General features: G+C 37.2%; 6 protein-coding genes across 8 annotated transcripts; 3 read left to right on the top strand and 3 right to left on the bottom strand.

The window, feature by feature from the left end:
- Nucleotides 1-2,987: 2,987 nt before the first annotated feature.
- On the top strand, nucleotides 2,988-3,668 carry LOC128856251 (uncharacterized). Its single transcript, XM_054091547.1, has 2 exons — nucleotides 2,988-3,296; nucleotides 3,357-3,668. The coding sequence occupies exons 1-2, from the start codon at nucleotides 3,178-3,180 to the stop codon at nucleotides 3,640-3,642; spliced, it is 405 nt and encodes a 134-aa protein (XP_053947522.1). The 5' UTR covers nucleotides 2,988-3,177; the 3' UTR covers nucleotides 3,643-3,668.
- Nucleotides 3,669-9,744: 6,076 nt separating this feature from the next.
- LOC128856958 (protein MAK16 homolog) lies at nucleotides 9,745-24,417 on the top strand. Of its 2 annotated transcripts, none has more exons than XM_054092434.1 (4): nucleotides 9,745-9,793; nucleotides 22,063-22,109; nucleotides 22,177-22,942; nucleotides 24,083-24,417. In XM_054092434.1, the coding sequence occupies exons 3-4, from the start codon at nucleotides 22,304-22,306 to the stop codon at nucleotides 24,260-24,262; spliced, it is 819 nt and encodes a 272-aa protein (XP_053948409.1). In that variant the 5' UTR covers nucleotides 9,745-9,793; nucleotides 22,063-22,109; nucleotides 22,177-22,303; the 3' UTR covers nucleotides 24,263-24,417. The 2 variants fall into 2 exon arrangements, with proteins under 2 accessions (XP_053948409.1, XP_053948408.1); XM_054092433.1 differs by lacking the exon at nucleotides 9,745-9,793 and adding an exon at nucleotides 21,855-21,993.
- LOC128856959 (uroporphyrinogen-III synthase) lies at nucleotides 9,859-11,414 on the bottom strand. Its single transcript, XM_054092435.1, has 2 exons — nucleotides 10,102-11,414; nucleotides 9,859-10,038 (listed from the first exon to the last, which is right to left on the bottom strand). Exon 1 carries the CDS (start codon nucleotides 11,067-11,069, stop codon nucleotides 10,263-10,265), a length of 807 nt encoding a protein of 268 aa, XP_053948410.1. The 5' UTR covers nucleotides 11,070-11,414; the 3' UTR covers nucleotides 9,859-10,038; nucleotides 10,102-10,262.
- Nucleotides 17,863-21,246, bottom strand: LOC128856957 (uncharacterized). Its single transcript, XM_054092432.1, has 4 exons — nucleotides 21,004-21,246; nucleotides 20,440-20,790; nucleotides 19,718-20,369; nucleotides 17,863-19,656 (listed from the first exon to the last, which is right to left on the bottom strand). Exons 1-4 carry the CDS (start codon nucleotides 21,105-21,107, stop codon nucleotides 18,361-18,363), a joined length of 2,403 nt encoding a protein of 800 aa, XP_053948407.1. The 5' UTR covers nucleotides 21,108-21,246; the 3' UTR covers nucleotides 17,863-18,360.
- Nucleotides 24,418-28,322: 3,905 nt separating the features above from the next.
- Nucleotides 28,323-29,698, bottom strand: LOC128856956 (enhancer of rudimentary homolog). The gene is made up of 2 exons (XM_054092431.1): nucleotides 29,546-29,698; nucleotides 28,323-29,481 (listed from the first exon to the last, which is right to left on the bottom strand). The coding sequence occupies exon 2, from the start codon at nucleotides 29,311-29,313 to the stop codon at nucleotides 29,002-29,004; it is 312 nt and encodes a 103-aa protein (XP_053948406.1). The 5' UTR covers nucleotides 29,314-29,481; nucleotides 29,546-29,698; the 3' UTR covers nucleotides 28,323-29,001.
- A 4,264-nt stretch (nucleotides 29,699-33,962) lies between these two features.
- LOC128856955 (uncharacterized) lies at nucleotides 33,963-35,718 on the top strand. Of its 2 annotated transcripts, none has more exons than XM_054092428.1 (3): nucleotides 33,963-34,998; nucleotides 35,123-35,364; nucleotides 35,433-35,718. In XM_054092428.1, exons 1-3 carry the CDS (start codon nucleotides 34,951-34,953, stop codon nucleotides 35,509-35,511), a joined length of 369 nt encoding a protein of 122 aa, XP_053948403.1. In that variant the 5' UTR covers nucleotides 33,963-34,950; the 3' UTR covers nucleotides 35,512-35,718. The 2 variants fall into 2 exon arrangements, with proteins under 2 accessions (XP_053948403.1, XP_053948404.1); XM_054092429.1 differs by having other exon boundaries at nucleotides 33,969-34,998; nucleotides 35,457-35,717.
- The last annotated feature ends 25,230 nt before the right edge of the window (nucleotides 35,719-60,948 follow it).

Here is a 60,948-nt window from a genome sequence, read left to right as displayed (position 1 = left end):
AAACCTGTAAACTATCATCCTTGATCACCAGCTATAAATCTAAATAAGAAGCATAAGCGAAAAGTATCTCCCAAAGAGCAGCAAAACCAAAAAAAGTTAACAAACACAAAATTTGACATCACTTGCAAACTCGGTAGGTGGGGAGATTTTACACGACTAATATGATATTTCCTGCCTTAGCTCCTTAGAACTTGAATCGATATTCTTCAAATCTGAAAAAGGCAAATAGTATATCGTCCCCTTAGTATAACAATAGCCTATGTGCTCATAGGCTATTATTTTTTTATTGAATTTTTGGATTCTCCATCGTCGATTTTACATGTGGTCAAAATTTTATCAAATTCTATTTCCACAAAGTGGGTCAAAACGTCAGTCAAAAAATAATAAATATTTACAGACATAACGAGATTTGAGTGAGAGCTACTTTTGACAAAAAGTTTGAAATTCATTTTCTCAAAACATCAAAAAATGTATAGGCTATTTTAATACTAAGGGGACGATATATTCTTGAATCATTTGAGCCTAAGACAATCTTAGCATTTGGAGCTTTAGATTTCTGCTCATTTTGTTGCCGAAGTGAGTAGAAATAATAATTCTTTAGAAATTCGCTTGTAATTAGAATAAGCCAAACAGTTTTCGTTCATAATTAAATCATTGTGTTATTTTTATTTTTGAATGGATGATCCTCTGCATAATAAAATTATTGGAAGTATAAGCATTTTCATATGTGTATGTGTGGATGGCCATATACATAAATGCAAGTGCATTAAGTGTACCGACACATATACGTACGAGTATGTGCGTACATATAGGGTGTTTTTTTGAGAGCTTGAGAACTTAAAATGATAATACAAAATAGAAATATTGTTGGAAAGGTTTTTTGAATGTTGAAGGTTTGAATGGAAGAGTAAAATTTCAAGGCCATGCAACGTTTTGGGCATTTTCGTTCCGCGAGAGAGAAAAAAGATGCAACGTAGAGGAAAAGGAGAGAGAGAGCTATACCTTATATATATCTTAGATACACTTTAGGCTATTTTTCCTAAGTTTTTCCTTGTGGTTGCTAATTTCTAGTTAGAAATAACACTGCCTACTCATTGGCGCTTGTTCGTTGGTGCAAACTTATAGGAAATATATTTTTGGTGCCTACTCTTTAGCCCTACCCTAAGGGTATGCCGGATATGTTTAAATAAAACAAAACTGTGTTAAATTTCAGGCAAATTTATTTTATCTCCTTTAAAATATGACTCGTCTGAAGCAACACACATGAGCCAACGTTTAACCCAGTCCTCCCATGCACCCCTGGTAGGCCGACGAGAATTGTTTGCCCACATTTTCGGGCGTTTGCGACGTACAGCATCTCTCAAACGCTTCAAAACGGATAAATACAGTAGGTTCTGTTTTTATGCGGTAGATACGTTCCGCAAGAAACAGCATAAAAAAAGCTACTAGTTCTATTGTAAAACTATAGATACGTTTCAAAAGTGCTAAAACCGCATAAATCTGAAATAATGTAATAAAATCGCATAAAAAAGGGCACTAGTCCCATATTATAACTATAGATACGTTCCATAGACCGCATGAATCTGAAATAATTAAATAAAATCGCATAAATAAAATATTGTATTTTTGAAAATTATGGCCCCTATTATGAGTTGCATTCGATCTTCGGTATTCGTTCGTTGGTTGTCGAAGATCGAAAATCGAATGTCAATTTGGTATTATGAGCGGTGCAACCCTGTTGAAATTTTCGTTGAATACCGAATTTAGAGTCGAATGCCATTTTGCTTTCGATTGTGGAGCGTACTGTGGGAAAACTTGTTAAAATGTAAGTTGTTTGCGATTATTTATTGTTTTATAGTAACCAAATAATAAATATATACTAATTTTGTTAATTTTATGCAGGTCGAAAGTCGTGAGTACCAAACAGCAATTAGAAAGGCTAGTTGCATTAATGGAAGAGAATCCACAATTTGCAAAAGGGATTTGCAGCACAAATGAATTAAAATGGCCCCTATTATGAGCAACATTCGATCTTCGACTGTAGTCGAAAGCATAGATGACTAGATGTGAAACTCTTTTTCTCGTGAGAGCGCTGAAAAATGTGCATTTTTTATAACATTTTCCAATATTGCCACACCGGTAGAAACATGAATTGGGTATTTTTGAACCAAAGGTCTGGAATTTTTAGTTTCCACACCATCATTGAGGTTAGTATTTAGTGTGCGGTTGCCCAATAACCTTATATCACTCGTAAACAGCTACATATACTAAAAATAAGCACAATCCGTATGAAATATGTACATAAATAAGCAAAAAATTTAAAAATTTATATGTAAATGAAATTATTTAAAACTGAAATACAAAAGTAATTTAATAATAATAAAGTAATGAACGCGAAAAATATAAGTTATACTTAAAAACATGACTTATTGCGATTTTTTAATATAACACAGAAATTGGGTAACAAAAAAAAAATTCTCAAACAACGAATAGAATAAGTTAAAGCAGATTACCTTTAATTTTTTGTAAAATATCTCAAACATAAATTCGGTTCCCTTACTTACGCTTTTCAACCATAGAATATTTACGTATATACAATACAAATTTACATAAACCAACACACAGTTTTCAATAAAATTACATTATGTACATAAGACTAATTAAAAGTAGAAGTCGAAAGGGATATAATGAGCTTTGGATTCTACAAACTCCCTTCAATTATTACATTTCAATTGAATTAATTTAAAGACAAATAATTATAAACATTTCAACGCGTCATTTCTCCACTATGAAAAAAGGAACTGTTTTCGTCAATTATTTTTGGCGCGTTTCTTCTGGTAGCCAGCCATTTCGCCTATCAGCTGTTCAAAATCCCATAATGTGTGAGTGCTACCAAGTTTTGAAACGTCCTCATGGGCGCGCTCTCTCTCAAAATGAATAAGTTTCACATCTAGTTATCTATGGTCGAAAGTACTGATCGAACGAATTTTCATTTGGTATTATGGTGCTCATTCGTTGAAGAATAGGACTATTGTGAATTTCGATCGCTCGACGCATTTACAATAGATAATTTTTTCTCAGCTGATACAGCAAATCAAAATAAAAGAAAAACCGATTGTGTTGAAATTCTTTGCTAACAACAATTTTAAAAGTTAAAAAAAGTATTTTTTTGTGAAAATGAGTACAACGGAGTTGTGGTTCGACGATTCATCGGACGATGAAAGATTAGTGGAACTAGCTAGAAGTAGAAAACAGTTGAGGGACGCATCCAAGCACCTAGAAATGGCTTCCACTGAGTAAATTTAGAATTTTCAAAATGTGTTGACGTACTTAATATTACAGAAATTTCCTTACAGATTTTTAAAGAACTTTAGATTATCTAAAGAGCCGTTTGTGAACCTACTGTCCAGTACAGAAAACCAGTTGCAGCAGTGCACCCGAGCCAAATTGATTCCAAATATTTTAAAGCTAGCCACAGTTCTGCGAGTTTGTGCTCAGGGATCGTACCAATTGAGTATTGGTAATGAAGGTATGCTAGGACTTGCTCAACCCAATGTGTACGATGACGCTGAAGATATTGAATTGGAGTCAAATAACGGAGAATTAGAAAACATAAGAAATGAAATTTTGAGAATATTATAGAAAAATCTAAAAAGTATTAAATAGAAACCTTTACACCACCACACTTTCTGTTTTATTTTTGTTATAAATTTTCTTTATTCAATTATTCGTTATTCGAAAAAAATATGAAAATGTATTTCTATAAACATCACAAAAAAAAAAACCATTATCAAGCTTAATCCATTTTGCTGCCCTTCTCACTGGTGGTCCCAAGCAATTCAGGTCCGTTGTAAATTCCTCCCATTTTTTTGCTCCTTGAAGTTTGGTGCAAATCCCTTTTGCGAATTGTGGATTCGCCTTTCTAAATGTTGTTTGGTACTCACGACTTTCGCCCTGCATAAAATTAACAAAATTAGTATATATTTATTATTTGGTTACTATAAAACCATAATTAATCGCAAACAACTTACACTTTAACAAGTTTTCCCACTATACGCTACACGATCGAAAGCAAAATTGCATTCGACTCTAAATTCGGTAAACAACGAAAATTTCGATAGGGTTGCACCGCTCATAATACCAAATTGACATTCGATTTTCGATCTTCGACAACCAGCGAATATCGAAGATCGAATACAACTCATAATAGGGGCCAATGTTTTTTATTAAAGAAATGAGATTGATTTTGAACTAAATAGCAAATTGAAATACGTAGAGGAACTGAAATACATATTTTTTTCGAATGACGAATAACTGAATAAAGAAAATTTATAACAAAAATAAAACAATAACTGTGGCGTAAAGGTTTCTATTTAATACTTTTTAGATTTTTTTAAATATTCTAAGAATTTCATTTCTTATGTTTACTGCTTCTCCGTTATTTATCTCCACTTCAATATCTTCAGCATCATCGTTGAGGGTCTCGTCGGATAACTCTTCATCCGGAAGTTGAACATTATAAAACAAGCAAATGTTGTGCAAAGCTGCACACACATTAATAATTTGTGTTGCTTTTTTTGGAGAATAGTGAAGAGCTCTTGCCTGCAACAAACATCTAAATCGATTTTTCAGGACTCCAATTGTTCTCTCAATTATACTTCTCGCTTTGGCATGTTGTTTGTTGTAGGTCCTTTGTGGAGACCCTTCCTCAGAGTTTCTGAACGGCGTCATTAAATAAGGTTTTAGAGCTTATCCAGCATCACCTGAGACAGACAAAAATTATTAAAAACGGAGTTTCAATTGGTGTTTATTACATACCGGGGAGCCAGGTATTGCGACGGCCATTGAGATGTTGCTCCTCTAAATGCAATTTCAATGGCGACATGTTGAAAGCCATGGAGTCATGAGTAGCTCCTAGATTTTTCGCATTTATATAGGTTATTTTCATTGTATGATCACAAACCTAAAATTTACATTATTCGCATTTAGAATTTATGACTCATATTTAAATATATACAAATGTCTACTTACAATCATAGCATTAATGCTATAGAATCCCTTCCTGTTGTAATACAAATGCTGAACTTCTTTCCTGGGAGCGACAATTTTAACATGCGTGCCATCAACACAGCCAATTATTCCTGGAATCCGGTATTTGCTATAAAAATGTGATTTTCTTTGTTGCAGATCAGCCTCTGTGCTACTAAATTTTACCCATCTTTGGCAAATTAATTTTCCAGGACATCTATTATTTCTGATAGCACAACAGACACAATGGGTTGAGCAAGTCCTATCATACCTTCGTTACCAATACTCAATTGGTACGATCCCTGAGCACAAAATCGCAGAACTGTGGCTAGCTTTAAAATATTAGGAATCGATTTGGCTCGGGTGCACTGCTGCAACTGGTTTTCTGTACTGGACAGTAGGTTCACAAACGGCTCTTTAGATAATCTTAAGTTCTTTAAAAATCTGTAAGGAAATTTCTGTAATATTAAGTACGTCAACACATTTTGAAAATACTAAACTTACTCAGTGGAAGCCATTTCAAGGGGGTTGGATGCGCCCCTCAGCTGTTTTCTACATCTAGCTAGTCCCACTAATCTTACTAAAATACTTTTTTTAACTTTTAAAATTATTGTTAGCAAAGAATTTCAACACAATCGGTTTTTCTTTTACTTTGATTTGCTGTATCAGCTGAGAAAAATTATCTATTGTAAATGCGTCGAGCGATCGAAATTCACAATAGTCCTATTCTTCAACGAATGAGCGCCATAATACCAAATGAAAATTCGTTCGATCAGTACTTTCGACTATAGTCGAAGATCGAATGTTGCTCATAATAAGGGCCTATATCTTTATTTAAGAAACGTCAGAATCGAAAAATAAATTTAAGTCAGAAATAGAATCAGACAATACCCACATGTTGCGCGTTCGTTTAGGATTTGGCGTAAAATCACTTTCGTCACTTGAGGAAATGTACACGTCTGATCTAGATAGTTATGCAGGCGGTTCCATACTTGTAGGGTTAGCATTTCTGATGTAATCTGTGATGAGTTTTTGCTTAGCTGGTTTAGAATCTTGTTTATATGTACAATTCCCGATAGGTCGACATGCATTTTGTAATTTAAAAAAAAAAACCGCACTATTTCAAAACCGCATAAAAACAGAACCTACTGTAATATTCTTTATTGAGGGTCTAGCCTACCAACATAAGAAACATATATGGATCGGTTCCCGCGTGCGCGGTTCGTTTAAATTAAACATTCCCGGTACTTTTTGATCATAGGTATGTCCACCGCGAGTAGAAGTTCATTCGATCAGCCCATTTTTTTACTACTTTTGCCAATAAATCTGGCCATATGGCAGCTTGAATATTGGCTTCCAATGCTTCAATTGTTGCTTGTTTGCCGCCATAAGTCAATGACTTAAAACAGCCGCATAAAAAGTAATCCAGAGGCGTTAAATCGCACGAACGAAGGGGCCAGTGAACAGAACTACTTCTGGAAAGAAAGTTGTCACATAATTGATTTTGCAATAAATCGATTTTTAAGCGCGCTGTAAGGCAAGTTACGCCGTCTTGTTGGAACCAAATATCGTTGATGTTTATCTGATTAATTTTTGGAAACAAAAATTCAGTCAGCATGGCTCTATAGCGCTCGCCAATCATCGTAACAGCAGCTCAATCTTCACTGCGAAAGAAATAAGGAACTATGAGTTCGCAGGGCTCTATGAGCTTCGCGTACAGATTTATTTTTTTAAGTAAATTTTTCATAATTTTTTGTAAGTATTGTTCTGGCGTTAAATGACTCATTATGACCTGCCAGAACTTAGGTAGGTAGTTGAAATGGTTGAAGGGCCAGTCTGTCACTCCTCAAGTAGCACTAAAGCGCCGTTTTGATACCATTATCAGACCTTACTGAACAGAAATGTCAACACAGTTGGCCATTCTCAGCCACGGAACCATAGTTATCGGTGTCCATAGTTCGCATGCAGCTAAGAAAACACCCGATACATATATGTATGAGCGGGGAAAGTACGCTGCTTAATTGCTTGTAAAATCAAGTGATTGCGAATTTTTTTTCAGAAATTAAATTGGGGATTTTCCATTTCTGCGCAGAACTGCACCGCCTACGTCCTTCTCACACAATCACCTGAAATATTAAATGCACTTGCCACATAAATATGTATGTATGTAAATACCCATTTTAACAAAAAATAAATCTTCAGTTTTGTTGCATTGAAATACTAAAATATTTGTTTTGGTATTTATTTTTCGTATTAATTTTGTTAGAGTAAACAGCGAAAACTCTAGACACAACGGAACTAAATAAAAATGGAGTGTGAACCCCCATTTATAAAAATCCAAATTGAATCACATTTATTGAGACACATTGATATGGGGGGTACTTTTTCGCTATCTATATGAAGAGGGTTTACTGGAGGTTCGTATTTTAGAGGTAATCACCAAAGTAAGTATTTAATAAATGTTTTTCTTTTATTTCAATAATATTTTTTTTTTAAATATATCTTTTTCTACTTAAGTGCAACTAATGCAGATCAACGGCGGCCGCCGTAGCCAAGTGGATTGGTGCATGACTACCATTCGGAATTCAGAAAGAACGTAGGATCGAATCTCGATGAAAAACCAAAATGAAGAAAAAACAAAAACAAAATTCTAATGGCAGTCGCCCCTCGGCAGACAAAGGCAAGCCTCCGAGTGTATTTCTGTCATGAAAAAACTCCTCATAAAAAATATCTGCCCTTCGGAGTCGGCTTGATACTGCATGCCCCTCCATTTGTGATGAAACAACATCAAGACGTAAGACAATTAGCAAATTTTACGAACAGCTGATTAAATTGTTGGCGGAAAAGTCAAAAAACTAAACATTTTTTTCAGTTGAGCTACCTCGTATTAGATTAAACAAAATTAAATCAAGTAAAATGCAAAATAACGAGCTTAGGCATCAGAAGATTTTATTTTTTCCACCATTTGATTTATTTATTGTATTTTATTTTATTTTTAATTTTATTTACATGATAATAAAACTATTAGTAAACTCAAGCAAACGCAGCGGCTGGCTGGTGATGTGTGTTGGATCAGATACGGTCCTTTACAAATGTGTAAACTTGTTTATGTTACCTTCAGTGGCATCTCTTAAAAATTTAAGATGCTCTCTGTTGCTGAAGTGGTGATGCCTTTGAGTCGCAAATTCTGGGCAGGATTCCAGTAGGTGATGCACACTGGCTATGGCTTGGCAGAGGGGGCAGGTGTTGGATATATTACCCTATAATAAGTGTGCACTATTTATTATGGTGCGCCCAATACGGAGCCGTGTGTATGGTGGTTGCCGATGATGCATAGGCAGGTTTTGCATGTTTGGGGTTAATGTTCGAATAAAATGGTGTTTATAATACGACCACTAGTAACTTTATTTGCCTCTGTTCTTGAATAAGCCGGTGTATGTCGCTGGTCGCTCGGTAGGATGACTTCGGATGTGATTGTTGGTGTAACGGAAATGTCCTTGGCAATTGTATCTGCCAGTGTGTTACCCTGGATGCCGGAGTGCCCAGGTATACACATGATTTTGATACTGCTCCGATGGAAAATGAGTATGTTTTTAATATAGTCGATGATTTTGCTAGACTTGTGGATTTGGATGGCTTGGAAACAGGGCAAACTGTCGGAGCAAATTATGTGTTTACCCTTGCTTTTTGCGCAGTATTGAACGGCTTGGCATATAGCTGTTGCTTCACCGGTGAAAATCCAGGAATCCTTTTGAATCGTCAGTAAAAACCAATTGCCAGCCGTTAAATTTATAGTATGCGATTGATTCGGCGAACTTGGGCCTGTGGACGGCGTTTGGAGTATTATCTTTCCGTTAAGAAGTCAGGTCATTGATAAAGCATTTTTTGCTAACCGCCCATGGGGGGTGTGTTATTTTGTTCCATTTCATTATCGCTGTCAGATGCAGAACATTGCATTAGCAATTGTATTGTTGTGGCAATCACAGCTTTCTTCATATTTCCTTGCTTCCTATTGCCAAATTAGTTATTAACCAAAAAGCATAAAAGACAAAAGATAACTTCAATGATTTCAATTTATATTCCGGAACTGCAGCAACGGTGACTGGAGGCTGAAGCCAGATGTACATACCTCTATATCCTTGGCCGATTCCTATTTAATATATGACTTCAAATAAACTTTGTAAATTTTATCTAAAATATACTTAGATTTTCCATTTTAATCACCATTTCATTTAAATTTAGAACTTTGACTCAATTCGCAAATTCCAATTATTCTTAATTTTTACTTTGCAAAGAGCTTTATTTTCACTTGCAAATTCTTACGAGTAAAAATTTACCCAGTAAAAACTTGCAACCTCCCCTCAAAATGAAATGTCGTTTTGCTCTCTCATTTTCCCCTACTTTGCACGTTTTTTTGGATACATGAACACCACAACTTGAAAATTTGTAACAAATTATTTGCTTCATGGACTGACCCACTATATCACTTGTGTTTCAAAAACTTTCTTACGCCTTATGACCAGACTCCCATAATTTAATACTCGTATTTAAGCGAATTACGAGTATGAAACCGCAATAAAATTGAATTTCATGTTGATAACCTCCTCCTTTTGGACTCTGCAATAAATTCAACATACATACATACATATGCACATACGTACGTGTATGTAACAGCACTTTTCTTTAAGTAGATTAACAAATATTTATAAATAGCAGCCATTCTAGTTGTGTGCTTTGTAAGAAATCTCTGTTTTGGAAGTGCTGAGTATGTAAATACATATGTATATAGTATTTATAAGAATTTGAAAATAAATAAATAAAAATGCGTCATTTGAACATAGTAATTAAAAATATAAAATTTTATTTGGTAACTTTCCCCTAAACTTACGAATGTATGACCAATACGAATATCATCGAAAGTGCAAGTTTCACTCAGTTGTCATATGTACATACATACATACTTACATGTTGCCACTGCAAGTACAAATGGGGATTTCAACATTCCCGTGACTGATAGTACAATGCAAAGTAATGATTCAAATGATTATTTAGAAATGAAAATAGTTCTCTTACATTTGCATTCACTTGGATGTACGTTAGAAGCCGCACATATCCGATCACGAACAGTTGAAATATTTGGTAAGGCCTCATTGCTTTGAAAATCGAATAAATAAATTTATAAAAAATCGAATTAGCTAACAGCCGGCCTCGATTAATCTCTTAAACCTTGTTTGCTACTCCTCCTGTTTTACTTCGCCAGTCGGCTTCGGTCTGCCTACACTGGGATTCAACAGTACTTTTATGAGATACTCCACTGATGGTCGCTCGGCCGTTTGAAAAACCGGCAGTCCGCGTTCCTCTATAGCTAAACGCGTACTCGGTCCTATGGCCACCAATTTCCAGTTGCCCATGTCCACGTTGTGCGCCTTACAATATTCGTGCACCCAATTAACACCCGACGGTGAGAAAAAAGCAAAGTATTCTATATTCGCCGCCTTCAACGCACTCTCCATGTTCTCCGCCAATGCTGGGTGGCAGACGGTTTCGTACACTTCACAAGCGTCCACTTGAAAGCCATTCTCCACCAACTTTGAGAGTAGTAAATCGGTGCGTAGATTGCCACAGGGCAGCAGCAGCGGCAGATCGCGCGAACCGTCGAATGTGTCCACTATGTAATCACCTAGATTCCGTGCATTACCGGTTTGCTTGCCGTGCGTGAACAGTTGTTGCAGTGACGATAAAGCCAAATTATGTGTGACCTCGCCAACTGCATAATTATGCAACAACTTCCAACCACTATGCAGTTCTGATAACTGCAATGCCTCGCAAACCGCTTCGACGCATCGCGGACTGGTGAAGATGATACCCGCGAAACGGTCTGGTGTTTGTAGTTTAGCTCGCAGCTGTTCCAAATTCTTGAAGCCGAAACTGAGTGTGGGCACGAATATTGGATTGAAGCCGTTGGAGTGCAATTCCTCCGCGTACCGGTCACTACTCTCCGATTCGGATTTGAAAATAATCACAGTGCGCCGCGCACTCATCTCGATTCAATGTCAATGAAACTTGACTGACTGAATGGTTCCTACGGTTGCGAGTGGCGATGTTGTATCAAACGTTTGCAATCAGCAGGTGGCTATATGAGCAAACGAATTAATTTCTCAGCGGGCTAATGGGCGGGGTATTGGATGTAATGTCGAATGAGTGGCTGCGGTGTTTTGATAAACTTATTAGCTAAATGAACAGGGTTGCAGTGAGTGGCAGAAAGTGATGAATATTTTCCAAATTATATTTTACTTATGAGAATATTTATTGTGTGGATTTTAAAAATATCTGACTAGAAAATTGTTTGTTATAGAGATATAACAGTAAAATGTTTCCTCGCGCCTATGGCGACGATTTCAATCTGTGTCTTAAATATGATAATTAAGGTCAGTTGTTCGGTGCTGTTTTAACTGTGGTGAATTAAAAAATAATAGAAGTTTTTCAGTTTTTTTCATGAACTGACAAAATACCAAATGTCATAATTCTAAATAGGATGCAAACCTCAAGAGGCATGTTAGCGGACATAAAAAGAAAAGCCAGTTATTTCGGGCATATTTCTTGAGGCAGCAAATACGATTACAATTGGTGATACAAGGAAGCATCGAAGGACGAAAAGTAATTGGTAGGAACAAAATGACCGCTAATTTGTTTAAAATTTGGCCGCCGTATCCGAATGAGTTGGTGTATGAAGTGGTGTCGGAAGTGCGTAGGTTCGAATCTCCGGTAGTGTCCGGTTTTGAAGGCATGAGGCACCAAAATGATAGAAAAAATGTTTTTCTAATAGCGGTCGCGGCTAGGATTCGCAATAATGTCCATTGGGCAATTTTTGGCAAACTATAATGTCTTTATTAGTGAAACTTGGTGCAGATGTTAGTGAGGTGTTAAGGAACACTCTTTATAACACCAAATCATTCGGGAAATTATAATTTCGTAATTATTTGCCTTCAAAATGCCCCCGGGAACTTCACTATAATTTGGCGCACATTACACTATATATTTTTTACACTTCACTAAATATACACTTACACGCGCGATTTTACTTATTTTTATCCTTATATTCGAATTATTTCATTAAAATTAAATGCAAATTCATTTGTCCATACAAACACTTAACAATTTTAAACGCGAATAAGAAGAAGATTGGAATGACAACAGTATTGTGTTGCCGGATGCCTGGAAATGAAAAGAAAAATATGAACAAAAATGAAGTATTTCAGTTTAGTGTTAATGATGGGGATGGGGGGTTGTTGTGCCTCCTGTAACACATTTTACATTCAATTATTTTAACACGGAAAGCAGTTATACGCAAAAATACTGTGGATTGCGTAGCCGGAGTTGGACTGATGAGGGTTATTTTTTTTAAAAAAAACGAGCATGCTGACCCGTTTGTAAAACTGATCGAAGCAATACAATACACTTATAAACCGGAATTTTTGGCTTTTAATTACAGGTATCCCTCGTATAACGCGATAGTTACGTTCCAGAAGAATTGCGCGTTATGTAATTCCGCGTTATCTAAAACATAGTTTTCATATAAATTTGGGGGTTATGTTCCAATAGGTTTTTTTTAAATAAAATACATACAAAATAACAGATGCACATATATTTGAACTCAATACTAAAGTTCAGACTTTCTTATACAATTAAAAACACAAAACAAAAAATTTAAAAACAAACTAAAACAAGTTAAAGGTTTATTAAAAACTTTATTGTTATTCTTCAAACTTCATATGGTAATTAATCTGTTTCACTGTCTTCAAAGATCTTTGCACGTGGGCGTTTTGGGGGAGCAATAGCTTCGTCAGAAGATATTTCTTCAACATAGTTTTCGCTATTGGATAAGAAACTAGTTGTGGGACCTTGTGGTTCTTCTACTGGTTTTATAATTGCAAAATCTGTTATCAGGTTTTGGTGGGTGGTTTTTTTAAGCTCCTTTTCAATTTCGTAATAAGGTGCTAGATTAATATCTATTCTATCTATTTATCTATTTTATAATTATGTATTTTCCCCTTCGCGTTATATTAATATATATAAGCCTAAATTTCGCGTTGTACTGAAACCTAATTTTTCCAAATCGCGTTATATCGAAACCGCGTTGTATAAGACCGCGTTATACAAGGGATACCTGTACTTTATTATTTTGTTGTGATACGCTTAATATCATTGCTTTCGCTAAATTACAGAACTTTAACATTAAATTACTTAAAAACTATAAGGCTCCGGAGGGTGCGGTTTTCAGTTTTAAGATGGGGATACACCCCCCACTCTCCCCTTTTAACCTTTTTTTTCAAAGCGATAGACATTATACTACATTTTTCCCGCGGTCGCCCCTCGGCAGGTAATGGCAAACCCCGAGTGTATTTCTGCCATGAAAAAGCTCCTCGTAAAAAATATCTGCCGTTCGAAGTCGGCGTAACACTGTAGGCCTTTTGTTTTATTTATTTTATTTTATTTATTATTAAAGTCAAAACATACAACCATAGGTTATTTTTACAATGATTGACCTTAAGAATAGTTTACATAAAAGGATTAACAGTAAAATTGAAATTAAAATTATAGGTAGTAGTAAAGAAGTATAAGTTGGAGAAAGTTTTAAAAGGAAAGTAAGGTAAAATAGTAGTAGTAGGAGTAGGGATTAATAGGAAGAGATTTAAAGTACATTCAGCAATTTTCGGCAAGATAGCGAAGCAATTTATTTTTGAAACACGAGCTTTCTTTTATACGTTTAATTTTGTAAGGTAAGGTATTCCAAAGACGGACAGAGACACAAAGTATTGACGTTCAGTCACCAAACAACTGTATTTCATCGGGACTAAGTTTAACGAACGGCAGGACTTTGAAGGCATAAGTCGATTTTTGAGGTATCTGGGTTTCTGAGTTTTTATGATCTAAGCATTTAAACCTAAGCAAGTCGTAAATATGGTCTGAAATATGGTCATAACGTTTTTTACAGTACACGTATCTTGCAATGTTGTTATACAAAACATTAAGCTTACTACGACACGCACTATCACAAGGAGTATATAACTCACAACCATACAGTAACGTTGGTAACAAATACGTTTTAGCTAGTAGCAGTCGAGTGTTTACTGGTGTAAAATATTGAGTTGTCCATAAATTTCGGAGCATACCATAAACTTTGCCTATGACAGTAAAGATGTGGTTGCTCCATGTCAAAGTTCTATTAAATGTAACCCCTAGATTTTTAACATTGTCCACATATTTAATCACAGCGCCATTTAGTTTGACTTGTGTATAGCCATCGAGCTTGATATATTTTTTGTAAATAACGATGCATTGGGACTTATCAGGATTAAGAATTAACCCATTTTAAGACGCCCACTTGCTTGTGAGGCTCAAGTCAGAATTCATTTTACTTATGCAAATATCAATACAGCTAATGGGACAACTAACATATAATTGAACGTCATCAGCGTATACAAGGACATCACTATATTTAATCACACCGAACAAATCGTTAATGTACAAGACAAATAAAAGAGGGCCAACGATAGAGCCCTCAAGGCTCTGGTTACAGGGAGAAAGTTTGACATGGTATTATCACTACATACGGCTTGTAATCGGTCACTAAGATACGTTTCTATAAGAGTCAAGGCCGACGTTGAAAAGCTAAATAAGTTTTTAAGCTTCAGAATTAAGAGTTTATGGTCTACGGAGTCAAATGCCTTTGAATGGTCAAGTAGAGTTAGAAAGGTCACATGCTTTTTGTCAATGTTGAGCCTTATGTCATCAGACACTTTTAGGAGTGCTGTGGTGCAGCTCCTACTACATCTAAACCCCGACTGCAATGTGTTCACCAAGGCGTTGCTATTCAGAAACGTGTTTATTTGGCGATGCATTTCTGAAACAACATAGAGACGCACGTCACAAATAGAAGGAGGAGCTCGGCCAAACATTTAAAAAAGGGTTTAAGCTCTAATTATGTATACGTTTATATATATAAGATCAAGGTTTGTAGCCGAAAATCTGTTATCTTGTTATCGCAAACATCCAGCATGGATATGCAGAGCAAGAATTTTTAAACTGAGTTTAATCCTATGAAACTGGAAAGTAGGCTTGAATTTGCGTCATCAATGCATCATGGCCTTCATTTAAAACGCCAAAATATAATTTAATAAAAAAATATTCCAATCCAATTTCAAGGGTACCTTATCAAAGTGGACAGTGTTTGTGAAAATAAAAGGTTTACACGAGTAAATCAGGCTTTGAGTTAAATAAAATAAAATTCAAATTTGACGGGCTTTAAATTAAATAAAAGAAATTCAAATTTGACGGACTTTGAGTTACATAAAATAAAATTCAAATTTAAGGGGGAAGTCTACTGTGAATTTTTCAAAAAATCGATTTTTTTTTATTAGCTTAAAAAATACTTTGAACCCTCTTAAATAAGGTACAATATGTGTTACAGCTGGCTAAATTTTTCTTCGTTGAAATTTCGACCTTTTCCCGAAGCGCTCCAAAGCTTTAAACGCTGAAAACTGAAACTTTAAACGCATTTTTCTCGAAACTAAGTTTTTGTATACGGTGTACACGATATCTCGAGTTCTGATAAATGAATCAGCTTAAAAATTTAATTATATATTCTCTGTAATAGTGTCTCTCGTCTGACATAGGATTTTTTTGATATCGTTATTTGTTAAATTGTTATAAACAATAGCAACATCAATTTTAGGCAAAAAAAAAGAAAAAAATTTCAAGAATTTTTTTTTCAACGCCAAAATTTTTTATCGACATAATCCTACGTCAGACGAGAGTCAATACTATGTATATGATAACAATATTTTGTTTTTTTGATTTAGATCACCGAAACGTAAGATTTCATGTACACCGTTTAGGCACCTAAGAAAAGCGGACCTGCGCTTGCAGAAGTGCCACAGCGGCCATTTTGAATATTTTGACTTAAAATTTTTTTTTCAAAAACTTAAATATATAATAAAGATAAGAGTTTAAATAGATTTTATGTACGAGCAATATTTTGTTAGAAATAAAATCCGGAAAATAAGCCTGTTTTTTCCCTTGTCACAGTAGACTTCCCCCTTAAGGAACTTTGAATTAAATCAAATAAAATTCAAATTTAATTCTAACATCATACTAAAATCTTGCAGTCACCTATCCTTCGAGAAGGAACTCTGGAACACCAACTCTACGACTGCCCTGCATTTAGCAAATCACAAATAAACTGCTTAGGTGCTACATTATTTTCAACATTAGATAATACGGCAGCCAAGTCAACCAAGTCTAACCTAACCTATCCTTCGAGAAAATCCGTACCTGGCTCTACAACCGTCTTCCGGTTTGTGTTGATACAGAGACCTAATCATCAACATTCTCTGTAGAAAGAGCAGACAAACCTTTTTGAACTTGATTCTTCCATTTCGCTCGAGGATTCCAATGCTTTCCTTGTTTATGCAAAGGTGCTGAGTTGAATAAACTTTTCACCGAGGCAGCATCGTTCAATGGAAATCGTCCATACATAGCATACGATATGAAAATGTCTACGTAATTGTTGTTGTGGCAGCATAAACATTCCCTATACATGAACGGGGAATGCTGCTGGAGTGACAGTCCTTGGCCGAATATATATTCGGGTCACTTCGGTAACGTAGAACCGACTGTCGTGGGAACAAAGTCAACGTAATCGGGGTTTCTTATGAGTGTTATCAAGATCGACGAGTAATTATATTTCCCCCCCATCACTTCCAAATAGCCCTTTGAAATGTGTTGGTTTTTTATGTTTTGCTGTCTTCTCAGCTTTAGACAATATCGTCCCCATAAACGCAAATTTTTCCTCTTTGCAATCCTTGTGGTGAGCCGTAGCCGAATGGCTTGGCGCGTGACTACCATTCGGAAGACGTAGGTTCGAATCTCCGTGCATGAATATAAAATAATATAAGTTGTATTATTGTTGTTGTTGTTATTGTAGCAGCATAAACATTCCCCATATAGATACGGGGAATGCTGCTGGAGTAACAGTCCTTGGCCGGATATAAATCCAGGTCATTCCGGGAACGAAAAACCGACTGTCGTGGGAACGAGTTCTAGTTTTTTTCTAATTCCGGTCGCCTCTCGGCAGGTAATGGCACACATCAAGTGTATTTCTGCCATGAAAAAGCTCTTCATAAAAACCATTTCCCCTTCGTAGCCGGATTAAAACTGTAGGGTTAGGTTAGGTTAGGTTGACCTGGCTGGCTGAAAGCCATCACATGGACCTATTGGTCCTTAGTGGTACCAGATGGAGCTTGACCCATACGTTTCCTTGTAGCCTGCGTCTTTCGCGAATCTAAGTAAGCTTTGAAGCTCTAACTCCGAGCGACATTCTAACCTCTCATATTGAAGAGCTCCTAAACAATTCATTCGGGTTCTAGTTAATGCAGTGCAAGAACATAGAAAGTGTTCAAGAGTTTCCCTCTCTTCTAGTTCATTACAAAATCTGCAGCTATTATTGTTTACAATTTCCATCTTGTATGCGTGTGCCGCTAACAAATTGTGGCCTGTCAGTATACCTACGATAGTTCTGATTTCCTTTCTAGACAGTGCTAGGACGAATCTGGCGCACTTGTCTGCATTCTGTGTACAGATGATTTTCGCGGTTTTACAAGTGGCTAGATTATTCCAACTCCTGTCTATCCGTGTTTGCATGTCCGCGGGGATGTCATTGTATAAAAAAAAACAGCACAAAAAAGATGAGCAGCTCCGCCAAACCTTTACCGGAGTGTAGGCGCCAATTATTTATTTATTTTTAATCCTTGTGGTAAATGAAAAACCTTCTCGTTTTTGGAAACCTAATGCAACATAGTAACGTCTTTATTTCTTTAAGACTTTTGTTAACGTGTCAAATTGTAGAAACAATTCTTTCAGGTCTTTACATGGCAGTGTTTAGTATGCAATTACAAATGGAACTTCAAAAATAAAGCAATAATCCAAAACCACTAATGTAACCATTAATGTTGTCAAAAAATTAATATCTCCGCCATAAGCAACATACGAATTAAGAACAAAAGTTCTTTTTTGAAATGTTGTCCATTGTTGGGTCTTATTTTGTAAAAACTCTTAAAAAAATATACCTACTGTTGTTAGTAAAAAAAAATGTTATATAATACAATAACAACTACAATTACCTTAACATATACAATAAATTAACCTTCTCAAATTGTGTCAGTGTAAACTCTTAGATATAAGTTCTACGAAACTAAGGATGATTTAATTACAATAAATTAATGTGACATGATAAAAAAATGATGTAGATGATTCATGTTGACTTTCCGATAGTTAAGCAATCACTTGGCTCTCCTTCCACTTTTTCAGCAAATCCCCGCGCTTATATTTGTAAGTGGGCAACGGCATCGGCAGCTCCTCATTTATTTTGCGCAAATTAAATATGTCACGGCCCTCAATACATTTTCTTTTAGCTGGAGCACCCCAGAACTCTGATGGTGCATGACTACCCATCGGTGAAGGCATTCCACAGTTCACTGTCAACGGCTTCCCGAGCTGCGGGTTAGATAACAGCGATGGGCGTGGCGAATAAGCCGCACGACTGCCAGTTTCGATGGGCTGAAAAGTGCGTGTGGCATCCAATGCCTTCGGCTGCTGCACCATATCATTGCTCTCGTTGGTGAATGAGTTCTCACGCGATATATTCAAACGGTCATTTTGTGATTCGAATCCCGACGATTGCGATGAAGCACGAGATATATTATCTCCAATAGAGGTCATCGTTTGACGTGGTTCGGGAAAATTTTTGTTAGATTGATTTGAAGAGCCCACATAAAGCCATGATGCGGCTGACGTGTTACTGGCAAGACATGTTGTGCTGAAACGGGATGGTGTGAGCAAATTTGTTGAGGTTGGACGTTGTGTCTGATATACCGCATTGCTGGATAGTGAAAATGGCGAACGTAATGCAGCTGTGTGCGCTGAAAAAGCGAGTTGATTCATCGAGCTACCAGGGCGATATTGAGCAAAAATATCGCTGCTTTGTTTTTGAAAGTGATGTGCGTTGGTCTCGCCACCAAAAGAGGCATTTAAAAATGGTGTATTTGCACCAGTGTTTCTAAAGTGATTGCCACTTGCACCAAACAGAGTTGAAAGCGGGCGTTGTTGTTCATGGTTGTTTATTTCCCAATTTGGGTAAAGAAACGGAGTGCGTGAAGTTAACGTGGCAGACGACACGGAAGTGTTAAAATCTCTCACGGATGAAGCAGCATATTGTGATTGAATTGAGCGAGGATTGGTTTGTGCGTCGAAGTAGCAAGATTTATAGCTAGAATTGGGTGAAAATTTTGAGCTTGACATATTGTGCAGCGAAAATGTTGACGAAGTGACTGGTGATTTATGCAGTCCTTTCTGTGGCGGCGATGGTTGTCCACGCAGCGAGGTAGAGCGAACCGTGCTGGCATCACTGCAATTAAACTGCTGACTCAACATACTAATTGTGTCGTCATCGCTTAAGTAGTCCTCAGAATAGATTTTATGAAAACTGCTGGCGCTAGTATCGTGCAGTTTGGGTGAGACATCTACATGATTTGTCGCGCAAAGCGCTAGGGTTACCGCTGATGCAAAGAGCTGTTGGAAACGTAGGAGCGTATCATACAGCATTAAAAATATTTGCATTCATATGACTTACCATTAAAACAGTGGGGGAGAAGTATAATTGTTCTTCTGTTAAACCGCCTGCAAATGCGCTCCATAAGACCAGCAAAAAGGTAAAACGCGTTAATTTAAACCCATCAATAATTTTATAGCCGAAAGACATGCCAAGTAGGGTAAACGGATAAGATAGCACATAAAGCGAAGCGAAGTTTATACGTGTGATTTGAGGCAATTTTAGTCCCAGTGAATACAGAAGCATCATGAAAATTGTATTCGCAAACAGTTTGCATTTTTCTACCAAAGGATGCGCGCCAATTGGCGATAGAAACGCGGCCAACACACGACAAAGCGCCAACACGTGTGATACGGCAAGAAACAGCTGCTCGCCAAGTCGATTGCCTAACACTGCGGTGAGGTGTTCACGGGTTAACGCCGGCAACATGTAGCACAAACACAACAAATTGACTATTGTGAGTAATGATATGTGCAGAGAAAGGCGGCGTTTCCAGTGTTGACGTTGAACATGGCGAACTTGGGAGAAATGTGGGTGTTTAAGCGTTTCAGCTCCTTTTATAATATAATCCAGGAATTTGGAACCCAGTACCATTTTCTTCTTTTCATGTAGCACTTTCCGCAAATGACGATCGCATGTCCTACACAAACGATATTGCTCTTCAATTTGGGCCCTGCAATTAATACCATATAGAAAGCCATTAAAGCGTAGAGTTAAGAGTTTGAAAGTGATACAAAACGTACTTGTAAACCTTGAGTTCTTCTTCGAAACGAGACTCATTCTTCGGTTCAAATTGGGCTAACTTTTCGACCTTTAGTCGTTGTGCTTCGTTGCAGTCATGACAGAAACCATTCTTAGATGCGTCCAGCGCCGATTCTGATGCATCATGCTCTGATGATTTATCCAGCCTTGCTACAGCAGGCAGTAAATTGCTGCAGTCCAGTTGTTGATATATTTCGCGGTTATAGTCCCCATCTTTGGTGAAGCCATTGTATTGCTCGCAATGTGGACACGTCCAACTGTTCGACTCCAAATAGGGCACGCGCGCATTTTGATTGCAAAACCAGCAATTTACAGTCGCATCGAAATTGGCACTAAAAATAGAATACAAAATAGCACGTTCATTTGAGTGACATACACTCAAGGATTGTTGGATTTTTAAGATTAATTAATATATTTTTCAGTTGAAATATTAAAATAAAACACACGACACAGATACTTGCAAATTTCAAACGCGAAAAATGCACTAAACCAGTTAGAAGAGGTTAGGTAGTCGGTATGCGGTCACCATATGAAAACGACTTTACCGAATTTTCACGTAGAGTTTATACAGCAGCAAAAGTCCAACAAATACGAATGCAAGTATTGGTACTTTGCTCACAGCCAGTGATATTAGCAATTGGTAATTCATTTTGCAAATTTATGAACTTTATTCAACATTCACTCAAATTATACACGACCTTTCAACAAAATGCGCCCAATAATTGCAGAACGCGTTCTACGGCCGTCTTGTAGTTTTTTTTATTTTTCCTACTTTTTATGATGAAAGGTGAATATCTGTAAAAGCGCCAACTTTCAATGACACTTCAGCAACTTGGCAGCACACTTCACTAGAGCTACCACTTCGAAATGCCCAAAACAAAAAAAAAAAAAATAATAAAAATTGAAACGGAAGGCCAAACATTTTTAATTCAATTTACAAAATATCTTGAGAGAAACGGCAATTCAAAAGTGCAGGAGGATTGAGAGAGAGGTTTCTATCTTCATTACTCTCAACATTTCGGAAATAATAATTGCGCTTATTTGCCTTTAAAATGCCTACTACAGCAACTACATACATTAATATTTGGCGTATTGTACAAAAAATAAATAAATGAATATTTCAGCCGAAAGCCTCCGATGCTAGCGCTGCACTACTTTCAGTTTATATAATAATTTTATTGTTATGTAAACCTTTATAAAATAAAAAATGAATATTTTCATTATTTTAAGCAAAGCCAGTCAGTATGAACTCTACCATTAACGTTCTCTGGCAAAGTTTTATCAAAACTAACGTTTTCTGGCAAAGTTTTACCAAAACCTGCAGTAATAAAACGACTGTGCATAATTTTAGAGTGGCACCGATTGAACTAAACAAACAGCTGTTGACAGCGTTTGACGTTTTTCATGTTTTCCTTGCTGTTTTGTGTGCGTTGCTGGCACGTGTTTTGTTCGTTGGTATTTACTGAATTCTGTGATTGCATTTCTTTTTAATATTTGTAATTAATAAATAAGTCAACAAAATGCAGCACGACGATGTAAGAAAAAATACTCACATTTTTAGATGGCCATGATTTGGAACTGACATTGTTTATTTATTTTTGTAGGTTGTGTGGAGTATTATAAACAAATCTTTTTGCTCGCATAAAGTCAAGTAAGATACATTTATATTTTATGAAGTGGTTTATTAACAACACTAACATTTTATCTCGTATCCATAGAACCGATACACGTACATTTTGCCGGCATGAATACAATTTAACCGGTCTCTGTACGCGTCGCACTTGTCCGCTAGCCAACTCACAATATGCCACAGTCCGCGAAGAAAAGGGCATCATTTATCTTTACATGAAGACTGCCGAAAGAGCACACATGCCAAACAAAATGTGGGAGCGTGTGAAACTGTCGCGAAACTTCGAAAAAGCCATCCAGCAGATTAACGAGAATTTAGTGTTTTGGCCTAAGTATATGATTACCAAAAATAAGCAACGTTTTTTGAAAATTACACAGTACCTCATACGTATGCGTAAACTTAAGCTGAGGCGACAGAAATTGATAGTGCCGCTTTCGCGAAAGATTGAAAGGCGGGAAACGCGTCGCGAGCAAAAGGCATTGATTGCTGCAAAAATTGACAATCACATCGAAAAAGAATTATTGGAACGACTTAAAAGTGGCACATACCAAGATATATATAATTTCCCACAGACAGCATTCAATAAGGCGTTGGAAGCGGAAGAGGTGGAAGATGAAGAGGAGAGTGAGGAAGAAGAAAAAGAACTTGAAAAGGAAATGGAAGTGGACGAAGAGGTGCGGCGTGAATTGCTTGATGAAGAATTTGTTGAAGCTGATTCAGATGAGGCGGACGAGGGTGAGGATGAGGATGAGGACGAGGACGATGTAGACAGTGATTCGGGAGAACGGCAAGAAATCGAAGTGGACAGTGATTTTGCTGCTTCCGATAGTGATGACGACGCCGACGATATTGAGGTGAGTAACATTTCTATATATTGTACTTTTTTTCAGAAAATAACACAAGCACAAGTTATGCGCTTAACAACTAATGCATGCGATTGTAAAAAAAAGACAACTGAGCGAATATTTAAATAGCAGTTAGCACCGCTAGTATTTGTAAAACTCTTAAGTTGCAGCTGAAACTGCAACTGATCACTTATTTGCGGTTTCATAAGAATAAATATCTAGCTTTCGACTATGCGGCTTACTATGCTATGTATGCATGTAATATACAATTTTTTTAGCGGTTGGATTTTTAATTGATGGCTTTTAAAAATATACTCTACGTACATACATACATACGTATGCGTATTGTAATGCCATTTTCTGCCATCGCTTTTAATCTGAAGTGGTTTTCCTGATCGAATGTGATATGCGATAATACATTCCGTAATTCGCGACCGGTGAATACGTTTGTCGTCGATACTCTTACACTTAACTCAAACAAACATTTCAGTGTGACAAGCGCTTCCATTCTGATTAGCTCGTGCCTAAAACGCGGCAAACGTGTGAGCACTTCGCTTAGTCGGTATTGTTGTAAATAAGAATAATTACGAACGTATCGCGTAAGTGCTTCAAGTATATCATTATCAGCATCATTTGAAAATTTGCGGCTTCTGCAGCAACATATTTGAGTTTACAGTGCAAAATTTCTAGAAAAGCAATGTGGCAATTTAGCTTGCAACTTTTGCCGCTATATAGTGCACATATGGATATCCGAAACACCAGGAGATAATGCAGTGATTTACTACTGATACCAATGGCATTGTGTGATCACTTATTAATTATAGCAAACTCGGGCAGTGCTTGCTTGCCGTCTATTAATTAAAGAGTTTTTATTTTTTGTGCACTTCCTGCCGAACAAAAAACTTTACTTACTTCATTTGCTTATGTATACATGCATGCGCATATATCTCCTTTGACGATCAAAGTTGAAAGTTCATTGTTATTAGCACTAAGCATTCAAGCGCGAAACCTTCGATATTTACCTGTAAATAATTAATTGTGTGCTATGCATACAGCTTAAGTTAATCGCAGTGCTTGTGTTACGCCTACCCGCACAATAAATACTTATTTATATTGTAAAACTAATTCACTTTTTCGCCTGCAACACAGGATACACCAGCGCCCGGTGCTTTCATACGCGCTCCAATTAAGTCAAGTAAAAAGACGCCTGCAGACGCGGCCGCCAGCAGCAGTAAAACAGCGAAACGTCGCACCAAGAAACCTAAAGTGGAGATCGAATATGAAATGGAAACTGAAACTGCTGCAGAGAGGCAAAGGCTACATAACTGAGGTACGACAGTGCGTTCGTACATCTGTTGTTCCAACTGACGGTGCCCCCCGCCCTTTTAAGTTTTTGCTGTGTATAGGAAGTTGTGGCATTAGAAAGATGCATAATTCAAATCGATTTGTGTATTCAATAAAAACGAATGCAATTAAAATACTAATTTTAATTGTTTGTATGTATTGATCTCGTATTTAGCAGCGCGTATTAGCAATCCGTGTTGCGCCAATAAAAAAAAAATCTTGGCCTGTGAGTTGGACCGGTCAAAAACCGGTTTTTATAGTAACTGCCATACTCGCTAAAATATAGGTATTTTTTTTTCATTATTTAGAATTGCATTCATTCTTGATCGCAACCGTATGACAGATCAGAAAATTTCAACACAACAAAAACATTAAAGATGTTAACCTCGACATTGCGATCTCACTCCATATTTAAGTGGTTTCGCATATTGTAATTACTTAAATATTGGTCAAAGTTGAACAGCATATGACGTAGGGCAATTAAATTGCTTAATTTAGTAAATACTAACATACGAAACGCACATACATAGGTGCACACACGTGTAAATGAAAACAGCAAAACGTTGTTTTATTGTTCTTCAGTTAAATGGCTGTATAAAAAAAAAAATGATGCATTGTGATAAAACACTTTTAAAATACGTAATATCGAGTTCTTTATGGCGAAATGGTAGAAAGTGAAACGAAAATTGAATTATTTAGTAAAAAAAAAAATTATAATTTTAAAAATACGAATGAATGAATGAAAGATTCTAGATGAAGAAAGATGAAATGCAAGATAAAGAACTCTTGCCAACTGAATGAATGTTTAGAAAAAACATTTTTTTTCTGTTTAACACATTTTATTCATTCATAAGTAACGGTAATTCTAGAATGATTGGGTCGATGCTAATATACATACAAATGTATGCCAGCTCACCTGTGCGGAATTCTGCATTCTAGTTGCGAGTCTTATTAAAAAATCAGGCTATCTAGTACGATTTGCCGTTGAGGTAAATCTTTGGATGGAAAAATGTGTCATTGAAAAACTTAGGTTAAAATGGTTGCTCAAGGAGTGGGCACACTTCGACGAAGAAATCGAATTTATCCTTGCAACACACTTGCACATGTTGCTAGAGTGCTGTAACGCCGGTAGCGTAGATCTGACTCTTAAGAAATGTATTCCTCTGGCCGAATGACCCGGATTTTTATGTGGGCTGCTACAGCTACTTCAGTAGCATCTATGTATGTACAGTAAAAGTTTTACTGTTATTGAAAAATTCGCTGCAACGAACAATGTTGGTAGAAAAAAACTTCATTTGTTGTTGTTGTAGCTCTAAGGATATTGACAATTTTTAGTCAGAGGGCGGAAAAAATTATGATTTTCAATAATTTTTTTTGGTAGTCTATTGCTTTATTTTATAAAAATAAAAACATAGCATTAATACATCATATTTCAACTTGACTTCAAGAAAATTAAAAAAAAAAAAAATTAATAATTGTAAAAGTTATCGCTGTTTGTGTGGAGCCCCTTTCTTCAAAAGTCCCTTACGGTAATCATCACAATTCCTTGAAGATTCACCTAAAATCAGTCGGACAAGAGAAGTTACTTTTATTAATAGATAATCTATCATAGTGCCTGATCGAAGCTTTTTTCAAAATTAACAATATGGTGGTCTCAGGAAATATTTTTTCAGATTTTCGAAAAAAACCCCGACAATTAACTGTTTAAAAAATTCGAAACTTTAAAAAAAAAAATTCTTCAATCAGGCACGAGGTTTTTCTGTTTTTTGAAAGCCGTATAAATTTTATTGAAGTCTACCAAGCGCTTTTTAAGTTACAGTGATCACTAGTTCAAAAAACATAGTTTTGAGAAAAACGCATTTAAAGTTTTGCTACTTAATCTCGAACGCTCCGGAACGCCCTCTATTAATTGTTGAAAAACTCGAAAAATATGTCTCGGATTCACTTCAAATTTTCACACAATATTTTTAAGATATTATACTTTAAGAAAATGCAAAAAAAGTGAAACTTTCAAGGCAGACAAAGAAATAGGGAGAGACCCGAGAGAGAATGAGAGAGAGAGAGAAAGAATATATATCTAAATAAATTCACAACATTTGCAGAGAATACAATTCAAAAAAATATACAAAAAACGGAGACCGGTCGACTGGTGTAGGTAAACGCTGGACGCAAACCGTGGCAACAACGCGCACTACTCCGAGCGTTTATTACCCGCACAAACGCAGCGATTCCAGAACCGCAGTAACGGCACAAATTACCGCAAGGCAATACCAATAAATCCGACGCCGGAATGGATAGCACTTTATAGTACGCACAAGCAGTAGCCAGGAAACAGAAATACGCGCCAAAAAGTAGACACAAAAAAAACACACCAAAAAAAGTGGGACCAAAAACGCCCCAAACAGTAGGCACCAAGGAAATATAATGCCAAAGAGTAGGCACCAAAAATATATTTCCTACAAGTTTGCACCAACAAACAAGCGCCAAAAAGTAGGCAGTGTTATTTCTCACTAGAAAATAGTAACCACAAGGGAAAATTCAGGAAAAATAACCTAAAGTGTGTCTAAGATATATATAAGGTATAGCTCTCTCTCTCTCCTTTTCCTCTACGTTATATCTTTTTTCTCTGTCACGGAACGAAAATGCGCAAAACGTTGCATGGCCTTGAAATTTTACTTTCTATATATTCTCTCTCGTCCATCGACGCCTAAGAAGTTTCACTTCAAAAATCCAATGTTTTGAAAATTCTGACTACCCCTAACTCCTAAAGAGTCTAAAGCACAATAAAATTATATTTTCAAGGAAACCAAACATTGCAGAGATCTAAAATTATCATGAAAATCCTCTCAAAAAATATCGATAGAATTTTAAAGACCGTCTGATGAACTTTAACAGGCGTACGGAGTGGGTGACACAACTGTAACTAGTCATTGTTCTGTCGTTCAGTCTTACCTTAACTCTTTTCCAGCTTCCCCTTCCCCCCTTGATTCTGCGATAATAGACAAATACGAGAATTCTACTTCAAGTGCGCCTTCTTATGCCAATGACAACCTAACCTGAGTTATTTGGTAGTCCAAAACTTATGCGTTTGTAATAAACTTCAAATATTTGTGAACAAAATTAGAAACAGCCACAGAAATAGACATTATTTATTGCAAATGCATATAACTCATCTTCCACACATACACACACACACACATGCATACATATTTAAGTGCATCTTTCCAAATAACTAAGTTTTTAGTTGCCGCTAATTAAACAAAGGCCAAGTTTTATGCCAAAGTTTCTTAAACAATTCATTAGCGATATGTAAATACGTTTTATAGTAGCTGATCGTAAATAGTATTTAATTACGGCTTATTATCAGACCTTCGTGTTTCAATGGAAACGTTGATGCGCTTGAGTGGACACCAAAGCTCGAAATATGTAATTTTCTAAACGGTCCACCACATTAGCATATAATATTATAAAATAATGGGATGTCTGCGCTTCGACCTAAATATATTTTTTGCCCTCTACTCAGCACAATAAGTACCTCATCCAGACTATGTTTCTTCAACATGCCTTGGATGCAACTTGCTTGGGCTGAGTGTAAGCCCCTTTCTTCTGGTCATATCAGGCCAAGACGTCTACTCCTTCTTGCTATGGCATCGCGTTAGGGAAAAGGTGTGTTCTTGCCTCTGGGAATCGGGCACAAAAACTACAGTAGTAAGTGCAGCCGAGCCTGTGCAGGTGGCTCCGTAATCTGTGAGAATGCCAGCGAGCATTGCCTGTTTGTTTGTAGGGTTGTAGTTTCCCTGGCGAGACAGCGTACGTCTCTTAGCTTAAGATATTCCAGCAAAAAACGGATTGGTTCCTTTTTGTAATAGGCCTGCAGCCACTTGTTTCCAAGTATCCCTGTGGGTCATAAAAGCCGGATACAAATGTGTAAATTCTATTTCTCTACGCACTCAAGGACTAGTGCGCCACTATATGAGTTTTATAAATATGCCTTTTTGGGTGTTTTTGTAACATTTTCCAAGATCTTTAGAACTCATCAACACCATTTAAATAAGAATTATCTTTATTTTTTGCTATCAATTATTCTTTAAAGTATACACATCCAATGGCTTCTGTTTACAAAGTATCTGAATAGTCGTCAGATTACCATATCTTTTTTTAGATTTTGCATTCAAACCTTCAAGAAATACTTATTACTATCTTAAGACTATAATTAATTAAGAAGTTAGTGCCCGAAGTTGGAGTTTCAAGATACATCAAAGTTCAGTACATTTTGTTTCAAAATCTGCTATACGATTGATTGGCTCCTTGCATTTTGCACTGCTGCATATTGTATAGTATTGTAAAAAAAATGATTATTTTTCATGAACAAATGATGATTACATAAATATTTATTTCAATGTTATAGCAAAAATACAAAATACTACTCTTGTCAAATATGTTCAGCATATGAAATTAAATTACTGGATATTCCTAAAATGTTTTTAAAGTAGCGATTTAGATTTAGATTTATATCAGTTGTTATTTTTGCGTAAAAATTCTGAATTAACTGCAATAGTAGATGCTTTGATAAGAGCTTACAGTAAATTAAATAAAAAATGATATTACATTTTACAATAATTTACAAATAATATGTAATAGCTTTTTATAGCAAACTGATTTTACGCATATTTGTTTTTCATTTATACGTCCGTTATCAGCTCTTTAGCGCTGCCTTTAACACATCAATTTGAGTTACCTGCTGCCTGTCTTAACAGCACATAAATTTTCTCCTTGATCCACTCCTTGTTATAGGGCGCATATGTATTTGTTGACTTTTGATAGACGAGGCAACTTATATCAGCCAATTGGTCCACAAAATCAAAGAGTTGACTAATGTCGTAAGTAATAGTAGGTGTGTTTGGATTGCGCCGCTTCAGGTGCTCTTCGTAGATTTTGCAAACACCTTCCATGCATTCGGTGACGCTCTCATAGTCGCTGTATGTGCGTGTCTCCGGACGAGAAGCTGGCTGCACTAGTAGAATTGTGTGAGACATGTTGACTTAGCGGCAGTGTGGTTTTAGTTAAGCAGGAAGAATAGTCTAGAAATGGCGCGGTTTTATCCAACTCTCCGTAGTAGCAAGTAAATACTTGACCGGCGCTCTGACCCTGGCACAATTGTTTTTGGTTGTTAATTAGTTGCAGTTAGCTAGCACGTTAAAGCACTGAAAATGCAAGCACATGGGTTATAATACCTTTAGTTGTAAACAGTGTAGAATTTGTACTCACGTCTTTTAGTATTTTGTCAAATAATTTTTTCCTGCCACTATTCGACTGTTTAATTATATTTGTAAGCTAGAGAATTATTTTTCTGATGCTGTCAAATTTAGTCGGCTTCCATGTGGATATCTTTGGCTTGTTCTCGCTTATGTGTGTGTTTACAAAAATACACGTTGTGTGCTAGTTGTTTCTTTCTGACCTATGCACTTGCTGCAGTGAACGTAAATTTCACAAATAACGTAAACTAATTTACGTTCTCTACGGGTAGTGAATATTAGAAAAGTATTCGGTTATGCTAACTTTTACCAATTAAAAAACTTATAATTTTACATAAAACAGCGAATGCCGAATTAATTACATTTTAATTGATAATATTTTTTTTTATTTTTTAATAATTTATTGCGTTACAGTTATGATATTTGAATTCTCTATAGAAGGAAGTATATATATATGGAAAACTAGCTTTAACCCGCGGCCCCGCTCGCGTAGGAGTAGTTTTGAGGGATTTAGGATATGTATATAAAAGAATTACAAACAATAATTTCATAGAAAATTGTTTTTTACTAATAACCATAATATTACAATACCCGGCATCCGTTGCTATGCCTCGTTGAATAAAATCAAAACAACCAATCAGAAAAATATTAAGCAAAATTATTATTATTAATTTTCTATCTCAAACCGTTTTTGAACTTTGCATTTGGGTCATAGTTGAACAGCTTATGTGGATTATGAGGTCTAGAGTGTGCTATAAATAGTGGGAAATAGGAAAAACTAAGATTTTTAAGATTAAATTTAATCAAATATTCGATTATTAGTGACGAATGAGAGGGGTGGCGCGGCCTGGGGGCTGTGGGAAGGGAGTTCCATCATTAAAACATGCCTATAACCTTTATTGGGTGAAAATATGAATGTATAAAAATATGTACGTCATTTGTGTGTGTTTGGATTGTCCTTCACCTTTATAGTATATATTTTAAAAATTGTCGAATATTACTAATAATAATGTCTAAAAAGGTCTAAGTTAATGGGAAGAAATGTTTCTCGGGACCTTAAGAAAGTCGTCTCTGAGTAACAAGAACGACCTGAATTTATGCCCAAACAACGTGGCCGCAGTAGGCAAATGTTAAAGATGGCCACATACAGTGCACAATTCCCAGCGATTTGTTGCAGATCGGAGAAAATCGATCGTGTATGGCGAAGTGCGGACACAAATCCCAAGTAATTGAAAATTTTCATTTACCTGGGACTTGTTGCTAGTTTGTGGCACAGTTTGTGGATTTCCCTATTTTTTTACTAACCGTCGTCGAGATATGTTAAGAGTAATCGGACAAATTACAAGTGTTAATATGAATAGTTTAGAAGAAATAAGAAAATTATTAATAAGAATATAGTGTTTCAAAAATGCGCCATCATTATGGCAAATAAAAAGGTAATTATTCAAAACACATTTTTTTTCGTTTTTTTCCTTAAGGCACATGTTAATAACTGCAAGAGCAATCGCGTCATCTGCTTTTTTATTTCGCATGCTAACAGTACGACGATCGCAACAAAATGATGGTTTATGGATTTGTGCACAGTGTGCTACGGACTAAGCACGAATTGCTTTGCTTGGAATTGCGCCCTGTTTATGGCAGACTTAAGGCCGACTATTATTTGGTTTGTAACGGGTTCGAAGCCCACTGTACAACATTTTCCTGGTAAAAACCAGAGGATTCAACTGGATACTGGATTCTCAATCAACACCGTTTTATCCATAAAGTAGTCTACAGGCGACGAACCTGCTCGCTCTTGTTTGCCACGGATGGTCGATATGGGAATTTGTGTTAAAAACGGATAGCAACAACGCGGATGATGCGATTGTAATATTTGTTATTTATGCCTGCCTAAAAAGAAAAAGGGAGAGAGAGCAAAAAAAAAAAAAAAAACATGAAATTGTTGGAGTCTAGAAATTAAAAAAAAAAAGAAATATCTCAAGTTGGTAACGCCTGCAATGGTTAAAAAATATACATTAATTCGAGACACCATTACGCCAAACGATAGATTATTCGCTACGTTAAGATTCTTTGGCTCAGGACAAAGCTATGAAGACTAGAAATTCTTGACTAATATTTCACCTCAGCCGCTCGGTTTAATAATAGAGAAAACCATGTTCAGCAACTATTTCCGCACTAAAGCCATTTAATCTTAACCCGCGCTCTGGTTTTTTCGTTTTTTTTTTATTTTTCATTTTTTATTTGCCATATGCTAGCTCGTTTTATGGGCACTCAATTAACTGCACTATTACTATTACTTTCTGACTCAAGGTCATGTTTTTCCGCCGATGAGCACACTCCAAGAATCAACACGAAATTAAGTAGTTGTTTTTGTTTTCAATGTAATGTTCGCGCACCACACCACGAGCGATGAAAGTGTGCGCGAGCCGCTCGCTGAAAATCAATTTGCCCACAGGCATTTGCCTACTTAATGCAGTGAAGGCAACTGCCCTGGGGCCTGGCACAACAAGAAAAAAAAAACATTTGAAAATATTCAATAGGGTGAATATTTAATTTGATGATTTGTATCCTCAATAGCAATATTATTGCTTTTTTATCAAATATCACACTTTAAATTACTATAGAAAATCATAAAAACATGATTAATCGTGTGCTATTTTCAGTGTCCTAATTTTATTGTGTGTTTTATATTAAAATAAAATAGCCATTGTGAAATTAATTTTAATTGACCCACATAGTCAAATCTGAGCCTTGGCATTTCCGATACAAAATATTACGACTTGGATGACACGCCAAGTTAATGGGTTGCGGAATATGTTTGTAGCGTTTTTACCGAATACTTATTTAAACAAAAAACAATAATTATATCAATAAGTTAATGATTTATATATTCGCCGTTGCTGTTTACAACTTACTTCCACCTCTCGACCGATTTGTGATGCTTTTGACATCGAAGCAAAGAAGAGCAGTTGTCAAAAATGTACAATTTTGCTTCCTGGGTATTCCATTTCTAAGCCTTAAAACTAGAAAAATGTAAATCACTCAAAAATACAATTAACACAGTTTTAAAGAGCAGAAAGACTTCTATCGAATGAATACTTACCCTATACCAAATATCAAACAAATCGTTGTAAAATAAAAGAAAATATAAAAACGCTATGAACTTATTCCCCAACCCAATAGTTCGAAATTTTTTCGCCGTTGTTGTTGAAGCAGCTCCGCTGGGGCGGTAACTCTTGGCTAAGAAAAATTCTTGTGATTCCGGTACGTGGTATCATGCCATTGACATGGATACGCAAGGTGCATTCCCAAAAATTGTATTTACATGACTCTTGATTATTTACTAATAATATGTAAATATATATTTACTATTACAATTTTTTTTATTTATTTAAATACTGTCTTACAAGACCCATTATAAAAATGTTCGTACATTTGGTATAATTTAATATATTTTTACCATTTTAATGTAAATAAACTGCAGATGGATAGTATTAAAATAAAAACCAAGAGATGTTCGAAATTATAAAAAACAGTAGAGAGCCTGTGCAATGTTAATAAGGAGTAGATAATTCAACTAGTGAGCTATGCACAAAAAAATGAAGTTCTAAGAGAAGCTTTGAAGGCAAGAAACCAAAATAAAGACGCTTCAAAAGGTGCATCCCCAATTATTGTTAAGCCAAAAAATAAACAAAAAATAAGAAATAAACAAACGGTTGTAAAGACTAGACTTGATCTTTACGAAACTACATATTAGTAGGAATTTTACAATGGTGGTACAGCTTACTTTTAAATTTTTGTAAGTTGTTGGAGCTACTTATATGTACCTGCTGGCAGTTCGTTGTAAATTTTTAAGCCTTTATAGTACAAATTTTGCTTAAGAATTTTGGTTAGGCAAAACGGAAGTTTAAAATTATCCCTAACTCTTAGTTTATGAGCGTGAGTGTCACTAGTATATCGCCAACACTCATTGCGTAAAAAAAGAAAAAAAAAAAAATGTGAATTTTTTATGAATTAATTAAAAAAAAAATCTTAAAAAAGCAATTATAAGTTTTCACATATTACCATGTTTTGTTTACAAAATCTATTTTCAAAGTTTCTGTGTCACTAAAAAATTTATAATTTATGATAGATTTGCAACCATCGCTTGTAGTGAAAGCTTTATAATTTGAAATTCTAATTATATTATTAAACTAATTATATTATATACTAATTGCATTTAAAATCAAAAAGTATTTAGAAACCTTAATATACGCGTATACGAGCGCGCATACAGATATATTTTATATTTGCGATTTTTTCACCACCTTTTGTAGCTGTTGAGTTATACATTTATCTCACTCACACACCAGAACTAAGTGGCATAAGATGTAATGATAAAGAAATCCACGATAAGTCCATTGGAAAGATCACTTCTCACATTTCGTTTTATTGAGGTGAATTATCATTGCTCAATTGCTAGCGCTCGTATGATAAAATCAGCTGATTTTTGTTTGTCAAACTTGTCCTCGCTTTATGTGTGTGTGCATGTGTTATGTGTGTGTAGTGGGGTATGAGAATCGCCAAAGCGACGTTTATTGCACTCTGTTGATGAGAAAACATATCAAGTAGTAAAAGCCGCGAATATTGTAAACTTCGTTTGTGTTTTACTTTTTCTTTATATTTTACAGTAATTGCTAACTCAGCGACATAGTTTCCTAGCAAATAAATGAAAACCAATTAATTATTAACCTTTTTCTTATTCGTGAAAATGTATTGCGAAACTGTGTAACATCATAAGCGCAGTTATTTGATCGGTTTATTCGACGCTAGCGGATTTTTGTTGCTTCAAGTGTGTGTTGTGTTTTGTGTTGCTCCCTCAAATTGGGAGAGCGTAATAATCCAATTGGAAAATGAATGAAAAGTTGTAATAAGCACTTCAATTTAATTCATTTGCAACAAATTAGAAAATTTATGATTAGGCGTGCGTATAGGCCCCCTGCATCAGCGACTGTGGATTCGAAAAGTACGCGTGTGCGAAAGTCGTGTGTGCGCTTGTGGGTGGTGCGGCATGACAAATCTATGAATGTCCATACATAAGAATATAGTTGTTGTATTAGCAGATAGCCGCTAATCGGCTAATCGGTGAAGGGCCGAAATATTTGTTTACATGCCTGCTGCCAGTTGAATACTAGCGGATATTGATAACGTGCAAACATATGATTTTGTGTTAGTGTATACCTAGGGTTCATTAATTTTTGTTTATATTTTGATGCCTTTGAGTCCTTGGCGGCGCGTGACATTGGCATCGCCCTTGTCCTATACGATTCTAATTTGATTAGTGCGATTCAATTTACCTCTGTTTTTATTCATATTTGGTTTTTGCAAACGCGATTTTCATTTACGCTATTATCAGTTTTGTTCGTTTGTTTTACTGCTATGAAATTTCACTACTCGATGTTTTCAACAACCAACACGAAAAATAAGGTAGCTACTTACTCGTACATACATACAAACATATTTATAGCCAAATGCCACAACTTCCTGAAAAAGCTTGAATTTAGAAAGTGTTTCCATTTTACTTAACAATCACTCTCTAACGTTCTTACAGTTACCCAGTGACTCAATTGCGCCCACATTGGGTTGCCTTTTAAATGGCCCTTTCCGTGATCTGCATTTTACCGGCACAGACCATCGAGTTACACCCCTACACGATATAGTCTTCCTCGATGAAGGCGACCCGGCAATAACGCCGCTGAATTACCGTCCGATAGCAACATCACCGACGGCAACATCGTCCGATGCAACAAATGGATTTAACGGAACCAACGGTTTGGATACCAGCAGTAATGGGTAAATATCAGATTGCATACTTCACTCATACATGCATACATACATATAATACATACACACATACATAGGTATATGTATTCCTTACCATTTAGCCATTGCATCAGAAATGGGCATTCAATTGGATTTTGGGCACAACGAAATTTTTAACTCGAGATAAGCGGTTTTGTTGAAAATCTACCGATATTTATGCAAATATTTTCACGCCTTCGGTGTCAAGAAGTCGTTTTGCAGCTTGAAAAGAAGTTATTAATTAGTACGAGTTTACGCACTGGATTTGTTTTTGATTGTTAGGGAATAATCGCCGTGCAGTCATTAGCAGCGTGTTGCTTGAAGTAGCAACAGTGCTATCGCCATAGAATATACAGTGAGCGTCAAAATAAAGTGTACAAAGCATTTTGTTATAATATGGATTTTATTTCAGTCTTTTGTAACAAAACAATATATTTTAATTTCATGTTTTTTAAATTAGTATTTGATTCTCTACTAATTACTAGAAAACAACAAAAAAATAAATTACAACAACAATCGTTTTAAAACAAAAACAAAATTTAGTGCATATTTTACGCATCAAAATAAAGTGTAAAGCGTACATCAGTAGCATTTTAGCGATTTTGTACCGTAAAAAATATATTTATATTTATTTTTTGGTTGTTTACTTCCTTTTTCGTTGCATTGAAACTTTTTTCATATTGTATTTTAATTGGTTGCGATCGGCAGAGTGAAAAGTTTTTGTCTACAGTAAATTAAACTCTATTATTAATTTTTTTCAATAATGGGTAAACAAACTTGGACTGATGTTAGAGAACTGGTACTAAAGCTTCGCAATGAAGGTAAAACCTTTCTTGAAATCGGCTCTATTGTCAACAGAAGCCCTAATACTGTGAAAAAAAACAATAGTTGGAAAAATACAAAAAGTTCGGGAAAGTAGAAAATCGCCCAGGTGCAGGCCGTCCAAAAGTTTTAAATGAGACTGAAGTAAGGTCTATAGTGCGTGATGCGAAGAAGAATCCCTTTAAAAGTGCGGCCAAAATATCACAAAAAGTTTCAACTGCATCAGGTACTAGCGTAAGTGCCGTGGTCGTCTCCCACGAAAAAAGCCGCTAATATCGACAGTCAAAAAAACGTCTTGATTATGCAAAAAAATACGAAAATTGGGATGTTTCTTTCTGGAATAATGTCCTGTTTAGCGATGAAAGTAAGTTCGAGGTATTTGGGCAGGGAAAACCGGTTAAAGTCTGGAAAACCAAAAATAGTGAGTATGCCGACCAAAATTTGATAACCACAGTTAAATACGGTGGGGGTTCGGTGATGGTGTGGGGATGTATGGCGGCAAGAGGAGTTGGCAATTTGGCTTTTATTAAAAATACCATGAACAAAACAGCTGCTCTGAATATTTTACAAAATAATTTGCTAACCAGTGTGCAGAATTTAGACTTGCAGGGATCTTGGATCTTTCAACAAGGTAATGATCCCAAGCACTCGGCAAAAATAGTAAAATAATGGCTGCTTTAGTGTACTCCTAAGACATTGGATCATCCTCCACCGTCACCGGACTTAAACCCTATTGAACATTTGTGGGAGCATTTAGACCGCCAAATCCGGAAAAGGACAATCACCAATATGGATATGCTGAAACTCGTTATAAAGGAAGAGTGGGATAAAAATTCATATGACGTGGCAAAAGAAAACTAGTTGAGTCGATGCCCCGAAGACTGTCTTCCACAGCAAAAGGAAAATCAACAAAATACTAAATCGATATCATTTTTATAAAATATATCTCTGTACACTTTATTTTGACGCGTAAAATATGCGCTCAATTTTGTTTTTGTTTTAAAACTTTTGTTGTAATTTATTTTTTGCTGTTTTCTAGTATTAAGTACAGAATCATATACTAATTTAAACAACATGAAATTAAAATATATTTTTTTGTTATAAAATACTGGAAAAAAATCCATATTATTACAAAATGCTTTGTACACTTTACTTTGACGCTCACAGTACAAAAGCGAAGTTTTCGCATTAATCAATACAGAGGTTTTGCGAATGTGAATGCTGTGCAAGTCTTGACGCGACAGGGAATTTCGGGCACTAAATTAACCAACATCTTCATTTCTTCTACTTCATTTCAGCTACTTGACGCACAAGATTGGACACATTACCACACATAGCCACAAACAAAAGTTTCTATCTTAATAATTGTATTACACAATACATACAAACATACATATACTACCAATGGAAGCAAATATTATTAGAGTTTTTATCTTGATAAAGATTAGTTGTCTTCGATAGCAACTGCCATCAATCCAAATGAAGAGCGGAGGCGAAAATTCTCTCCCAAAAAGCAAAAAAGTTAACGAACACAAAATTTGCAATCACTTGCAAAAACCGGTAGAAGAAGACTTATCAGCTGGGATTGTTATTTTTGTATTGTCCACAAAAATAACCATAAATATTCTTTAAAAATTCTCGTTTTTTGTTGTTAAAGTTTCTACTTTATCGCATCTGATTATAAACAGCAAAATTCAAACCGGCGCAAGGGGCATAGTGCACAAAAGACCAGATTCCACAAAAAATTATTTTTTTTGTTTAAAAATAGTTCAGTCATATGCGTTCAAATCATATATTTTCGTGATGGATAATTTTTGCTGGCTAAAATTTCTCCAACGCAAAATGAATGTCTCTCTTGTACCTAACTGTCACTTGACTCTCTCAATTTTTGCGGGATGTTTAATTTTTTGGTGTTAACGAACACCTATTTGCGAAAGTTAGAAATAAAGAACTTTTTGTTTTTGCGTTTTGAATTCCTTCACGTCAAAATAAGCGAGCTCTTCTCCACACCTGCCGTTTCGGTTGCCCTCCAGGAACCCCAAAAAGGGTCCTTTACCCCGCTTAACTTTTTTCAAGCCCAATACACACTTTTTCATGTCTTCTTTTTTTGATATTTCGCTTTATATATTATTTTAATCACCAATTATAAATTCTCAAGGCAAGATAAACATACAGATGTAAGGAAAACAAATAATTTTGACGTTATCCATATCTACGCCGAAAAAATCAGATAGGGCGGGTGATATCACCTGCAATAAATCTGCCTTGGAAATAGCACGAATGAAGACTGCCTTGATTTTTTTTCGTATATCAACCATACAATGTCAATTTTTTCGTAAACAAACTGTTGTCATTACCCATGTGACGTAAGCCCATGAGCTGATTCTTTCAAATCCGCTGAGAGCCGGTTAACGGTCTGATCGTCGAACACCTCTAAAAATATTTTCACCATGGCTATCATGACCTCGCGTACGTCAGCCAATCAGCTGACTCCTTCAAAATCGCTGAGAGCCGGCTAACGGTTTGATGCAGGCCACACTCTACATTTTGTGCATCCTCTTAGTAGCGCCGATGCTATTCTTAAAATATGAAACTATTATTGCACAGCAATAAAAAAAGAATAAACATAACTGAACATTGGCTTAATTTAATGCTATTCTTCTCCCTAATTGTTTGAGTTTTCTTACTTTTAGTCTTCTTTTAAGACTCTTGTCATAAGGTTCTGTTGTATCTATCTATCTTATAGTCTGTGAGCATCCTGTTTGTTGATTAAAAAATAAATAAATAAACAAGAAATAAATAAATAAATAAACAAGCAACAGACTTGAAATTGCTTAAAAATCAGGTAAAAATATATAAGTACACTTTTATTTCGCGTTTTGGAATATATTTTCTTTTTCCCTAACGAGTTATGGTGTAGAAAACCAATAAAATTGCCGTTGATTGCCTTTTTATCGTACCAAAAACAATGCTCTATTTCTCTCCTTGGGAGATTTCTCTCTCTCTTTATTCAAAAGCAGGGCTGCACATCGTGCACTAAATAATGAATGCCATAAACGGATAGTTAAAGCATTGAAAAACTGAAGGCTTAGTGACAATGAAACCCTTATTTTAAATACCACTGAGAAATTCGCGATAATGCAAAATACCCAACCCTGTTTAAAAGGCGTGCTCTCTTATTTCTCGCTTTGGAAGATCTCACTCCTCGTTCTACTGGGTTCGTTGGTAATTTTTGCTCAGGTAAACAAACATACAGACATAAGTGCACACATATTTAGTTTTTTTATGAAGCTGTAGATTTCCATGTCGCTGAGTTTATTGAACCATTTCGCTTGACGCGCGTAAATTAACAACTAAGATATCAATTTAATAACTACAGTTTAGTGCTACGCTGCTGTCATTAACCAAAACAGATCGATTTAAAACACTTTTTTTAATGTCGCATGCATCAACAACACGTAATGCCAATCCGCTCTAGTGCTTTACCTCCCAGGTAGTCAGCCATCCAAGTTTTGTAGTGCCAAGAAACGCCATTAAATACCCGCATCTTCATATAAGTATGCAAACATCCATAGATAGGTATGTACATATGTATGTGCACATGCATACAAATAACTCGACACTTCGTGATTTGCTTATCAAATGTGTGACTGCTTATAAGACATATTTCGCGAGTATTTTATCTTAATTCCAAACGAGCTCAGGCGGCTAAACGCGTTATTGCGGTTGCCGGTGTTTGCATAACAAATTGTCGTTTGCTCTCAAGGCCGATTGCTTGCTAATCCATTGGTAATCGCACGCAAGTGGGTGTGAATGCGTTTTGCGCTATTGCCAGCCTTTGTTGATAGATCAAATTTGTTGATGATTTTGTGAGAATTCGCCGTTCAAAGCAATTATTATTATCTTCAGAAGAATACAAGAAACTCATCAACATGCACAAATTTAAGTTCGTAATTGGTGGAGATTTTAACGCAAAAAATGTTTATTGGGGATCACGTTTAACCACAGTGAAAGGACGTGAGTTGTACAAAGCAGCGCGAGAAACTGGATGTGACTTCATTTCTACGGCGAAACCAACATATTGGCCAACTGATGTCAATAAAACTCCGGACCTGATCGACTTTTTCATTGTAAAAAAACTGTCAACGAATTTTATTCAAATAGCCGAAGGTTCTGATCTCAATTCTGATCATTCACCAATATTCTTAACTATCAGTGAAACAATAATCGAGAAAGAAAGTAAACCGACGCTCAATAATAAAAATACTGACTGGAAATCCTTTGCAAAAATTCTTCAAAACATTCAACAAAATGACTTCTTAGTAACCACCAAAGATCAACTAGAAGAAGAAGTTCAAAGGTTTGTCCAAGAAATCCAGAAAGCTGCCTGGATGAGTACACCCAATTTCAAAAGGGTAACAAATGGAGCTAACTACCCCAAAGAAATTAAGCAGCTCATCACAAACAAAAGAAAATTACGGCGAAAATGGCAACATACTCGTTCCCCTAGTGACAAAACCAAGCTCAACAAAGCATCACAAGAATTAAATAATGAAATAAATTGTATTAAAAATGAATCAATAAATCAATACCTTTCAAGCTTGAGATCTGATAAAAAAGGTGACTACTCACTTTGGAAGTGTACTAAATATTTGAAAAGACCAAATTGTCATGTTCCTCCAATCAAAAGAGATAATAATACATGGGCAAAAAGTGACAAAGACAAGGCAGTAGCTTTTGCAAAACACTTAACAGAAACTTTCCAACCCAACGAAAATCAATCTGACAATTTGTATACTCATACTGTAGATGAAAACACTCCTATTTCATTCATTACTATAAAAGAACTCAAAAGGGAAATAAAACAACTAAAAGATAAAAAAGCGCCCGGATTCGATTTAATTACAGCTGAGGTTTTAAAAAAGTTACCCTACATAAGTTTGGTTAAATTAGTAAAGTTATTTAATCATTCAATTCAGCTTCACTATGTTCCAACCCTGTGGAAAGTTGCGGAAATGATAATGATTCCGAAACCGGGAAAAGATCTACATCTTGTTTCCTCGTACAGACCAATCTCGTTGCTGCCTCAAATTGGTAAGCTATTTGAAAAGCTCATCCTCAATCGGTTGACGCCAATTATCGACTCTAAAGATTTGTTACCTTCGCATCAATTTGGCTTTCGGTGTAAGCACTCAACCATCGATCAGGTGCATAGAATCACAGCCGAAATTGAAAACTCTTTTGAACAGAATAACGTGTGTTCAGCAGTATTCTTGGACGTCGCACAAGCTTTCGACAAGGTTTGGCCTGACGGTTTAAATAACAAACTAAATACCTGCCTTCCAAGCGGTTTTTGCGCCCTCCTAAAGTCGTATCTGAGTGAACGCTACTTTCGCGTTAAACAAGGAAATGAATACTCTGACCTTGAAGAAATAAATGCTGGTGTGCCGCAAGGAAGCATTCTTGGTCCGCTCTTATACCTTTTATACACCAGAGACTTGCCGATACCCTCGAATAGCTTGATCGCCACTTTCGCCGACGACACTGCCATCCTAGCAATTGGAAAAAGTGCTGAAGAAGCTGCAACCAAACTTCAAATTGCAACAAACGCTATTGAAGAATAGACGAAAACTTGGCGCATAAAATTGAACAATACCAAGTCAATACATGTAAACTTCACCAACAAAAAAGTGAATCATTATCCAATAATGCTGCTAGGTGCCGCAATACCACATGCAAACCATCTGAAGGTAATACAAATTAAATGGCTAATTGGACGAAGATCAAAGCTATCCATATATAACAAAATAGCGATATATAAACAAATTATAAAACCAGTGTGGTCCTATGGCGCGCAATTATGGGGTTGCGCCATTCAAAGTAATATAAATATACTTCAACGACTCCAGAATAAAATCCTTCGAGATATTCTCAACGCACCTTGGTTCGTTCGCAATAAGGATATTCATCGTGACCTTAATATCCCTACGGTCGCTGAAGAAATTAAAAAACAAGCAGAAGCCCACTCCCATAGGCTTCAAAGGCACGTGAACGAGGAAGCTAGCAATCTGCTCAACACCTCAGGCCTAACTCGACGACTGCATCGAATTAAACCACATGATCTGGCATGATGGCTGTTAACTTAAGGAAGGGACTATGAAAATCTCTTCACAAAATTTTATTTATGTTACCAAAATTGTACTGCTCGTTAGTTTATCTGTAACTATTAGTTGCAGTGCCAACAAACATTGTTATGTATTTTATATTGTATCTATGTTTGTAATAAAAAAAAAAAAAAAAAAAAAAAAAAAAAAAAAAAGCAATTATTCATGTTGTAGTTGGGGTACTTAACTTATTTTTAATAATAATTTGTGAATAAGTTTTGCTCACAAATGAGGGCCGCTGGATGTTTGTTTTGATTATTCAATATTTGCATAGTATTTGTTGGCGCTGGGGTAGAGTTTGCCGTGGTCGTTTAGAACGAATGCCTTTTGTGTGCGGAAATCGAATTTTAGTTCGTACATTCGCATTTTAGCGATTGCGGAAACTCTTGCACTTGTTTTCAGGTTATTTTTATTTTCATTTTCTATAAAATCGTTCGTGTTAGAGGGATATAAATATTTAGACTTGCATAAAATAAATAAATTTTTGCAGAACGGAGTTGAAATACATAAATAAAATCGTACCAAATTTGAAACTAGTTTTGTTTTTAATTTGTTTTTATTGCAGTAGTTACTAAGTTCCGAACTTCCTGTCTGCTTGTGCATTTATATTTCAGAGAAAAGCACAAGAGAATCACATAAGATAAATAGATAGATATCGAAAAAAAAGTAACCACTTCTAGTTGAACATCTAAAGGGTTTTCCAATAAGAGGTGTTATTCCCGTAAAAGATTAATGGTTTCGTTGCTTGTGTGGCACGTAGCGCCGTCTTGTTGAAAATAAAAATTGCCCAGATCAATGCCATCCAATTTGGGCCATAAAAAATTCTTAATCATCTCTCGATAGCGCAATCCATTTACCGTAACTGTTACTCCAGCTTCATTTTCGAAAAAGTAAGGTCCGATGTCTCCGCCGGACCATAAACCGCACGAAACCGTCGCACGTTGAGGATAGAGAGGCTTTTCAACAATAACTCTTGGGTTTTCTGAGAGAGATCGTTGGTTCGAATCTCGGTGAAAGCAAACTGAATAAAAAAAAAACATTTTTCTAATAGCGGTCGCCCTCGGCAGGCAATGGCAAACCTCCGAGTGTATTTCTGCCATGAAAAAGTTCCTCATAAAAATATCTGCCGTTCGGAGTCGGCCTGAAATTTTAGGTCCCTCCATTTGTGGAACAACATCAACACGCACACCACAAATAGGAGGAGGAGCTCGGCCAAGCACCTAACAGAAGTGTACGCGCCAATTATTTCTTTATTTTTATTTTCTGAGCCTCAGATCCGACAATTTTGCTAGTTGGCTAACTCCTGTTATTGGAAAACCCTTTATTATGTCTTCTATCGGCATATTGATGGGACTTCTCGTCTAAGGTTACATTTTGGCTATATAACACAATTATAAAGCCGATTTTCTTGTATGGAGTTCTTCCCTGGTGGAACTCACTGGAAAGGAGAACATCAGTTAAAAAGCTGGAGAGGGTGCAAAGGTCTGCCCTCATTGGAATCAGTGGGGCGCTTCGGACCACTCCTACTCTAGCGCTTAACGCTATATTGAATGTGGTATCCCTGGACATCGCAGGGAAATCTGCCGCTGCACGCGCCGCATGAGCTTGAGGTGTTCGGTCTATAAGCGAGACTAAAGTTACGGACACTTTAGTATTCTTAAAAACTTCGAGTTCATCCCCATGGTGCTGGATCATTCATTGTACACCCTCGCTGGGTCCGAGCGGTACTTTTTCCATTCATATTCTCTCAATGTGCAACATATGGAGACAGGGCATGGCAAACTTGTTTACGGATGGTTCGAAGTTGGATAGAAGAGTTGGTGGGGGAATAATCTGCGAGAAGCTCCCCATCAAGCTCAAATTTAGGTTTTTGGACCACTGTAGTGTTTACCAAGCAGGGGTAGTCACAATTAAGGAAGCAGTGGATCGGTTGCGTACTTTTGTAAGTACCGTAAAGGACGTTAATGTCTACTTCAATAGCCAAGCGGCAATTAGGGTCTTGGGTTCGTTGTTTGTGTGCTCGCAATTAGTCGGGGAATACCTGACTTCTATCTCGATTGCATCCGAATACTTCGATATCAGACTCATCTGGGTTCCCGGTCACAGCGGCATAGAAGGAAACTGCTGGGCTGATGAGCGGGTTAGACAGGGGCCCCTGGAGACGGTTTCATCTCAAAGCGAGAGGATTAGGGTTACATTGAGAAGCTGTAGTCTATTACTGGAAAGATGGGCCTCGCGTCAGCTCTGCGAGTGCTGGGCTAGTGCGCAGGCGTGCAAAGTCGCGAGATCCTTCTGGCTACGGGTAGATCGGGGTCGCTCTAGGTAACTTCTAAGGTTGGTAGGCATACTTACCGGACATTGCCCGTTAGGTGTCCATGAGACTTGGGATTGCTTGAGGTCCTTTCTGCAGAAGCTGGCTGAAGGATGAGGTGGACTCATCTCAGTACCTTCTTCTCAGCTGCCCTGCCAGGCAAAGATTTAGACATCTGGGCTCCCACTTGTTTGTTACACCTGCGGATATTGCGGGTTTAAACCTGGTGAAATTCATCAGTAGCTTGAAACGGTTAACACGAACGTAATTAACCACTGTTGGCCGTCATCCTCTAACCCAAAGCCTCTTTTTCCACCTGTTCGGTTGTTATCCTTGTTTCACCCCAGTTTTTATAGTTTTAACAAAGCACATATTAAGACAAAACACTCGTTACGCTAGCAAAACTCGTATTCTTGTCGTTATATGTTCTTTGGCCGTACTTCTGTCCTCATAGAAAGATAAGTCCCTGTATGAAACTTTTCTTTAACTACTGAAATAACGTTTTTTTGGGAATTACTAATAAATTGAATAGTCCTTTACTATGTCAAATACGGATTTGAGTAAAGAATTTTCGCTCGAGCTATTCGTTGCGCAAACAATAGGACACACCAGCTTAAGTAGGATAGATAGAACACAAAGTTTGGCCAGAATTGTGTCGTAATCTAATTTCACAACGGTGAAGTCTCTCCACTCCACTCATTTCACACGAATTTTTACGCTCTTCCAATCAATTCTTGTTCAGACAGCAACGAAGTGTGCTACATAGAGAGTGGCTGCGTTGCTTTGTTCTTGTACCACCAACACAATTTCAGTGCTGTCGTAAACCGCTGCCACTTCCTTCAGATTCCCTCAAAATCACTGAGAGCCGGTTAACGGTCTGATGCTTGTCACACCTTCTGAATTCTCTTCACTGTGGGATCAGCCGATGCTGTGATTGGACTTTATTAGATCAGGTTTTGTGAGCCGCCGTTGAGTATAAATGTTATGACAACCATCCAGAAAGATTGTCAGATAAGTGTCCAAACACGTGGAATTGTACCGAAAAATTTAGTTGACAGAATAGAGTACTATGCAGTCAGCTATGGAAATCATTCGAATTAAATTGTGTTCCTTGTAAAAAATAGGTAATTTGACAACTAGTAGTGGATCCATTCTAGAAATGTATTCCTTGGGAAACAACTTAGGAGCTATGGTCTTCGATCCATGATAAACAGAGGTTAAAGTCGTATTTGCGATGGATCAATACACCATCAAAGCGTCAAATAAGAGCTTAGGAGGAATGACAAACAATTGAAAGAAAATGATGCTTGAAAAACTGCTTGCAAAGAGCATAGAATGCGAAATAAAAGCAAATACAAAATGATAATAGTTGCGTGTGCATAAATTTGTAAAATTGTCGCATATATTCTGTGACTCTTTTACAGACGCACCATCACAGTTGGTGGCGTCAAAATAAACCAAATAATTTGCTTATGAGTACAACAATCATTGAATATTTTCCCTTCTTTGATTTTACTATGAAAACGACCACTTCGGCCATGCAAATTTAAGCTACGCAAGTTAATTCTATAAATACATATTAGGAAATTCTATATTAGTCAGCACCAGATAAAATATTGACAGCAATTTGTCCTTGACATTGACACTCAAGTGACATTGGCCGAACAGTTATAACCACTTTGTGCCGACAAGTAAGGTGGAAGCCAACGCCGTCCCACTTGCAGCGGTTGTGATTGCTTAAATTGCAACAAAAATAACAAACGACAAAACCCTTGTCTCTATGCGAGTGTGTAAGTAAGCCTTTGATGTTTTGTATACTAGTCTCGGCTGCCTGTTGTTTCACATCGACTGCTGTACATACGCATTAGGGTGTGTAATTTTTTTACCATACAGCATAATTCGAAATTGTAATTGAAAATAATATTCCGAATTATGTATAAGTAGTACTTGGACCGCACTGAAATCACAAATTTTCTAATCAAATAAAAAATACGGTTCTGTGCTGTTGTGTTCGCACCGTCCCATGAGATGCCGGCATCTGCTAGCTCGCGCAGCACCGACCGTCTCCAAGTGTTTTTTGGTCGACCGCGACCTCTGCTCCCTTGCGGGTTCCAGTCCAGTGCCCTTCTCATAATGCTATCTGATAGTTTTCTCAATGTGCGACCAATCCATCGCCACTTTCTGCCTTTGATTTGCCTAAGGATGGGTTCCAGGTTTGTTAATCTCCACTGTTCGTCGTTACTGATGGTGCTATTCTGCAATTACCTCAATCCAAGCTGGTTTATCCAAAAAGAATTTAGACTTTACATACCCCACAAATAAAAGTCCAAAGGTGTGATATCACACGATCCTGAGGGCCAATCCACTGGTCCGAGATGATGGATAAATTGCTTACGACGACGCAGTAAATCCATTGTTTCATTGTTTGTTGTATGATTTGTAAATGTTGTTGAGGCGTAAGTCTTTCCATGATGAAATGCAAATGGACACTGGGAAAAATTATGTATTTTATTTGACAGTAGTCACGTGTGATCAAAAAACCCTATTGGAAAAAGTACCTCCAATCTGATCACTCTTTGTTTTCATGCCATCTACGGATGTATGTATCTAAAATTGTCCATGAGATTAAAAACTTGGAAGTCATCAAGTCGTAAGCAATGTTGACGTTTGTTCTTCTGAATTTTCAGATCCATATAATTTAAAGTTACTTGTCACAGCGCATGTCATATCTAAGTTATCTCATTTATCTGGAGACCGAGCTTTCGAGGGTCGTTTGTAAAGTTCGTGTAAAGTCAGAGAGTTGGCACTTTTGGCGCGGAACTAAATTATGTTTAGTTATTAAGATCTCTTGGAAGAGCACTCACCAAGTTTCGGTATATTTCTTTGTGTTTGGCAATCATTTGAATCGAGGAAGTCGAGTAATTTTCCTTTCCCATCACGACAACACACCAGCTCACGCCTCAGCAGTTGTGGCCGCAAAATTATAGGAGATATGGTTCGAACTTGTTTGACATCTCATCTATTCTCCGGACTTGGCTCTATCGAATCCCTTAGACTACTTTTTTGTTACCCAACTTAAAGAAATGCCTGGCGGTAAAAAGATTTTATTCAAACGAGGTGGTGATTGCAGAAACGAATGGCTATTTTTTAGACCAGGAGAAATCCTATTATTCGGAAGGGATTAACAAACTCGAACAGCATTGGACGAAGTGTAAAACCTAAAAGGAGACTACGTCGAAAATTAAAAAAGGTTTACGCTAAAGAATTAAGAATATTTTTGTAATTTAGTAATTTTTGCACGGACTTTCGAAACGACCCTCGTATAATTTTTGTTATATTCACCTTATAGAAAAGATTCAAAAGGTTTTTATTTGATCTGCTCTTCACTCGTGGCACTTTAGCGATCCGATCAAAGCTCCTGTGAGCTCCTGCAATATAATTTGGATTTGTCCATAGGCTACTTTATTGCTGAATATGCATGTTTTAGCGAAGCAGCGTTCACCACAATTTGCTCCACCCTAATGTTTATGAATGTAGCTATGTTTGTATGCACAAAAGCAGATAGCGACGGCAAAGCAAATAATTGACATTAATTTGATTGTTACAAATGACTGCGAGAAAAGCTACATACAATTAATTGTATTTGTTTTTGCTGTAGTTGTTGTCATTTTGATGGTCTTATTTTTGCCCGCGCATCTCCATCAATGATGGTGTTTATTGCCGCTGCGCCATAGAAGGCCGAGACAGGGAATGGCAATTCAAATTCACTGCCAGTGGCTATCCAACACGAGCCCTGGCAGTTAGGTTTTATCGGCTCATATTAACGGGTTAAAATGTCAATGCCGTTGTGCCAATCGTCTCGAGAGAATTAATTGTCGGCACGACAACAACAATTTCTTGTATGAGTGTGCCATTCACTTGGTTGAAATGTGAAAAGTCACATGCACAAACACACACACATATATACATGCACACATATATAAATATATATACACATACATACAAACCCATACCCAGCAATAAAACGCTCGCTTCGTGCACGCGTACTTAAAGCTGCAGTTCGTTTGTGTTTTCCCGCCAAAATATTAAAATACGTTTTGCTTACTCACAACAGCAAACTACGACAAACGGCAACTGGCAACTGGCGATTGGGGCAGCGCGCGTGTTTTTTGCCACATTTTCTAATTTATTTATGAATGAAATCAACATTTGCGGGCTCATTGATTCAAATGCTTGGCCTTATCAGTCGACACAGTGGGGGAATACCGGCCAGCGGCTTGCTGACTCTGCTAAATACACGTAAATAGATGTTTGTATGTGTGGGTGTGTGGGCTCGCACTGTTTGAATAACGAATTTGATTTGCAGTTATCTTTTTTCAATGCCCTCATTAATATTCATGGGTGTGATTTATATTTTTTACTTTATTTATTATTGTGGCGTTGCCAGCGGTGTTTACCCAGACGGATGGGTGAACTGACCTCTTATCTCAAATGGATTTCACCAAAATGTTTACATTTTTTATTAAGCGAATGTCTACACTGATTGCATAATTTTTCTTTTCGTCAGGTCAATAGCGATGATTTATAACGTGTAAAATAAACCGTTAAACGTGCAAATACTTCAGAATGTAATACCAAAGTACGTAAGTATACCGGTTCTTTCGCCGCTGTGTCTTCGTCTTATTTACTTTGACGGAATGGCATAACTCGGACCGGAATTTCCGGTCACGTTCTATCAGGCCAACAACGTTTTCCAAATAAATGATGGGAAATGTTTCATATTTCCACAATAATCACTCAACGGTGTACATTTGGTTGCGGGCGGCAGATAATTTGTGCAAGTTTTGTTGTTATAAAGTGGTAAGCGATTCTTCCTTCTCCTTCTCGATAGGCATGGTAACCGCCTAAACGATTTTGGTTTAATTCAGCAAGCCGCGCCAGTTGTTTCTTTCGTATGCTAACGTCGCTGGGTGGTGTCCTTTCGCCTATACTTTGGCTAGTTGCTATTGACGAAGTTTTGATAATGCTAAATAAGGGTGGGGTTAAGGTAGTAGCATACGCCGATGAGTTTGTCCTAATGGTAGCGGGACCGTTTCCCTCAGTCATGGCTGAGATTTTGGAAAGATCACTGGCTGTAGTCAATCGCTGGGCTACCACTTGCGGCCTCTGAGTCAACTCTGACAAAACGTAGCTGGTGCTATTTACCAGAAAATAAAAACCTTCACCCTTTCGACTTCCCAAATTAAACAACCACGTTCTCCTGCTTTCATCGGAAGTTAGGTATCTTGGAGTGATACTTGACTCCAAGCTCCATTGGAAGCTACACATTGAAAATCGGGTAAAGAAGGCCAGTATAGCCTTCTACTTCTACAAATCTATGTTCTGTAAAAAATGGGGACTCAAGCCACAGGCCGTGCTGTGGATGTACAACGCAGTGGTTTTGCTAATTTTAACGTATGGATGCCTGGTTTGGTGGGAAGCTCTTCGAAAAGGCTACAATATCAAAGGACTGCATGCATTGCCTTCACCGGAGCATGTACAACTTGCCCCAGTGCTCCCCTAGTGCAGTTTTTACACTTACTTCCCATCGACTTTTACGTTATTTCCATCGAAGCTCAAAGTGTCATTCGGTTTAAAAAGGTTGGCCTTTGGAGGCAATCTCTCAAGGGACATGGTTTCATTTTCGGGCAGTTAACATCGTATTTCTCCGAACTTCGTACAGATCTCTCTATCCGCAAACTACAGTTTGAAGATCGTGCTAGGTCAATCTTTCCAAATAGGTAGGATTGGATCGAGGAGAAAATCTGCACAGAAGCTTGCACCTCTGTCTTCACTGCCGGTTCCAAGATGGAATCGGGAGTCGGAGCAGGGGTTTTATCTAAATCAGCCATTTTTATCTATCTCCTTTAAACTACCGAATACTGCTAGTGTTTTTCAAGCAGAAATCTTTGCGATTCTGCAGTCACGCAAAATGCTGAGGGAACGCGAGAGCGAGGGAGCTATTAACATTTTCTCCGATAGTCCAGCCGTGATCAAGGCTCTGACGGCGCCATGGTACAGAACGAATTTAGTAAACTCCTGTAAGGAGGAGATCAAATCTCTTGGGTAACATTTCTCTGATCTGGGTTCCAGGACATAGGAACATAGAGGGAAATGAAATTGCTGATGAGTTTGCCAGGAAGGGGACTGAATTGGTTTTAGAGATCTCTTACCTGGTCATCGGCATCCCACTGAAAGTTGTTAAAGGGGAACTGCACAAATTATTTCTCAGGAAAGCGCAGAAAAGATGGAGCTCCATTTCTGCATGTGCTATTTCGAAAACCCTTTGACCTCAGTACAATATATGAAGGACTCAGAAAGTCCTTTGGACTCTTCGCCATTCAATTTCCAAACTCGTAGCTGTGTTTACCGGCCACTGGACGATCGGCACACACGCGGAAAAGCTAGGGTTGCCATTTAACGCCCATTGCAAAAGCTGTGAGGACCTTTCAGAGAAGGAGGATGTTGAGCATTTTCTCTGTAAATGTCCGGGTTTGGCAGCCAGACGATAAAGCTCACTGAGTAGATATCTGCCTGTTATGTTATGTTATATGTTATCAAAACGACGCTTTAGTTCTACTTGAGGAGTGCCAGACTGGTTCTTCAACCATACCTATGCTAACTGGCGTTAATTGATCAAGTCCTTTTATACTTCATTTTTCCAATACAAAGGAGGCCTTTTTCCCTTGCTCTGTCACCACCACCCGAAGGCTCGGCACCGCATACCCTCAGAACTGGAGTGTTTGCACTTAGTCCTGCCATAAGTTCTGTTACAAATTAAGACCGTTATAAATAGTTATGAAATTATAATACTTTTTTGAATGCAGTAAGTTTTATTTAATCATTTAAATATTAAGAAAAATTCTAAACTATTATTCGAAATGGTCACCATTTGCTTTTCCACAAGCCTTCAAACTATTTGGCCATTTAGCTATTGCAGCACGCACGGTTTCCATGGATATTGACGCCGCTGGTCGAACTAAAGATCAGAGTCTATCAGAGACCAATGTCTGCCGCTTTTGCGAAATGGATATAGAAAGCTCAGAACATGTGCTTTGTGAATGTCCTGCGCTGGGCAGACAAAGACTTCACCACCTTGGTGGTATCGTAGTATCTCCATGTAATCTTTGGAACAACAAACCCACAATAGTGCTAAAATTTATAAAAAGCCTTAAACTCTAGGGTTACAAAAATAGGTCTTGCACAATAGATCAACTCTGGTCGCAGTGCGCAATGGCCTTCTAATAATAATAACTAAAGATTGTTTGAGACTCTCAAGATTTCTATGAGGTTTTCTCCAGGCCATGCTCTTCATTTCTGACCACAAACTGTAGTCCAATGGTTTCAGATCTGGACTTCCAGACGTCCAATCGTCTGCGCCTATGAACCTAGAAATATTGTTTTTTAGCCACTGCTGGGTGGTTTTTGCCTAATGGGCTGGAGTGGAATGTTGCTGGAAGATCCAACACTCTGCATTGAAAAGAAGTTCAACTTCTTCGCCACGCATTCTAAGACATCCTCCTGGTGCATTTTTGTCCCGGTCTTAAACCTTTTTTCGCAGAAATGAAGAGATGTAACGCCTTTACAAGACCCTCCCCACCAAACCATTGCGGAGCACTTAGAAGAACATTTTTTGCGTCTTTAGAAGTTTTAGCATAGATTTTGTTGGTTTGCTTATTAAAAACTTCTTCAGCAGTGAACATTTTCTCATCTGTGAAAATAATATTTTCGTGGCCGTTGACCGCGTGCCGTCAAAGAAGTTGCTGCACCTGTCGAGTCTAATTTTCTTCAAGTGCGTTGTCGAAAGATGAACAGTTGAGCGATGGAAGGCTTTTGTTGTGGATATCATCTCTAATTAGTCTTGACATGGATCTGCTCGATTCATTAATTTCCCTGGACATAATTTTCTGCTTTCTAAGAGGAATTCTGCGAATTCTTACTGGAACGGCTTAAAATTTGTATGTTAAGCAACAACAAAGTGCCCCTAGCGAGTATGGTTACGCGGCGTAAAACTGGTATAACTCTCAATTTTCAATGCTGCCAACTTTTATTTAAGAGCGTTTCATTAGAACGCGTTCATACAGAGCAAATTTTGTTGCTTCAATTTTCTCAATTCTCTTTTGGTGTTGACTGTCGTGTTCACACACGGCGACTCTTCAGTTTTTGGTCTGACGTTAATAACACGATTGAGAAGAACGAGAACACAACGGGCTTTGACAGAGCACGCGCACCACAAGTCACGAGTTGAAGCAACAAATGCTTCGCTGTATGAACGCGTATCTACTCATACTAATACTCAATAAGTGGTTCCAAATAAATTAAAATTTTGGCAATTCTTTTTCAGTGCTACCAAGATATGCTTATTTATACCAGTGGCTGCATCTATTCGCCACTCGCTAACGCATGGCGAATCGAAGAGGCCTTTTGTCATTTTGCAATCTACATTTATTTCAAGGAAAACTCGATTCCTAGAAACATTTTCAGCATCATTTAGATTACGAATGAGTGTTGCGCTGCTAAATTTGGCGGAAATCATAATAAAATTTAGTAATATATGGTCTATTTATAAGTTCGTGCGGTTTTACAACAGATGGCGTAACTTGATTATTATTCCATCGATCCACATTTCCAAACATTCATTGGAGAGCTACTGTCGTAAGGCACAAACGTCAGTATAAGTTTTTTATTTGAAGCGTAAACAACAATATTTTTACCACACTTGAAAATGTCGAATTTCGTGCCAAATAATGTGTTTTTGCGGGGAATTCTTCTTCATTATTTTAATATGAAGAAAAAAGCAGCCGAAAGTCATCGTATCTTGGTGGAAGTTTATGGTGAGCATGCTCTATCTGAGCGAACGTGCCATAAGTGGTTTGCACGCTTTAAAAGTGGTGATTTTGGCTTGGAAGACGAAGAACGCGAGGGTGCGCCGCCAAAGTTCATGGATACCGAATTGGAGGAATTGCTCGATCAAGATCCGGCTCAAACGCAAGAAGAGGTTGCAAAAACTTTGGGAGTTGATCAATCAACCATTTCCAAACGTTTAAAAGCCATGGGAATGATCCGAAAGGTAGGCCATTGGGTGCCGTATGAATTGAAGCCAAGAGACGTTGAACGCCATTTTATGGCATGCGAACAACTGCTTCAACGGCACAAAAGAAAGGGTTTTTTGCATCGAATTGTGACTGGCGATGAAAAGTGGGTCCATTACGACAATCCAAAACGTCGGGCAACGTATGGATACCCTGGCCATGCTTCAACATCGACGTCGGCGCAGAATATTCATGGCCTGAAGGTTATGCTGTGTATCTGGTGGGACCAGCTGGGTGTTGTGTATTATGAGCTACTGAAACCGAATGAAACGATTACGGGGGATGTCTACCGACGACAATTGATGCGTTTGAGCCGAGCACTGCGAGAAAAACGGCCGCAATACGCCGATAGACACGACAAAGTTATTTTGCAACATGACAATGCTCGGCCACATGTTGCACAAGTGGTCAAAACATACTTAGAAACGCTCAAATGGGATGTCCTACCCCACCCGCCGTATAGTCCAGACCTTGCGCCATCCGATTACTATCTCTTCCGATCGATGCAACATGGCCTGGCTGACCAGCACATCCGTAATTACGATGAAGTCAAAAAATGGATCGATTCGTGGATTGCGGCAAAACCGACCGAATTTTTCACAAAGGGAATCCGTGAATTGCCAGAAAGATGGGAAAAAGTAGTAGTAAGCGATGGACAATATTTTGAATATTAAATTTGTAACCATTTTACGTCAATAAAGTTTCAAATTTCGAAAAAACCCGCACGAACTTATTCATAGTCCTAATATTTACTATATATTTTTATAATTCGTGCCAAAGAACAATACCGTTTTTTTTGTATAGCGTGTATGGCATCTTAATTTATATTCTCCTTATTTATCCGTAATTAGCTCTTTTATCGCTGCATATTTTTGGCTTCCACCGCATTGACATTCATTCCTTTAAGTACTTCTTCTTTTTTCCAAATTTTCTAGGTAAGTTTTTCCCACAAAATGCACAATGCCGTGCTTAGCATTGTTGTTGATTTCTTTCGACGTATTGTTCGCATCTTAATTTGCGCAGGTTAATCCGCGCCGCGACGCCAAACAGTGACCGCATTTGTATTCGCATTCGCTCACGTGAATATTTACGAGGCATGCAACTGCTAATTAGGTCTTTGCAACATACATACATTTGTACTCGTACGTACCCACCTTTGCATGCATACATATTTTACAAGAATTCACATTTGTTGCTGGTACGAGTATAATTGTGGTTGTGTGTTTGTGGGCGAACTTTTTGTAGCGAATGTTTAAATGCGATTATCGGTCAATACCTGTCAGTCGAAAAGCACCAGTGGCCACTTGCAAAGTAAAATATTGTGTCACTGCTTTCGTAAAAGTGGTATGTGCACTTTCGATTTTTAAAAGTACATATGTATTGCACAAAAAATGCAGCAACAAATGACATTACAATGTTCGCTTGCCTGATAACTATTGCAAACCACAAAAGGGGAAATGGAAAGAGCGAAGAGTGAATAAGCATTTTATTGAAGGGGAAGATGGAAAAATGCTTACTTTAAAGAATTTGCCAGCAAGGAGAACAGCTGATCACGTACAGCAGATTTTAATTTATAAAAGTAAAAAAAGTGCACATATGATTTTTGTACGTGAATTTAATAATAAAATTTATTAAATACGCCAGAGGAAAGTATAATATTATAAGTTTCTCTCGTGAATTGGGCTAGCAAACGACTGAAAAAATAAATTCATAATTGGCACGCGTAAATTCTGTTTGCTGTTTGCCCGAGCTCCTCCTCCTCTTTGTGCGTGGGAGTGCGTGTTCATGTTGTTCCTTAAATGGGGGTTCCTTAAGTCGACTCATGGCTGTTTGGCTGTTTCATGCACGGAGATCCGAACCTATGCACTCCCGAATAGTAGTCACGCCCAAACCCATTCGCCTACAACGAAATTTCTTATCGTCTACGTGTACTCGTATTTCTAATAATTTATTATGCGCAATTTTGAATTTTGACCTCGAAACACCCATTATAAAAATCCCTTAAAGTATCAAGAACCTCCTCTTCTTCTTCTTGATTGGCGCGATAATCGCTTACGAGATTTTGGCCAAGTTTAACAAAGCGCAAAGTTGTTTCTTTTTCTCCCTAACCGCCGCCAGTTGGACACTCCAAGTGAAGTCAAGCCCTTCTCCACCTGATCAGTGTTAGTTTTGTTCGTCGAGAGTGGACTTTACTGCTCAATTGCCTACTTAGTCCAAAGCAGCACTTGTTGGCAAGAGATATTCTCCGTTTTCAGCCTTGGACAAATACTAAGCTAATTAAGCTTAAAAGGAGACTATGTCGGTTTACACTAAACAATTTAATAGTTTTTATTTTTGTATCGAATTTTCAACTCCTAGTCGGTCTTCCGAAGTTTTTTTTACTAATTTCTCAAAACTAATCCCCAACCTATCCTATGATTTTAACGCTCATAGAAATTAGTAGTAACAAAATTGCAGATAAATTAGCTAGGAAAGGGGTGGCCTCCCTTAATATAGCTTCTGCCCTCTTATTCAGGAAGTAGGGGAAAGACGAGGAAGATCGGATCGTACTCGGACAATTTACTGGGCTTATCGCAATCAAAATCGATGATAGATCTAAGATCTAAGATCTAAACGGATTTATGTATTATACATATGGTTCGTTGGTTGGTTGAATTGGTGATTCGCCAAGAATCCAAGTTATACGGGAATATATAGTAATAAATCAATCATATCAGGAAATTTTTCGAATGAGATGGACCTATAATGATGATATAAACGTGGTTTACTATATTTCCAAAGTTCTGTGGTCTTCGCCGTGAGAGCAATAAATTTACGGATTTAAAGGCCTAATTATTACTAAATCATGTTTTATGGAACGTTTATATGGCTTGCTTTTTAAAATCCTTATCCAACATATTTTTATAGTTTACTTCATCACCATTGACAAGTCTTCGATTTCTTTGAATTGCATCTTCTCAGCGTTCTGTACTAACACAATCAGCTTGCTTCATTTCATGCAAAATCCACGTTTTACAGGGTCCAACACTCGAAGTGTAACCAATTAAAAAGGCCATAAATTTAGTTTGGATAATTACTTTTATTCAATTCAAAGTAAAAAAATATGTGAAAATAATACAAAATTAAGAATCAATTTACTTTTGCTCGATATGACCACATTTTGCTCGAAAGATGCCCGAATGCGATTTTCAGGTATTTTGGTTTTTTCGGCGCCTTGAGACTGGGGAATCTTTTCGGACTTTGCTCTCCAAAATGGCCCAAAGTGAATTATCCATCGGATTCACGTCTGGTGAATTTGAGAGCCACTGTGTGGACGTTGTCAAGTTCGGAACGTTGTTTTTTAGCCATTCTTGGTTCACTCGAGCTTTGTGAGACGGTGCCGAGTCCTGTTGAAACGTCGATGATCTGGCTCGATGAAAACGATTGGAGAGCGCCATCTACGGTTACAGTGGGATTTTACGAACTGCTCAATTTGAAAAACTTTCTCGTCAGAGAACAGAAGGTTCGGAAATTGATCACTTTCGGCCAAACGAAGCAACTCGCTCTGTCAAGTCTGACTTGTTCCTGGTTTGGTGTGAGATCATGCGCTTTTGGATCTTGTAAGGTTTTACTTTGAGATAATTTTTGAGTGTGCGGCGGATGCTATGGTCAGATATTTTCAGTTCTTTCGCCATTTGATTGACACTTCGTCGGGGATTTCGCTCAAGTCGCTTCTTCACTTTTTTAACCATTTCACGTGACGTTGCAGACTTTTGATGACCACCTCCATGACGTTTCGCGATGCTACCAGTATCATTGTAAAGAGTAATGGTGCGATAAACAAAACCTTTATTTACTTTAAGGTACTCGAGCTCAGGAGCAATCGCTGGTTGTGATTCTCCAGCCAAATATAATGCAATCACACTATTACGTTTGAAACCCATTACTGAATTTCTTTTTCGCCTTTTAAACAATACTCTGGACTGTCATTTAGCCAACTAGCAGACAGCTGATGCCTGTACATCCGCTGCGCGAGCGGTCTGAAGTTGGTTATACCTCGAGTGCCGGACCCTGTATATTTTCCGCATTGTTTTATGATAGGATAGTCTTTAAGGACAAACAATAAATCTTTTTTTTCTTATACTTAGTACTCTCGATAGTTCTAAAATCGCTGTCATTTGATAGATAAGAGTGCCCAGAATATACAAATTTATAGTCGATAATTTCTATGCCGTTAAACAGCTAAAAATTTACCTATTTAAGAGGTTTGCAAGGAACTTCACAAGCCATTTTATGCATTCTCACACAGTTTCTTGGTGGACTGAACATTTTTAAGCCAAATTAAAGCTAATTTCAAATTTTTAATTTGTCCAGTGCACATATCGCTGGAGACTATTCCACGTTGTTGTGTGGTTACATTTTCTAAATGCTTCAAGCGACAAGAAGCAATTTATTGGGCACCTCTGGCTGACTTTATATTCTACTTGTATAAAAAACGGAAACGGAAATTGCGCAAAACTATAAAAATGTTTATGTCATTTACAATATTGCCACACATATAAAAATGCACTAAAGAAATTATGTGGTACAATTTTGAGCTAAATAGTACCTATGTATATCTTTGAGGAAAGTAGACTTATACCATTTTCAAAGTATTGGGTATGGGAATAAGTTTCCACCCTCGTAAAAGAGACGTCACTGCTGATACTATTTTTGTGTTCGCTCTAGTAATATACTGGTAATTTGACGGTATATGAGAGGTCTTCATCACGTAATCATGCTCCATTAAATAATACTTGTAAAGAGTGGTTTCGACGCTTCCAAAGTGGCAACAATTTCGACGTGAGTGATAAAGATCGCGAAGGGGCAACGAAAAAATTCGAAGATACTCAACTACAGCAATTATTGGATGAAGACGCATGATGATATATCTAAAGAGTTGGATGTTGGCAAACGAACCGTTGGTAAACGTTCGCACGCGTTGGAAATGGTCCGGAAAGCAGGTAACTGGGTGCCACATCAGCTGAAGGAGAGGGATATCGAGGGACGTTTGGTGACGTGTGAGATGCTTCTTGAACGCCAGAAAAGAAAAGTTTTTTTTGCATCGCATCGTCACTGGCGATGAGAAATGGCTATACCTACCAGGTGCCCACCAGGTGAACCAGGTCCATCGACAGCGAAAAAAAATATTCATGATTCAAACTGCAGCTAATGCTGCTTTTGCTGTGTGATAACGCCAGGTCACACGTCGTTAAATCGGTCCAGAAATATTTAGAGGGACTGAATTGGGAAATCTGGTCCCACTCGCCGTATTCCCCAGACATTCACCTACAGATTACCATCTGTTCCGATCAATGCAGTCAGCTCTTATTGGAGAGCGGTTCACATCTTACGAGAGCATCGCAAATTGGCTCAATGAATGGATCAAGTCAAAAGAACTCGAATTTTTTGTCAGAGGAATCCGTATGCTGCCTGAAAAATGGAGTACAGAAAGTAGCTTCCAATGGCACATACCTCACATAATATCATCCAAAAAAAAAAAAAAAAAAATCGTAACTTTGGTTAAGAAAGGACGGAAACTTATTCCCATACGCAATAATAGATTTTTTGAAACCAGTTTATAAATAAAGAGTTCATAGTAAATTGTATGCATTATTATTATTAACTAATTTTTGTGAAAATGGACCTACACCACTTTCAAAGAAAACGGCACACATCAAACGTGCGAGCTGTCTATCCAATGAGCAAAGTAAATGAGAGTTCCAGTGCTTATTCTTCTCTTGGACTAATTGCATTTTTTCGCGCGTTTGTTTTGTCTACCCACCTATGTTACGTATAACTACTTAGGTACTACGTCACATGCTTTGTGCCCTCATTTATATAGTCTATTACGTATCTTTCCGTTTAATAAACGTCTGAACTTGGATGTTCTTCGCCGCGGAACGAAATGCGCATTTGGTCTGACTCGTCTCTTTCTGCCTAAGTAGCCAGACATTTTTCCAGACATATATCCAACAAGCGCAATCCCTGACCTTACCATACATAAATATGTCTGCGCAAATTTCTCACTTATGCTAATGTCCCATTTGCGCTCGCATCGGCGCAGTTTGAAAATGTGCCATAGGGGTAGTGGAAAATTTAGTAGAATTTGCTAACAAACTGTCTGGTAGATGTAATACAATTTTTCGTGCTATTCTCTTTCAATTCCGCCCTTCGTTGATGGCTGAAAATCTGAATATTCGCATTAATTCAATTAAGATCCAGCACCAACCTTTGCAAGAAGCCCTACAATAATGGTTCGCGTCCGCACTACGAGGTGAAAACGTGGCTAGTGGCAGCGCACCGAATTAGTGAACGTTTTTACTGGCGTTTGTATGGTTTTCGGTGGCTCAAGAGAGACAACTGGCAGGACTACTTTTCTTGATAAAAAAAAAAAAAAAAATTTTAAAAGGATACTTCGTAATTCCAGGTTGTGTTCGGTGGTTGCTCATAAAAAACGCTTTTGTTCTTGCTAGGCTTGAGATCTATTTCGTAAACAAAAAACGTGTAAAAAATATTGTGGTGCTGAAAGTAAACAATCGAAAAAACAAGAAATTCGTGCGCCCGAAAAATAAACATAAAAATAAATATTAAAAAAAAAAATCATAGTTTGGTCATTACTCCATGGTTTAACGCAAGGTTTAAAGCAAGTGACAAAGTGTAGAAATTAAAACATATTCACGTGTGCTTGGATATATATCTTGAAAACTTTTAAAAATCCTTATACTTAAAAAGTATATAAGAAAAGCTTGGCGTCCATCAAAGTTCTCAGAAAATTTTGTGCAACCAAAAAGTTTAAATAATTTTTGCTTATCAAAGTGTATTTAAAGCCATCGAAAATGCCTGAACGCTACGGTAATCGACGTGATGTCGAAGAAATCGAAATCGAGAGCGATGAGGAGGAGGACGAGATGCAAGGCGTCGGCAGTCGTGTGCAACCCAACACCAGCCGTCGGCCGAGTATCAACGATTTCGAGGATATGGTTGACGATCCAAATTTGGAGGACGATGACGATGAGCTGGAGGTGGAGGAGTTGTAAGTGCTCGTGTCAGCAGTAACAAAGAGCATTGTTTGCATTTGGTGTTTTCGCTGTTTTTGTTGCCTTTGTTGTTTCCGTTGTATTTATAT

This window comes from Anastrepha ludens, chromosome 3 (genome assembly GCF_028408465.1).
Source record: "Anastrepha ludens isolate Willacy chromosome 3, idAnaLude1.1, whole genome shotgun sequence".
NCBI classification, from domain to species: domain Eukaryota; kingdom Metazoa; phylum Arthropoda; class Insecta; order Diptera; family Tephritidae; genus Anastrepha; species Anastrepha ludens.
This window is presented reverse-complemented; position numbering and strand designations above follow the sequence as displayed.

Bases quoted from the DNA above. Each gene is read 5' to 3' on its own strand.
- LOC128856251 (XM_054091547.1), top strand. From the start codon at position 3,178: ATGAGTACAACGGAGTTGTGGTTCGACGATTCATCGGACGATGAAAGA. The intron at 3,297-3,356 runs GTAAATTTAGAA...ATTTCCTTACAG, and splicing joins CTAGAAATGGCTTCCACTGA to ATTTTTAAAGAACTTTAGAT.
- LOC128856959 (XM_054092435.1), bottom strand. From the start codon at position 11,069: ATGAGTGCGCGGCGCACTGTGATTATTTTCAAATCCGAATCGGAGAGT.
- LOC128856957 (XM_054092432.1), bottom strand. From the start codon at position 21,107: ATGAATTACCAATTGCTAATATCACTGGCTGTGAGCAAAGTACCAATA. The intron at 20,370-20,439 runs GTACGTTTTGTA...TATTAATTGCAG, and splicing joins GAAGAACTCAAGGTTTACAA to GGCCCAAATTGAAGAGCAAT. The intron at 19,657-19,717 runs GTAAGTCATATG...CGTTTCCAACAG, and splicing joins TCTCCCCCACTGTTTTAATG to CTCTTTGCATCAGCGGTAAC.
- LOC128856958 (XM_054092433.1), top strand. The intron at 22,110-22,176 runs GTAAGATACATT...TCGTATCCATAG, and splicing joins TTTTGCTCGCATAAAGTCAA to AACCGATACACGTACATTTT. The intron at 22,943-24,082 runs GTGAGTAACATT...CCTGCAACACAG, and splicing joins ACGACGCCGACGATATTGAG to GATACACCAGCGCCCGGTGC.
- LOC128856956 (XM_054092431.1), bottom strand. From the start codon at position 29,313: ATGTCTCACACAATTCTACTAGTGCAGCCAGCTTCTCGTCCGGAGACA.
- LOC128856955 (XM_054092428.1), top strand. From the start codon at position 34,951: ATGAAATTTCACTACTCGATGTTTTCAACAACCAACACGAAAAATAAG. The intron at 34,999-35,122 runs GTAGCTACTTAC...ACGTTCTTACAG, and splicing joins CAACCAACACGAAAAATAAG to TTACCCAGTGACTCAATTGC. The intron at 35,365-35,432 runs GTAAATATCAGA...ACACATACATAG, and splicing joins TTGGATACCAGCAGTAATGG to GTATATGTATTCCTTACCAT.